At 60.2% G+C, this 66,722-nt stretch overlaps 8 protein-coding genes across 10 annotated transcripts in view; 4 read left to right on the top strand and 4 right to left on the bottom strand.

Moving 5' to 3' along the window:
• Window positions 1-3,266, top strand: part of LOC142049046 (uncharacterized) — an 18,302-nt gene extending 15,036 nt beyond the window's left edge. Inside the window, 2 exon segments of the mRNA XM_075076426.1 lie at window positions 1,144-1,342; window positions 1,532-3,266. Of these exon segments, the coding sequence (XP_074932527.1) occupies window positions 1,144-1,342; window positions 1,532-2,613 (1,281 nt within the window). The 3' untranslated portion in view covers window positions 2,614-3,266.
• Window positions 3,266-8,656, bottom strand: LOC142049087 (uncharacterized). Of its 2 annotated transcripts, none has more exons than XM_075076534.1 (3): window positions 8,578-8,656; window positions 7,328-7,519; window positions 3,266-5,750 (listed from the first exon to the last, which is right to left on the bottom strand). In XM_075076534.1, the coding sequence occupies exons 2-3, from the start codon at window positions 7,410-7,412 to the stop codon at window positions 4,750-4,752; spliced, it is 1,086 nt and encodes a 361-aa protein (XP_074932635.1). In that variant the 5' UTR covers window positions 7,413-7,519; window positions 8,578-8,656; the 3' UTR covers window positions 3,266-4,749. The 2 variants fall into 2 exon arrangements, with proteins under 2 accessions (XP_074932635.1, XP_074932636.1); XM_075076535.1 differs by having other exon boundaries at window positions 3,266-5,783; window positions 8,578-8,633.
• Window positions 8,657-10,250: 1,594 nt separating this feature from the next.
• Window positions 10,251-16,996, bottom strand: LOC142049045 (uncharacterized). Its single transcript, XM_075076425.1, is given in 3 exon segments — window positions 10,251-10,601; window positions 10,604-11,017; window positions 16,907-16,996. Coding segments are annotated over 3 exon segments (855 nt in total).
• Window positions 16,997-17,060: 64 nt separating this feature from the next.
• Window positions 17,061-21,963, top strand: SH3BP5L (SH3 binding domain protein 5 like). Its single transcript, XM_075076533.1, has 7 exons — window positions 17,061-17,112; window positions 17,951-18,423; window positions 18,548-18,610; window positions 19,660-19,788; window positions 19,890-20,051; window positions 20,173-20,346; window positions 20,570-21,963. Exons 2-7 carry the CDS (start codon window positions 18,205-18,207, stop codon window positions 20,981-20,983), a joined length of 1,161 nt encoding a protein of 386 aa, XP_074932634.1. The 5' UTR covers window positions 17,061-17,112; window positions 17,951-18,204; the 3' UTR covers window positions 20,984-21,963.
• A 3,779-nt stretch (window positions 21,964-25,742) lies between these two features.
• Window positions 25,743-26,526, bottom strand: LOC142049099 (uncharacterized). Its single transcript, XM_075076566.1, is given in 2 exon segments — window positions 25,743-26,191; window positions 26,193-26,526. Coding segments are annotated over 2 exon segments (645 nt in total). The 5' UTR covers window positions 26,475-26,526; the 3' UTR covers window positions 25,743-25,828.
• A 12,246-nt stretch (window positions 26,527-38,772) lies between these two features.
• LOC142049061 (uncharacterized) lies at window positions 38,773-41,759 on the bottom strand. The gene is given in 6 exon segments (XM_075076453.1): window positions 38,773-39,412; window positions 39,414-39,664; window positions 39,667-40,398; window positions 40,401-41,060; window positions 41,291-41,365; window positions 41,653-41,759. Coding segments are annotated over 6 exon segments (2,283 nt in total). The 5' UTR covers window positions 41,687-41,759; the 3' UTR covers window positions 38,773-38,881.
• A 2,278-nt stretch (window positions 41,760-44,037) lies between these two features.
• LOC142049073 (uncharacterized) lies at window positions 44,038-47,384 on the top strand. 2 transcript variants are annotated; one of them, XM_075076504.1, is made up of 3 exons: window positions 44,038-44,453; window positions 44,752-45,402; window positions 45,494-47,384. In XM_075076504.1, exons 1-3 carry the CDS (start codon window positions 44,297-44,299, stop codon window positions 46,207-46,209), a joined length of 1,524 nt encoding a protein of 507 aa, XP_074932605.1. In that variant the 5' UTR covers window positions 44,038-44,296; the 3' UTR covers window positions 46,210-47,384. The 2 variants fall into 2 exon arrangements, with proteins under 2 accessions (XP_074932605.1, XP_074932604.1); XM_075076503.1 differs by having other exon boundaries at window positions 44,040-44,453; window positions 44,752-47,384.
• A 4,196-nt stretch (window positions 47,385-51,580) lies between these two features.
• LOC142049063 (uncharacterized) lies at window positions 51,581-60,514 on the top strand. Its single transcript, XM_075076454.1, has 5 exons — window positions 51,581-51,723; window positions 52,551-52,678; window positions 53,075-53,149; window positions 54,228-54,455; window positions 56,636-60,514. Exons 2-5 carry the CDS (start codon window positions 52,645-52,647, stop codon window positions 58,567-58,569), a joined length of 2,271 nt encoding a protein of 756 aa, XP_074932555.1. The 5' UTR covers window positions 51,581-51,723; window positions 52,551-52,644; the 3' UTR covers window positions 58,570-60,514.
• Window positions 60,515-66,722: the final 6,208 nt, after the last annotated feature.

The raw sequence follows: 66,722 nt of genomic DNA, 5'->3' as shown, positions 1-66,722 counted from the left end.
CCCCAGCCCCAGTGCCCACATCCCCCCCCATGGCCCCAGGACACTTGGGTTGGGAAGGACCATCACCCCCCCGCAGCCCCCCCCCCCAAAGGAGCAGGGAAGGGGGATCCCAGAGCTCTTTTCTTCCCCAGCCCTATGGGAGCCCTTTTTGGGGTTAGTGGTCCCTGCCTCAGTTTCCCCCTGTGCAACAGACAGGGTGCAATGGTGGGCTGGTTGCTGACCCCCACCCCTCTGGGTCAAAGCAGGTGGTCCCCCACCGTCCCGTTTCCTTCCCACCCACGTCTGGGTGCTGCATTGGGTGGTTTTGGGCTGAGAACAAGTGATTTTTGAGACCGAGCCAGGGACATCACCTTGTCCCCTCTCCAGCTCCGGTGGGACGGGGCTTGCAGGGACAAGACCCTGGTCCTTCTCTTCCCAAACCACATTTCCCAAGCAGGACAAGCTCCTTATTTTGCCTCCACCTTCCTTTTGAGGATGGGTCTCTGTGTTCATAAAGCTGGACCTGCATCTTGGCTGTATTTTGGTGTTTTGGGTGACTTTATGGGCCATATCTTGGTGTTTTGGAGGGGTTTGGGGCTGTATCTTGGTGTTTTGGAGGGGTTTGGGGCTGTATCTTGGTGTTTTGGAGGAGTTTGGGGCTGTATCTTGGTGTTTTGGAGGGGTTTATGGGCTATAGCTTGGTGTTTTGGAGTGCTTTATGGGCTGTATCTTGGTGTTTTGGAGGGGTTTGGGGCTGTGTCTTGGTGTTTTGGAGGGGTTTGGGGCTGTGTCTTGGTGTTTTGGAGGGGTTTGGGGCTGTATCTTGGTGTTTTGGAGGGGTTTGGGGCTGTGTCTTGGTGTTTTGGAGGGGTTTGGGGCTCTGTCTTGGTGTTTTGGAGGGGTTTGGGGCTGTGTCTTGGTGTTTTGGAGGGGTTTGGGGCTGTATCTTGGTGTTTTGGAGGGGTTTGGGGCTGTGTCTTGGTGGTTTGGAGGGCTTTATGGGCTGTATCTTGGTGTTTTGGAGGGGTTTGGGGCTGTGTCTTGGTGTTTTGGAGGGGTTTGGGGCTGTATCTTGGTGCTTTGGAGGGGTTTGGGGCTGTGTCTCGGTGTTTTGGAGGGGTTTGGGGCTGAATCTTGGTGCTTTGGAGGGTTTTATGGTCACAGGATGCTGGTGGTGTCCTGTGCATCGACTTCCCAGTAGGGGTGGACTTGGGCAGGAGCAACCCACAACCCAGACTGGGAAACACGCTCACAGCTTGGGGTTTTTTTCCTCCCAAAACTAGGATTTCCCATTCCCAAACCTTGGCCGGATCAGGAGGAGGTGGCTGCGAGGAAGAGGAGATGCTACGAGATACCCAGGCAGGTGAGGAGGAAGTTGCTTGACCTTTCATCCTCTCTTCTCCTCCGTCCTCCAGCCGAGCATCGCCTCTGGCTGTAGGACAGCCCTGTTGCCGACTCCGTCCTCCCGGAGGCGGATCTGGGAGGATCTCCTTCCCCTTCCCTCTGGCACGGATGCAAATCCCTTTCCCCTCCTTGTTCCTTCCTCCGGCAGGCGATGAGATGCGGATGGAGAACACGGAGGAGAAACCCCACGGGCAGAACCTCGCGGAAGAGGCCGTTTTGAAGGGCTCCATGGAGCAGGAGGTCAACGGGGAGGAAAAGCCAAGAAGCTCCACGGGGAGAGGTTGGAAACCCACCCCACGAAGCTCGGAGGAGGAAAGACCGACCATCTGCGAGGAATGCGGTCGGAGCTTCAGCCGTAGCTCGAACCTGGCGGTGCACCAGCGGTTGCACGCCGGTGAGAAGCCCTACAAGTGCTTGGAGTGCGGGAAGAGCTTCAGCCGTAGCTCCCATCTCATCACCCATCAACGTCTGCACACCGGGGAGAAACCCTACAAGTGTCCCGACTGCGGGAAGAGCTTCAGCGACAGCTCCACGCTCATCACCCACCAACGCTTACACACCGGCGAGAAGCCCTACAAATGCCCCGATTGCGGGAAGGGCTTCAACCAGAGCTCCAACCTCACGTCCCATCAACGCACCCACACCGGGGAAAGACCCTACAAGTGTCCCGAGTGTGGGAAGAGCTTCAGCGTCAGCTCCTACCTGATCCGCCACCAGAAGATCCACACCGGGGAGAGACCCTATAAGTGCGAGGAGTGCGAGAAGACGTTCAGCCAGAGCTCCAGCCTCATCATCCATCAGCGTGTCCACACTGGGGAGAAGCCCTACCGGTGCGTTGACTGCGGGAAGTGGTTTAGGAACAGTTCGGATCTCATCAGGCATCAACGGACGCATACGGGTGAAAGACCCTACCGCTGCCCTGACTGCGGGAAGAGCTTCAACCGCAGCTCCAACCTGATGACCCACCAACGCATCCATACCGGGGAGAAGCCCTACGAGTGTCCTGAGTGCGGTAGGAGCTTCACCGTGAGTTCTGCCTTGATTAAACACCAAAGGACCCACCGGGAAGGGAAGCCCTATGAGTGCCCCGACTGCGGGAAGAGCTTTATCCGCTGTTCGAACTTCATTACCCATCGGAGGACCCACGTTGGGTAGAGACCTGGTGACCCACGTTGGGTAGAAACGTGGGTGGTGGTCCCCACATCCTCCTGGCTCCCCATAGGGACCTGAATGAATGCAGGTAGGACTACCCACTTGCTGAGGTGGGCTCAGCTCTGGGACGCAGACCAATGGCAGAAGTTCATTAAGAAGAGTGGACTCATTGGCTTTAGACTCTGAAAAATCACATCTTCTTGGTCCAATAATTTCTTCTGGTGGCATCAAGCAACACAGGCTTCTTCCACAGCCAAATGGTGGGTGGATTTGGGCACAGACCAAGATTTGGAAGACACCGCTCGGGACTCAGCTTTTCAGGAAGGAAGAAATGGGGTGGAAACGGTCCCACAACCCTGTTGGGACACACCAGGCTGAGCTGTTCCTCGTTCACAGGGTTTTTGGGATAGTTTTTTTTATCACGTGATGGTATTGGGTGGTGTCATGCAACCTCTGTCCTGCCCATCTACGGCTCATCTTTGGATGAATAAACTCTTGAGTTGTCCAAAGGGCTTCAGAAGAGGCTCCTGCAACATCTTAGGGAGGGAGATGGGCACAGCCCACCTCCACGTCCTGCTCTTGCTCCCTTCGTGCTGCCAAAAATAAACAAGAACTCAGCAGCAATAAACTTTTCCTCCACTCACCTCCTTGCTATGGACTCGTTGAACCCAAAACACCTCGTTTTCATCCAGGCTGGGGCTTGGCCGTCTCTAGGGTTGAGTTTTCCCAATGGTGCTGCAAGGATGGGAGTGGTGGGACAATTCTGTGGATGGGTGGAGGGCAAGGACACGTGGTGGCCGTGTTTCGGAAGGATGTTGCAACCCTATGACGTAACCATCGGTGCCAAATAAACCCGATCCATGGTTTGGTTTGAACCCTCATCCTTGCCCAAGGGAAATAGAGAGGGATGGAGAGCCCAGGGTCTCCACCCCAGCCCCACCACCCCTGTGGCCGCTTCCTGGGGTGGGGAGGGGGTGTCTCACACCCTCTGGGTAAAGAAAATGCTCCCAGACCCCATAAAATTGGGGAATTTTTTCAGTTTTCCTCTCAAAAAAAGGGCTCTTCCACCCACAGAGCCCCCACCGCAGAGATACTCACGCGACGCTGTCGCGGTTTAACCCCAGCCGGTAACTCAGCCCCACGCAGACGCTCGCTCCCGCCCCCCAACCCCAACCCCCCGCCCCGGGTGGGATGGGGGAGGGAATCGGAAGAGTAAAAACGAGAAAAATTCACGGGTTGAGATAAAGGTGGTTTAATAGGTAAAGCAAAAGCCGCGGGCGCAAGCAAAGCCACACAAGGAATTCCTTCGCTCCTTCCCACGGGCAGGCGGGTGCTCGGCCGTCCCCGGGAAAGCAGGGCTCCATCACGCGTAACGGTTACTCGGGAAGACAGCGTTCCCCTCCCCGTTCCTCCTTCTTCTTCCCCCCCCTCCCCAGCTTCATACGCTGAGCACGACGTCGTACGGTGGGGGCCACCCCTTGGGTCAGCTGGGGTCAGCGGTCCTCGTGCAACCCCCCCCCCCGACACGCTCGCTGGTGGGGGCGACGCGAGAAGCAGTAAAGGCCTTGGCTCTGTGTAAGCACTGCTCAGCAATAACGAAGAACATCCCTGGGTTGTCAGCACTGTTTCCAGCACAAATCCAAACCCTAGTACTAGCTACTAGGAAGAAAATTTAACTCCGTCCCAGCCAAAACCAGCACAGATGCCGGCACGCAAATGCTTTTATTTCGGCCGTGATTTTCTTTTGATCCATCCCCAGCCCTTAAAAAGACCCTAAATAGGGCTGAAAAAAAATAAATTGAACTGAGACATCTAGAAAAAAAAAAACAAAACATTTTACCGCCATTTCTTTTTATTCCGGTGAAGCTCATGGGTTTCCCCTCCCTTCCCCTCATCTATAATCTAAGGCAAAAAAACAGAGGATGGGGGGGGTGTGTGTGTTTTTTTTTAAAAACAACCCCCCCCCCAAAAAAAAAACAACCACCCTTGATATATAAAAACATAAATGGAAAGAAAAATAATAGCTGGTGGGGTGAGGGCGGGTGGATTGGTTACCCCTCGGCGCTACCACCAGGGACCACTGTGGTGAGTAGGTAGGTCTGAGATGCCACCAGGATGGGGATGGTCCCTCAGTGGGGCGGTCCCCATCTTTGGCCGGCGCCTCTTGCGATGCGAAACGAGACCGGAGCTGCGCCAAAAGCTCTTGGCGCAACCCTAAGGCTTCTCCTCGCTATGGATCTGCCGATGCTGGATGAGTTGGGTGCTGCTGGTGAAGCTTTTGGGGCAATCCAGGCAAATATAGGGTTTCCGCTCCAGGTGGGACCGCTGGTGAACCAGGAGGTTGGAGCGACGGTTGAAGCCTCGGCCGCAGTCGGGGCAGCAAAAATCTTTCTCCCCGGCGTGAACCCATTGATGTTTGGCGAGCCTGGGATGGTTGGAAAAGCTCTTCCCACAGGTTGGGTCGGGATGCTTGTGCTTGACGGCGTGCGTCTGCTGATGCCGCGCCAGCTGGGAGCTGTCGCCGAAACGCCGCCCGCACTGGGAGCAGCTGTAGGGTCGCTCGCCGGTGTGGGTCCGCCAGTGCCGTACGAGCTGGGAGCTGTCGCCGAAACGCCGCCCGCACTGGGAGCAATCGTAGGGCCGCTCGCTGGTGTGGATCCGCCCGTGTCGCACCAGCTCCGAGCTGTTCTTGAAGCTCTTGTGGCACTCGGGGCACTTGTAGGGCCTCTCCCCAGAGTGCACGCGGTGATGGATGGTCAACGTCGATCTGTGCCTGAAGCTCTTCCCGCATTCCTCGCACCGGTAAGGCCGTTCATCCGTGTGCGTCTTCCGATGCCGGAGGAGCGTGGAGCTGACGCGGTAGCACTTCCCGCAGTCGGGACACTTGTAGGGCATGTCGCCGGTGTGGATGCGCCGGTGGGTGGTCAGGTTGGAACGGCGGTTGAAGCGGCGCCCGCAATCCTGGCAGCCGAAGGGTCGTTCGTCCGTGTGTATCCGATGGTGGTTCACCAACGCCGAGCGGCAACGGAAGCTCTTCCCGCATTCCCGGCAGGTGTTGGGTGCCTCTTCGCTCCCGTTGTCCCCTGGGAGTGGGGAACCCCCAGGATGGGTCCCTGGGGACTGCTGCGAGCTGGAGGTTGGGGGTTCCACGGGTGCGTCCGCTTCCTCAGGAGCATCCTGCTGCCATTTCTCCTCCTCCTTGATTGACCCCAAATCTGTTGGGGAGAGAGACCGTCCCCAGCAGCCCTCTCCAGCTGGGAGGGGGGTTAACGTGGGGCAGGGATGGGGAACCACACGCGTTACGGCTCAGGGGAATGGTCAGCCAAGAACCAGGCGGCCCCAGGAGAGGATCAAGGCTCCAAGGCAGAAACCACCACGAGAAGGGTTGGGGGCATGGTGGGACAAGGTTTGGGTCATGTTGGGAGAAGGGCTGAGGTCATGGTAGAAGGGCTGGGGATGTGGTGGGAGAAGGTTTGAGGACACCATGGCAGAAGGGATGGGGATGTGGTGGCAGAAACGATGGGGACATGATGGCAGATGGGATGGATTCATGGTGGGACAAGGTTTGGGGTCACGTTGGGAGAAGGGTTAGGGTCATGGTAGAAGGGTTGGGGACACCATGGCAGAAGGGACGGGGGTGTGGTGGGAGGAGGGTTGGGGCCATGGTGGGAGAAGGACTGGGGCCGTGGTGTCAGAAAGGATGGGGTCACAGTGGGTGAAGGGTTGGGGACATGGTGGAAGAAAGGTGGGGCCACAGTGGGTGAAAGGATGGGGACATGGTGGCAAAAGGGTTGGGGTCGCACTGGGAGAAGGTTTGGTGTCATGGTGGGAGAAGGTTTGGGGACACCATGGCAGAAGGGATGGGGATGTGGTGGCAGAAACGATGGGGACACCACGGCAGATGGGATGGATTCATGGTGGGGGAAGGTTTGGGGTCACGTTGGGAGAAGGGTTAGGGTCATGGTAGGAGGGTTGGAGACGTGGTGGGACAAGGGGTGGGGACAGCATGGCAGAAGGGACGGGGATGTGGTGGGATGCAGGTTGGGGACATGGTGGAAGAAAGGGTCAGGGACATGGTGGCAGAAGGTCGTGGCAGGAGAAGGGTGGGGGTCACGGTGGCAGAAGGTCATGGTGGGACAAGGTTTGGGGTCATGGTAGGAGAAGGTTTGGGGTCACAGTGGCAGAAGGCCATGGTGGGACAAGGTTTGGGGTCATGGTAGGAGAAGGTTTGGGGTCACAGTGGCAGAAGGCCATGGTGGGACAAGGTTTGGGGTCATGGTAGGAGAAGGTTTGGGGTCACAGTGGCAGAAGGTCATGGTGGGACAAGGTTTGGGGTCATGGTAGGAGAAGGTTTGGGGTCACAGTGGCAGAAGGCCATGGTGGGACAAGGTTTGGGGTCATGGTAGGAGAAGGTTTGGGGTCACAGTGGCAGAAGGCCATGGTGGGACAAGGTTTGGGGTCATGGTAGGAGAAGGTTTGGGGTCGCAGTGGCAGAAAGGATGGGGTCACAGTGGGAGAAGGGTAGGGGACATGGTGAGAGAAGGGTTGAGGCCACGGTGGGAGAAGTTTTGGGGACACCATGGCAGAAGGGGCGGATTCATGGTGGGACAAGGTTTGGTGTCACGGTGGCAGAAGGTTTGGGGTTGTGACACGTCATGACACATGACGAGAGCCCTACATGGGGACAAAGCGCCACCACGACGCGTCCCCAGACTCTTGTCCCCACCAAAACCACTTCTCAACCACCCACCCAACCCCACCCCGCCTCGGCCCCAACCCTGGGGACACTTACCCGGCGGGACCACAGTGTCCCCACCGCAGGGTGTCGGGACGGGGACGAGAGGCGCAGCAGCATCCTCCGTGGTCATCGGCTCCATGGGGACAACCCCAACGGGGACAACCCCAATGGGGACGACCCCAAAAGCCGTCACCCCGCTTCCCTCCGGGGTTTGGGTTTTAGGATTTCTCCCTAAAAAAGGGATTTCTGGGGGGAAAAAAAATAAATGGATGTGGGGTGGTGAGGAAGGTCCTGGGGGGATTTGGGGGGGCTGGTGGGGGGGTGTTGTCCCACCACGGGGCATCGATACCAGGATTCAGGGAGCTGGGGATGGGCGTCCCCCCATTGTGGGGGGTCATGGGGGGCCTCCTGGGGGTCATGGGGGCCCCCCGCCCCAATGCAGCCTGTCCTTACTCTACGCTCCTGGGGGTCTTGGGGGTCTCTGAGGGGTCATGGGGGTCCCCCCCCAATGCAGCCTGGCCCCATTCCGGGCTCTCGGGGGTCACGGGGGGCCTCCTGGGGGTCATGGGGGCCCCCCGCCCCAATGCAGCCTGTCCTTACTCTACGCTCCTGGGGGTCTTGGGGGTCTCTTGAGGGGTCATGGGGGTGTCCCCGTCCCCCCCCCACTAATGCAGCCTGGCCCCACTCCAGGCCCCTGGGGGTCGTATGGGGGGGGTCGTGGGGGAGGTGTTGTGGGGTTCCCCCCGCCCCGGTTCATCCCGGCCGCGCCCCTGGGGGGTCGTGGGGTGGGGTCGTGGGGTTCCCCCTCCCCCCAAGTGCAGCCCCTCTCTGAGCTCCTGGGGTTCGGGGGGGGGGGGGTGGGGGTGTCGTGGGGTTCCCCCTCCCCCCAAATGCAGCCCAGCCGCGCCCCCGGGGTCGTGGGGTGGGGTCGTGGGGTTCCCCCTCCCCCAGTTCATCCCGGCCGCGCCCCCGGGGGTCGTGGGGTGGGATCGTGGGGTGGGATCGTGGGGTGGGATCGTGGGGCTCCCCCTCCCCCCAAGTGCAGCCCCTCTCCGAGCTCCCGGGGTTCGGGGGTGGGGGGCTGTCGTGGGGTTCCCCCTCCCCCAGTTCATCCCGGCCGCGGCCCCGGGGGTCGTGGGGTGGGATCGTGGGGTGGGGTCGTGGGGTGGGATTGTGGGGCTCCCCCTCCCCCCAAGTGCAGCCCCTCTCCGAGCTCCCGGGGTTCGGCGGGGGGGGGGTGTGGGGGGCTGTCGTGGGGTTCCCCCCGCCCCAGTTCATCCCGGCCGCGCCCCCGGGGGTCGCACCCCGCCGCTTCCCGGGGGTCCCACGCGTGTCTCCCCGGTCGCCCCCGGGATCCCCTGACCTGGGAAGTGAATCCACGGCCCGGAGCCGCCTCCCCCGGCTCCAGCCTTGCCTTAACCCTTCAGCTGCCGGCGGGGGGGGGGGGGGGGGGCGAGTTTTGGGGCCGGGGGGTGGGGGTCCCCGGGAATCCCTGCACCCCACGGGATGCTGGCTGCGGGCTGAGCCCCTGCAGACCCCACATTGGGGGTTTTGGGGTGTGTGGGGGTGTCTCTGAACCCCCTCCCCCAACCCACTGAGAAAATGGGGGGTAAGACCCCCAACTTGAGCACCCACCAGGGGTGGGGAGCATCGCTGCACCCCACGGGGGGTATTGGGGGGGGGGGGGAAGGTTCCCAACCTCCCCCCCAGGGTGGGCCCAGGAGGGGTATTTTGGGGGGAGGGGGTGTCTCAACCTCCCCCCAGGGTGAGTCCAGGGAGGGTATTTTGGGGAGGGGGGGTCCCAACCTCCCCCCAGGGTGGATCCAGGTGGGTATTTTTGAGGGGGGGGTCCCAACCTTCCCCCAAAGTGGCTATTTTGGGGGGTATTTTTGGGGTGTATGTGTCCCAACCTCCCCCCAGGGTGGGTATTTTGCGGTGGGGGGTCCCAACCTCCCCCCAGGGTGGGTATTTTGCGGTGGGGGGTCCCAACCTCCCTCCAGAGTGGGTATTTTGCGGTGGGGGGTCCCAACCTCCCTCCAGGGTGGGTATTTTGCGGTGGGGGGTCCCAACCTCCCTCCAGGGTGGGTATTTTGCGGTGGGGGGTCCCAACCTCCCTCCAGGGTGGGTATTTTGCGGTGGGGGGTCCCAACCTCCCTCCAGGGTGGGTATTTTGGTGGGGGTCCCCAAACTCCCTGCAGGGTGGGTATTTTAGGAGGCAGGGGTCCCAACCTCTCCCCAGGGGGTGTATTTTGGGAGTGGGGGTCCCAGCCTACCCCCAGGGTGGGCCCAGGGTGGGTATTTGGGAGGGGGGGGTGTCCCAACCTCCCAGCACCCAAGGGTTTCTCCATCACTTGGCACCCCAAAATCCGAGAGGGATCGATTCGTTTCCCCTGGATATAGTTTTATTGAATATTACATTAATATAAAATAACCCCAAAATAGTATCAAACCCCAGGTTACCCCCCCGCCCCCCCATTTTTCCAGCCCCCGCCACGACGGGAGGAGAGAGACCAATTTTTTGGGTCTAAATCTCCCTAAACCACCATCCTAGAGGAGAAAGGGGGTGTTTTTTAACCTCAAAATGACTCAATCCCACCTTTTAGCCACGTTTCCTCCAGCGCAGGTTTTAAAACCCCCTCGCAAAATCACCCTAAAATGCTCCGGGTGGGTGGTTTTCCCTCCCCCCCCCCCCCCCCCCCCCCGAAAAAAATAGTCGGGGTCCCATCGTGCCACATCCCCTTTGTCCCTCCAGGTGGGTGTCAGCGTGAGAAAGTCTTTATTTTGCCTTATTTTGGTAAAAACAAACCTAAAAACGCTTGGGAAAAAAAATATTAAAATGAAAATATTGGGTGGGAAGCGAAGGGATTCCTGAGCGGCCGCCGTCTCTGCTGGCCGCCGAGCTTGGAAAACGGGGTGACCCTGACCTTAACCTTGACCACGACCTTGACCTTGACCACCACCACCCCACCACCCCCCTTCATTTTCGGCGGTCACCGACGTGCGGCCGGTGATGCCGGACGAGATCCGACCTCCGGTAAAAACCCTTCCCGCATTGGGCGCAGCTATAGGGTCGTTCCCCCGTATGGATGCGTCGATGGGTCACCACGTTGGAGCTTTGGCTGAAACCCTTCCCGCAGTGGGGACACGTATAGGGCTTCTCGCCGGTATGGATACGATGATGGGCGATGAGCGTGGAGCTCACCGTAAAGCTCTTCCCGCAGTGGGGACATCTATAGGGTCGTTCGCCCATATGGATCCGTTGATGGCAGATGAGGGTCGAGCTGTCCACGGAGGTCTTCCCGCACTGGGGACACCGGTAGGGTCTTTCAACCCATGATGGACGCGTTGATGACGCATCAACGAAGAGCTGTCGTTGAAGCTCTTCCCGCGTTGGGGGCGCTTATAGAATTTTTCGCCCGTATGGATCCGCCGATGCCGTAATGACGTCGAATTCTCGCTAAAACTCTTCCCGCAATCCGAACACTTATAGGGTTTCTCGCCCGTATGGATCCGCCGGTGTTTAACCGACGTCGAACCGTGGCCGAAATCCTTCCCGCATTCGGGGCACCTATAGGGTTTCTCGCCCGTATGGATCCAACGGTGGGTTAATAAAGCCGAGCTGCTGCCGAAACCTTTCCCGCACTCGTAGCATCCATAGGGGCGCCCGTGGGGTACCCCCAAACCCCCCCGGTTTGGGTTCTGTTGTTGGGGGGGGTCGGTGGATTGGGGGGGGTCCCCCCGTGCCTGCGAAATAAGCCGTAGCGGGGTAACGGTGTAGGGGAAGGACCCCATGGCGGGGGGGGGTGTGTGTGGGGGGGGGGTGATGGCAGCCCCCCCCCCCCAAAATAAACCCACCTGTGGGGGGGTCTCCCCTCTTCTCCATGTCCTGGTTTTGGGGGGCTGGTGGGTCCCTTCCCGGCTCCATATGTGGGGGGGGGGGTTGGGTGGGAGGGGGTCACATCAAACCTCTCTGGGAGAAAACGGGGTGCAAGGTGAAAGGCAGGGGGGGAACCCATGGGGCTGGACCCCCCCCCCCCCCATCCTTACCCTGGCTTTAGGGGCTACCCTGGCACCCCAAAACAGCAGGGTGGGGGTCATCAGGGAATGCTGGGGGGGTCTCTGCCACCCCCGGGATGATTTGGGGGTCCCCCCATCGCAACCGCTCACCCCTGGATTGATCTGGGGTCCCCCCTCACAGCCCCCCACCCCTGGAAGGAGTTGGGGTCCTCCATTGCAGCCCCCCCCACCCCTGAGATGATTTGGGGGTCCCCCCTCACAGCCCCCCACCCCTGGAAGGAGTTGGGGTCCTCCATTGCAGCCCCCCCCACCCCTGAGATGATTTGGGGGTCCCCCCTCACAGCCCCCCACCCCCAGGATAAGTTGGGGTCCCCCGAGATGAGTTCAGGGGTCCCCCATCGTAGCCCCTCCACCACCGGGATGATTTGGGGGGACCCCCCCCCCAACACAGCTAACCCCCCCCCACCCGGGTCGAGTTGGGGATCCCCGATCACAGCCACGCCCCCCCCGAATGAATCGGGCCCCCCCCCCCCCGCACCCCCCCAATTTTGGGGTGCTCGCCCCTGCGTGGGGGTCATCGGGAAAAACGGGGGGACCCCCACCCACCCCCCCATCATCACCCACCCCCCCGGTACCTGCAGTGGGGGGGGGGGGGAAGGGAAGGGGGCGATGCTCTTGTCCACGCCGTGCAGCCCGGTCACGAGTGGGGGGGGGGGGGTGTCCCCCCGGTTTTGGGGTGGGGGGTGGGGGTGGGGGGGGTTCGGCCCCGGTGCGGCGGTTCGGAGCCGCCCCAGGAAGCTGAAACACGATCGCGGGTGGGGGTCGGGTGGGGGGGAAGGGGCGGCTCAGGGCCCTCTAGCGACCGAGCCGACACGGTCGCGGGGGGGGGGGGGCGGGGGCGGGGCCTCATTGGGGCGTGGCTCCGTGAGGGGCGTGGCCACGGGGGGTACGTCCCGCGTGGGGATGGCCCGGGTTGGGGGGGTCGGGGGGTGATACACGCGTGTCTGTGCGCCTATAGGCGTGGTCTAAGGGGGGCGCGGCCGTGGGTGTGCATATAGGGGTGCCTATAGGTGTCTGTGGGGGGGGCGTGGGTGCCTATACATGGGGGGGCGCGGCCGTGGGTGTGCATATAGGGGTGCCTATAGGTGTCTGTGGGGGGCGTGGGTGCCTATACATGGGGGGCGCGGCCGTGGGTGTGCATATAGGGGTGCCTATAGGTGTCTGTGGGGGGGCATGGGTGCCTATACATGGGGGGGCGCGGCCGTGGGTGTGCATATAGGGGTGCCTATAGGTGTCTGTGGGGGGCGTGGGTGCCTATACATGGGGGGCGCGGCCGTGGGTGTGCATATAGGGGTGCCTATAGGTGTCTGTGGGGGGCGTGGGTGCCTATACATGGGGGGCGCGGCCGTGGGTGTGCATATAGGGGTGCCTATAGGTGTCTGTGGGGGGGCGTGGGTGCCTATACATGGGGGGCGCGGCCGTGGGTGTGCATATAGGGGTGCCTATAGGTGTCTGTGGGGGGCGTGGGTGCCTATACATGGGGGGCGCGGCCGTGGGTGTGCATATAGGGGTGCCTATAGGTGTCTGTGGGGGGCGTGGGTGCCTATACATGGGGGGCGCGGCCGTGGGTGTGCATATAGGGGTGCCTATAGGTGTCTGTGGGGGGGCGTGGGTGCCTATACATGGGGGGCGCGGCCGTGGGTGTGCATATAGGGGTGCCTATAGGTGTCTGTGGGGGGCGTGGGTGCCTATACATGGGGGGCGCGGCCGTGGGTGTGCATATAGGGGTGCCTATAGGTGTCTGTGGGGGGGCGTGGGTGCCTATACATGGGGGGCGCGGCCGTGGGTGTGCATATAGGGGTGCCTATAGGTGTCTGTGGGGGGCGTGGGTGCCTATACATGGGGGGCGCAGCCGTGGGTGTGCATATAGGGGTGCCTATAGGTGTCTATGGGGGGGCATGGGTGCCTATACATGGGGGGCGCGGCCGTGGGTGTGCATATAGGGGTGCCTATAGGTGTCTGTGGGGGGGCATGGGTGCCTATACATGGGGGGGCGCGGCCGTGGGTGAGCATATAGGGGTGCCTATAGGTGTCTGTGGGGGCGTGGGTGCCTATACATGGGGGGCGCGGCCGTGGGTGTGCATATAGGGGTGCCTATAGGTGTCTGTGGGGGGGCATGGGTGCCTATACATGGGGGGCGCGGCCGTGGGTGTGCATATAGGGGTGCCTATAGGTGTGTATGGGGGGGTGGGGGGGCCTATACATGGGGGGGCGCGGCCGTGGGTGTGCATATAGGGGTGCCTATAGGTGTCTGTGGGGGGCGTGGGTGCCTATACATGGGGGGCGCGGCCGTGGGTGTGCATATAGGGGTGCCTATAGGTGTCTGTGGGGGGCGTGGGTGCCTATACGTGGGGGGGCGCGGCCGTGGGTGTGCATATAGGGGTGCCTATAGGTGTCTGTGGGGGGGCGTGGGTGCCTATACATGGGGGGCGCGGCCGTGGGTGTGCATATAGGGGTGCCTATAGGTGTCTGTGGGGGGCGTGGGTGCCTATACATGGGGGGCGCGGCCGTGGGTGTGCATATAGGGGTGCCTATAGGTGTCTGTGGGGGGGCGTGGGTGCCTATACATGGGGGGGCGCGGCCGTGGGTGTGCATATAGGGGTGCCTATAGGTGTCTATGGGGGGGCATGGGTGCCTATACATGGGGGGCGCGGCCGTGGGTGTGCATATAGGGGTGCCTATAGGTGTCTGTGGGGGGCGTGGGTGCCTATACATGGGGGGCGCGGCCGTGGGTGTGCATATAGGGGTGCCTATAGGTGTCTGTGGGGGGGCATGGGTGCCTATACATGGGGGGGCGCGGCCGTGGGTGTGCATATAGGGGTGCCTATAGGTGTGTATGGGGGGGTGGGGGGGCCTATACATGGGGGGGCGCGGCCGTGGGTGTGCATATAGGGGTGCCTATAGGTGTCTGTGGGGGGCGTGGGTGCCTATACATGGGGGGCGCGGCCGTGGGTGTGCATATAGGGGTGCCTATAGGTGTCTGTGGGGGGCGTGGGTGCCTATACGTGGGGGGGCGCGGCCGTGGGTGTGCATATAGGGGTGCCTATAGGTGTCTGTGGGGGGGCGTGGGTGCCTATACATGGGGGGCGCGGCCGTGGGTGTGCATATAGGGGTGCCTATAGGTGTCTGTGGGGGGCGTGGGTGCCTATACATGGGGGGCGCGGCCGTGGGTGTGCATATAGGGGTGCCTATAGGTGCCTGTGGGGGGGCGTGGGTGCCTATACATGGGGGGGCGCGGCCGTGGGTGTGCATATAGGGGTGCCTATAGGTGTCTGTGGGGGGCGTGGGTGCCTATACATGGGGGGGCGCGGCCGTGGGTGTGCATATAGGGGTGCCTATAGGTGTCTGTGGGGGGCGTGGGTGCCTATACATGGGGGGCGCGGCCGTGGGTGTGCATATAGGGGTGCCTATAGGTGTCTGTGGGGGGCGTGGGTGCCTATACATGGGGGGCGCGGCCGTGGGTGTGCATATAGGGGTGCCTATAGGTGTCTGTGGGGGGGCGTGGGTGCCTATACATGGGGGGGCGCGGCCGTGGGTGTGCATATAGGGGTGCCTATAGGTGTCTGTGGGGGGCGTGGGTGCCTATACATGGGGGGGCGCGGCCGTGGGTGTGCATATAGGGGTGCCTATAGGTGTCTGTGGGGGGCGTGGGTGCCTATACATGGGGGGCGCGGCCGTGGGTGTGCATATAGGGGTGCCTATAGGTGTCTGTGGGGGGCGTGGGTGCCTATACATGGAGGGGCGCGGCCGTGGGTGTGCATATAGGGGTGCCTATAGGTGTCTGTGGGGGGCGTGGGTGCCTATACATGGGGGGCGCGGCCGTGGGTGTGCATATAGGGGTGCCTATAGGTGTGTATGGGGGGGTGGGTGCCTATACATGGGGGGCGCGGCCGTGGGTGTGCATATAGGGGTGCCTATAGGTGTCTGTGGGGGGGCGTGGGTGCCTATACATGGGGGGCGCGGCCGTGGGTGTGCATATAGGGGTGCCTATAGGTGTGTATGGGGGGGCGTGGGTGCCTATACATGGGGGCGCGGCCGTGGGTGTGCATATAGGGGTGCCTATAGGTGTGTATGGGGGGGCGTGGGTGCCTATACATGGGGGGGCGCGGCCGTGGGTGTGCATATAGGGGTGCCTATAGGTGTCTGTGGGGGGGCGTGGGTGCCTATACATGGGGGGGCGCGGCCGTGGGTGTGCATATAGGGGTGCCTATAGGTGTCTGTGGGGGGCGTGGGTGCCTATACATGGGGGGCGCGGCCGTGGGTGTGCATATAGGGGTGCCTATAGGTGTCTATGCGGGGGGTGGGGGGGCCTATACATGGGGGGGCGCGGCCGTGGGTGTGCATATAGGGGTGCCTATAGGTGTCTGTGGGGGGCGTGGGTGTACATACACATGTATAGGGGTTGTGTGTGTGTCTGTACATGGGGGGTGTGCATGTGTGTGTGTATATGTGCATATGGGTGGGAATATACATGTATACGTGTGTAGTGGTGAGTATATATGTGTGTATATGCGTGTGTGCATATATGTGTGCACATGTGTGCATGCGTGTGCACATATATGTGCGTATAGGTGAATATGGGCGTGTGCATGCGTATACACGTGTATGTTTGTGCATACACGTGTGCATACATGTGCACGGGTGTGAATACAGGCGTATAGTTGAGTATATATGTGTGTGTGTGTGTGTATAGGCATCTATGTGTGTATGTATGGTGCGTGTGTATATGCGTGTGCACATATATGTGTGTATGCATGTGTATACGCGTGCATACGTGCATGTATATGTATGTGTATACACGTAGATGGGTGTGTATACGTGTGCATATATGTGTGTGCACATATGTACATGCCTACACGTGTATGGGTGTGTATATATGTGCATACGTGTGTACCTGTATGTGTGTATAAGTGTGTATATCCACATGCATAAACATGCACGTATGGATGTGTGTATGTGTGTATACAGGTGTATGGGGATATATATGCGCATATATGCGTGTGTGCGCATATATGTGTGTATATCTACACATATATGCGCACATACGTGTGCGTATATATATACATCTGCGTATGCCCCTATATTCATGCATTTAGGGGTGTGATGTATATATGTTTGGGCGTCTGTAGGGGTGCATGCACATGTGTGCACCTATATGCACACGCCAAGGGGCGTCTATGTTGCATATGTACATGCACGTACGCATGTCTATATATGTTTAAGCATGTCTATATGTACCTATAAGTGCCTATATGTGTCTATAGGCCCCATTTCAGCCACACACACACACACACACACACACACACACACACACACACACACACACACACACACACACACACACACACACACACACACGTTATAAACGGGGGCGACTTTATAAACGGGGTCAAATCGGTTTAACGGGGTTTAAAGGAGGCGGCCGCCATCTTGAGGCGCGGCGGCGGCGCCGTAAAACAAGATGGCGGCGCCCACTTAGACCTCCACCGCTACCCTTTCCTCGCCCCGTCTTGAAGAAGGACGGGGCCCGGCGGAGCGCGGCGGTTTATTGATTACCGGTAATGCCTCCGTGCCCGGCTTGAGGCCGCCGGTGACCGGGTGGGCCATGGAGGCGGCGGGCGGCGGCGGGGAGCTGGGTACCGCCATGGCGTACGGCAAAAGGAGGCGGAAGGCGTTGGGGGGGGTGCTGGAGGCCGCTTCCGGTTCCGGTGGCGCGGAGGGGCGGGGCGGGGGGACGTGGAGGCGCTGTGGAGGAGCTGGAGGTAAACACAGGCCGCGGCCCCGCCTCGGGGGGGGGCAAAGAGGGGGAAAAAGGGGGGGGGACAAGGGTAGGGGGAACTTTGGACGAGGGGTGGGGGGTGTTGGGGTCGTGGGGGGTCGTGGAGGACGGAGACGGGGGGAGTCAGTGCGGTGGGGGGGGTTGGGGGAATATAGTGGTCATTGGAGGGGTGGGGGGCGTGTGGGGGGCATTAAAAGGGATGGGGGGCATTGGTTTATGAGGGGAGTGCAGTGTGGGGGGCGTTGGAGGGGTGGGGGGGAATTTAGCGGGGTACTGGGGGGATGTGGGGGGAATATTATAGGGATGGGGCATTGGGGGGGAGTTTGGGGGGGACTGGAGGGATGTGGGGGGGATATTATAGGGATGGGGGCATTGGGGGGGAGTTTGGGGGGGACTGGAGGGATGTGGGGGGTTATTACAGGGATGGGGGAGTTTGGGGGGTACTGGAGGGATGGGGGGCACTGGTTTGATATAGGGAGTATTGGAGGGGTTGGGGGCATTGGGGTATGGGGGGCAGTGCAGGGGGGCATTTGGGGGGCATTAGAGAGATGTGGGGGGGGAGATTAGAGGGATTGGGGGGCCATTGGAAGGCTGTGGACTGGTGGGGGGCATTTGTGGGGGGGTCATTGGATGGATATAGGGATTACTGGAGGGGTGGGGGATATGGTGGGGTGGCATTGGAGGGATGTGGGAGGAAATAAGAAGGATTTGGGGGTGCAGCGCATTGGGGGGGCACTGGAGGGGTCTAGGGAGAGGGACTTGGGTGGGGGGCACCCTGTGGGGTGCAGGAGGGGGCTGACCTTTTCCCGGTTGTTTTTCAGCCCCCCCCCCACCTGTCTCGGCCGCTCCCAGAGCCCCCGTCATCGTCCCCAGCGGGGGGTGGGTGTGTGTGTCTCTGTTGGGGTGGGGGCTTCACTCGCCGCCCCCTCCCCATCTGATTCACCCCCAAAATGAAATAGGGCCCCTTGCTCTGCGCGGGGTGGGCTGGCGCTGAATGGCCCCCCCGTTAAAATGCTGGCCCCCCCCCTGAAGCGAAGCGTACCCCGACGTCACCTGCGTTGGGGGGGATCCCACCATGGGAGACGTGGACGAGAGGCTGGTTTGGGGGACAGATGGAGGGGACGGACGTCGGACGCCTCCCGGGCAGCTGGGGGTCTCCCCGGGGGCGGAGGAGGATGAGGCGGGGGCGGCCGTTTCAGGGGGGGCGTGTGACGGCGAGGACACCAGGACACCCCCAAAAGCGGTAGGAGAGGAGGAGGAGGAGGAGGAGGAAGAGCTGGACCCCAGGATACAGGTGATGGCTGGGTGCAGGGAGGGTGTTTTACCTGGTTCCCCTGTTTTTTTGGGGGGGGGAAACAGCAGATTTGGGGGTTGTGTTTCTTTTCCCTCACCCCGTCTTTGGCTTCTCCCTTCCCCAGGAGGAGCTGGAGCATCTCAACCAGGCCAACGAGGAGATCAACCGGGTGGAGCTCCAGCTGGATGTGAGCTGCTCCCCAGTCCCTAACTGGTCCCCCAGTCCTTGCTCCCTGGCCCTAATTGCGTCCCCCAGCCCTTAACTGGTCTCCCAATCCTTGTTCCTGGTCCTTAACTACGTCCCAGTCGTCGGCCACCAGCCCTTAGCTGCTCTGCCAGTCCTTGTTTCTGATCCCTAGCTGGGTCCCCCCCCCCAGGCCCTTAACTGGGTCCCCCCCCCAGGCCCTTAACTGGGTCCCCCCCAGGCCCTTAACTGGGTCCCCCCCCCCAGGCCCTTAACTGGGTCCCCCCCCCAGGCCCTTAACTGGGTCCCCCCCCCAGGCCCTTAACTGGGTCCCCCCAGGCCTTTAACTGGTCCCCCAGTCCTTAACTGGTCTCCCAGTCCTTGTCACCCCAGGCCCTTAGCTGGGTCCCCCCCAGGCCCTTAGCTGGGTCCCCCCCAGGCCCTTAGCTGGGTCCTCCCCGGCCCTTAACTGGGTCCCCAGGCCCTTAACTGGTCTCCCGGTCCTTGTCACCCCAGTACTTAGCTGGTCTGCCAGTCTTTAATTGGTTCCCCAGGCCCTTAACTGGGTCCCCCCAGGCCTTTAACTGGTCCCCCAGTCCTTGTTCCTGGCCCTTAACTGGGTCCCCCCCAGGCCCTTAACTGGTCTCCCAGTCCTTGTTCCTGGCCCTTAACTGGGGTCCCCCCAGGCCTTTAACTGGTCCCCCAGTCCTTGTTCCTGGCCCTTAACTGGGTCCCCCCCAGGCCCTTAACTGGGTCCCCCCTGGCCCTTAACTGGGTCCCCCAGTCCTTGTTCCTGGCCCTTAACTGGGTCCCCCCCAGGCCCTTAACTGGTCCCCCAGTCCTTGTTCCTGGCCCTTAACTGGGTCCCCCCCAGGCCCTTAACTGGTCCCCCAGTCCTTTACTGGTCGCCTTCACGCTGTTCCCTGCTGGGATTTGGGCTTGGTGGGACGGTCGGGTGGGAAAACCCCGCTGCGGTGGGGGTCTCCCCTGGGTGCGATGGGGGGGGGACCAGGAAGACACGGGGATGAGATGTTCTTTACCCCTCGCTTCCAGGAAGCCCGTACCGCGTATCGCCGCATCCTTTCCGAGTCCGCCAGGAAACTCAACGCCCAAGGCTCCCAGTTGGGCAACTGCATCGAGAAAGCTCGACCCTACTACGAAGCCCGGCGCCTCGCCAAGGAGGTACCGGCATCCCCCAGGGGTGCAGAACGATGGGTGGGGGTCTTTTTGAATGTCACCCTCCCTTTGATGGCGTTGTAATCCCCTCCCCGCTCGCCGCCCAGGCTCAACAGGAGACGCAGAAAGCGGCGCTGCGGTACGAGCGAGCCGTCAGCATGCACAACGCCGCTCGCGAGATGGTCTTCGTGGCGGAGCAGGGGGTCATGGCCGACAAAAACCGCTTGGATCCCACCTGGCAGGAGATGCTCAACCACGCTACTTGCAAAGTACGGGGCGGGGACGGGGTGGTCTTCGTCCCCAGGGAGGGTGGGATGGGGCCTGGGAGGTTGGGGATGATAGGGGTAAGGCGGGGGTCCTGCTTCTGAAGGGGTTTCGGGGTGTCGCCAGGTGAACGAGGCGGAGGAAGAGCGGCTGCGGAGCGAGCGGGAGCACCAACGCGTCACCCAGCTGTGTCAGCAAGCCGAAGCCAAGGTCCAGGCCCTCCAGAAGTCCCTCAAACGCGTCATCGTTAAGAGCAAGCCTTATTTTGAGCTGAAAGCCCAGTTCAACCAGATCCTCGAGGTACTGGGACGCACGCAGCTCCGCCACTTACGGTGGGGGCCTCCTCAGGCTGGTGAGGAGCACAGGAATCCCATTTTGGGGAGGATCCTGCTGCTTTCTGGCAGTTTTCAGGGTGAGGCGGATCGTTGGGGGCGGGGAGAAGGAGCCTGGTGGGATCTGCCCTGCCTTTTGGGAACGCTGCGATGACCGTGGTGGCTGATGCCGCCTCCCGTCCTCCCCGTAGGAGCACAAGGCCAAGGTGACGGCGCTGGAGCGGTTGGTGTCGCAAGCCAAAACACGTTATTCGGTGGCCCTGAGGAACCTGGAACAGATCAGCGAACAGATCCACGCTCGACGCCTCCAACGCCTCATCGTTCGTCGAGCTTCGCCCGTGGGAGCCGAAGCCAGTCCCCAGCACGCCGGTACCGAGGTGGGGGTGACAGGAGGGACACATTTGGGGGCCGAATGCCCCCCAGCCGACACGCTTTCGGTGCTCAGCCTTCAAACTATCGCCTCCGACCTGCAGAAGTTCGACTCGGTCGAACATTTATTGGGCTTGTCGGACGCTACCAGCCTCAACAGCGACGAGCTGGAGGAACGGGAGCAACGCCGGGGAGGGCAGGGTCACTTCAAACATCACCGAAGCATCAGCCTTTAACCACGCCCCCCACCTCCCCCCCCCCGAGTCCCCCCCCAGTAGCTTCTCCCCCTCCTTGGGGAACCCCAAAAAGATGGAGCGGGGTCAGCGGGTGCTGCCGTTATCTCCCGCTGCAGGGTGGGGGGAGGACGGAGCCGACGGGGCGACGCTTGGAAGCCCCTTATTGACAAAGATGACGCTGTTGGGGACCAAAATTGGGGGGTTTGGGGGGGGGTTCACCCCTCCGAATTCGTTGGCTGAAGTGTGTGTGGGGGGGGGGCCGTCGGTGGGAGCCGTGCCCGGCGTTGGGCTACGGAGTGGAGCTGCCCGTTGGGTGTTGGCAGCGAGCGGCTGGGTGGGCGAAGCCGGTAAGTCGCGGCCCCTCCTCGGCGCAAGGAGCTGCACCCCGAAAACACTCGTGGGGGGGTGGGTGGGGATGCCCCCCTCCTTTCACCCCAGTGCCCACCCCCCCATTTTCATATTATTGGGGGTTATTTTCCCCCTTTTTCCAGCAAAAGGTGAGGCAGAAGCCAAATTGCACTAATGGGGGGGGGGGGGGCCCCCCCGTAGCTGTTTTGGGGTGCGGGGTGAGGGGGGCTGCGGCCGTGCCGGGGCTGTGATGAGAACCACACGTGTTCGAGGCAGCCCCGGGGGGGTGGGGGGGGGCGGTTGGAGTGTATTTTCTGGTGAGTAAAATTTATCCCTCCCCTTCCCCTTCCACTTCCATGTGGTTTTATTCCCTCAGTTTCACCCCGGGTACCCCCCAAAATAAACCCCCAAACCCCTCCCGACGATGATACCCCAGCTCGAAGCCTCGCGGTGGGGTAACGGCTTCGGCAAGGGGGTCGTCGCGGCTCTGCGGCGGCGATTTTTGCTTCCCGAGGGTTTAAATAAATCCATCACGGGGACGGGATCGAGTCCCTGGAGCTTGAAAAACCAAGTCAATAACCCCAGGTATTATTAACAGGAATAAAAATCACTATTATTAGTAATTACCTTAATATTCACGCCCTAAAATTTCCTTATTAATGACTGGAAAAAAATCACACCTGGTTTTTAAGTATGAAAATTCCCTTCTAATTCCCCAAAGGGTCGATTTTAATCAGTTTAATTTACCCGTTTACTCGTTTTTTAAATAATACGTACTTCCTTCGGACTTGGGGGTCGGGGGGGGGGGTGTTGCACTTTGGGGTAAATCAAGCTATTTTGGGGGGGTGCAAAGGGCTGCTCCGGCTCTTCCCTTTGGGTTTTACCCGGCGTTTCAGAACCAGCTCAAAGGATTGGAGGGAAAATAGGAAATTTTGGGGGAAAATAGGGGAAAATAGGGTTCAATGCCTGGACTTTGCTTGGGGTGGGGGGGCTCAAGGGACTGGGGGGCTCCCCCAGATTTGGGGTTCCCTGGGGTTTGTGGCTGGGGGTGGATGTGGCAGCACCCCAAGGGATTTGGGGGTCCCCTCACTGGCCCCCCAACCCCAAAACCCACAGTGGGGTAGGTGCCCATCGCCCCAAAGGATGTGGGGGTCCCATCGCTGGCACCCAAAGGGATTTGGGGGTCCCACCATTGCTGCCCCCACCCCAAAACATGGTGGGGTGGCGGGGGTGGATGTGGGGGTCCCATTGCTGACACCCAAAGGGATTGGGGGGTCCCATTGCTGTCCCTCCTTTTTTGGGGGTCAAGACCCCCTTTGGGGAGGTCAGACCCCCTTTTTTTGGTGTCAACCCCCCTGTTTTTTGGGCTCAGACCCCCTTTTTGGGAGACCAATCCCCTCTTTTTGGGGTCAGCCCCCTTTTTTTTCAGGTCAACCCCCCTTTATTTGAGGTCAGTCACATTTTTGGGGGTCAACCCCCCCTTTTTTCGAGGTCAGACCTTTTTGGGGGGCCAACCCCACTATTTTTGGATTCAGACACCCTTTATTTGAGGTCAGACCCCTTTTTTGGTGGTCAACCCCCGTTTTTGGTATCAACCCCACTATTTTTGGTCCCAGAGCCCCCTGGTTTTGGTGCCAGACCCCCTTTTTTTGAGGTCAGACCACCTTTTGGGGGGGTCAGGCTCCTTTTTTGGTGGGCAACCCCCTCATTTTTGGTATCAACCCCACTAATTTTGGTGCTGGACCCCCCAGTTTTGGGTGCCAGACTCCCTGGTTTTGGTGTCAGCCTCCCTTTTTTGCTGTCAGCCCCCCTTTATTTGAGATCAGATCCCCTTTTTTGGTGGTCAGACCCCTTGTTTTTGGTATCAACCCCACTATTTTTCGTGCCAGACCCCCTGGTTTTGGTGTCAGCCCCCCTTTTTTGGTGTCAGACCCCCTTTATTTGAGATGAGACCCCCTTTATTTGAGATCAGACCCCTTTTTTGGTGGTCAGACCCCTTGTTTTTGGTATCAACCCCACTATTTTGGGTGCCAGACCTCCTGGTTTTGGTGCCAGACCTCCTGGTTTTTGGTATCAACCCCCCTGGTTTTGGTGTCAGACCCCCTTTATTTGAGATCAGACCCTTTTTTTGGTGGTCAGACCCCCTGGTTTTGGTGCCAGACCCCCTGGTTTTGGTGTCAGCCTCCCTTTTTTGCTGTCAGCCCCCCTTTATTTGAGATCAGACCCTTTTTTTGGAGGTCAGACCCCTTGTTTTTGGTATCAACCCCACTAGTTTTGGTATCAACCCCACTAGTTTTGGTGCCAGACCCCCTGGTTTTGGTGCCAGACCCCCTTTATTTGAGATCAGACCCTTTTTTTGGTGGTCAGACCCCTTGTTTTTGGTATCAACCCCACTATTTTTGGTGCCAGACCTCCAGGTTTTGGTGCCAGACCCCCTGGTTTTTGGTATCAACCCCCCTGGTTTTTGGTATCAACCCCCCTGGTTTGGTGTCAGCCCCCCTGGTTTTGGTGCCAGACCCCCTTTATTTGAGATCAGACCCTTTTTTTGGTGGTCAGACCCCCTGGTTTTGGTGCCAGCCCCCCTTTATTTGAGATGAGACCCCTTTACTTGAGATCAGACCCCTTTTTTTGGTGGTCAGACCCCTTGTTTTTGGTATCAACCCCACTATTTTGGGTGCCAGACCCCCTGGTTTTGGTGCCAGACCCCCTGGTTTTGGTGCCAGACCCCCTGGTTTTGGTGTCAGCCTCCCTTTTTTGCTGTCAGCCCCCCTTTATTTGAGATCAGACCCTTTTTTTGGTGGTCAGACCCCTTGTTTTTGGTATCAACCCCACTATTTTTGGTGCCAGACCCCCTGGTTTTTGGTGCCAGACCCCCTGGTTTTTGGTGCCAGACCCCCTGGTTTTGGTGTCAGCCTCCCTTTTTTGCTGTCAGCCCCCCTTTATTTGAGATCAGACCCTTTTTTTGGTGGTCAGACCCCTTGTTTTTGGTATCAACCCCACTATTTTTGGTGCCAGACCCCCTGGTTTTTGGTGCCAGACCCCCTGGTTTTTGGTGCCAGACCCCCTGGTTTTTGGTGCCAGACCCCCTGGTTTTTGGTATCAACCCCCCTGGTTTGGTGTCAGCCCCCCTGGTTTTGGTGCCAGACCCCCTTTATTTGAGATCAGACCCTTTTTTTGGTGGTCAGACCCCCTGGTTTTGGTGCCAGACCCCCTGGTTTTGGTGCCAGACCCCCTTTACTTGAGATGAGACCCCTTTTTTTGGTGGTCAGACCCCTCATTTTTGGGATCAACCCCACTATTTTTGGTGCTGGACCCCCCGGTTTTGGGTGCCAGACTCCCCGGTTTTGGTGTCAGCCCCCCTTTATTTGAGATCAGACCCCTTTTTTGGTGGTCAGACCCCTTGTTTTTGGTATCAACCCCACTATTTTTGGTGCCAGACCCCCTGGTTTTGGTGCCAGACCCCCTGGTTTTGGTGCCAGACCCCCTTTATTTGAGATGAGACCCCTTTATTTGAGATGAGACCCCTTTATTTGAGATCAGATCCCCTTTTTTGGTGGTCAGCCCCCTTTTTTGCTGTCAGCCCCCCTGGTTTTTGGTGTCAGCCCCCTTTATTTGAGATCAGACCCTTTTTTTGGTGGTCAGACCCCCTGGTTTTGGTGCCAGACCCCCTGGTTTTGGTGCCAGCCTCCCTTTTTTGCTGTCAGCCCCCCTTTATTTGAGATCAGACCCTTTTTTTGGTGGTCAGACCCCCTGGTTTTGGTATCAACCCCACTATTTTGGGTGCCAGACCCCCTGGTTTTGGTGCCAGCCCCCCTTTATTTGAGATGAGACCCCTTTATTTGAGATCAGACCCTTTTTTTTGGTGGTCAACCCCCTCGTTTTTGGTATCAACTCCACTACTTTTGGTGCCAGCCCCCCCGGTTTTGGGTGCCAGCCCCCCTGGTTTTGCTACCAGCCCCCCCCCCCCCTATTTTTTTCCAGCAGCGACGGGGGCAATTCCCCCTCCTCCGCCTGCTTTTCCCGACAAACCGAACTTCACCCTAAACCCTTCCCTTCCCCGGCTGCCCCGTGGAGCCGCTGATGCTTCAACCAAGCTCGACCGGACGCCGCATCTCCTCCCGCAGACGGGACAAGGACACGGTTCCCACCCTCCCCCCAACACCCCGTTGTGGATCCGACGATGCCGAGCGAGGTTGGAGCTTTGAACAAAACATTTCCCGCAAGCCGGACGCGCCGACGGATAACGCGGACGGAGCGAGCGCTGAGGCCTTTCCCGAATTCCCCGCATTTATAGGGGTTTTTCTCCCGTATGTAATCCTTGACGTCGTGCCAAACCGGACCTAAACCGCTTCCCGCATTCCCCGCACCTCCAAGGGCTCTCCCCGGTGTGGGCTCGCCTCTGTACGAAGCTTTTTCCCACATTCCGGATACTTAAAAAGGTTATTTTTCCCCCACCCCGTGTGTCGCCCCCGATGGCGGCTGAGATGAGCTCGTTCGTTAAAGCCTTTCCCGCAAAAAGAGCGGGAAAAGGGTTTTTTTTTTTTTTCCCCCCGCGTGGATTCGATGATGTTGGATGAGATCCGAGCTTTGCCCAAAGCTTTTCCCGCATTCGGGACGTTTATAGGGCTTTTCTCCCATGTGGCTGCGTTGATGACGGAAAAGATGGGAGCGAGCACTGAAATATTTCCCGCATTTGGGAGAAATAGGAGGAAAATCACCCGGACGGCTCCGGGAATGCAGGATACGATCAGCCTTCAGGCTTTTCCCATAAGGAATTTCCACCCCGTGCAAGAGTTGATGGCGGAGGAGGTCGGATCGACGGCTGAAACCCCTCCGGCATTCGGGAAAACGATGGGGTTTTCTCACCCGCGTGGGTTTTTTGATGGGAATTCAAGTGGGAATTCCAGGTAAAAGTTTTCCCGCGTTTCCAACAGGGATAAGGACGTTCTCCCAAGTGGATGCGTTGGTGGCGGAGGAGGTAGGCGCTGCGGTGGAAGCTTTTCCCGCATTCGGGGCATAAAAATCCCCTCTTATCCCTCGGGATCGGGTCTTCCAGGGTGTTGAACCCCTTTTTGGGGAGGAGGGGAGGAGCTGAATCCGTTCCCGGGGGATTTTCCTGATGGTTCGGTGCGGTTCTGCTCATCCCAATGCTGGCGGGTGCTTCCCCTGCTGGGAAATTCGGGGTGAGGGTGGGGAGGGATGGGGGGATTTGGGGAGGAATGGGGGGATTTGGGGGAGGAATGGGGGGATTTGGGAAGGCAAAGAGGGATGGGACGGATTTGGGATGAGGACAGAGATGGACGGGGGATGTGGGAAGGCAGAGAGGGATGGGGAAGTTTGGGATGGGGGGATTTGGGGGAGGAATGGGGGGATTTGGGGAGGAATGGGGGGATTTGGGGAGGCAAAGAGGGATGGGACGGATTTGGGATGAGGACAGAGAGGGACGGGGGTTGTGGGAAGGCAGAGAGGGATGGGGGGATTTGGGGGAGGAATGGGGGGATTTGGGGGAGGAATGGGGGGATTTTGGGAGGAATGGGGGGATTTGGGAAGGCAAAGAGGGATGGGACGGATTTGGGATGAGGACAGAGAGGGACGGGGGTTGTGGGAAGGCAGAGAGGGATGGGGGGATTTGGGGGAGGAATGGGAGGATTTGGGGAGGAATGGGAGGATTTGGGGAGGAATGGGAGGATTTGGGGAGGAATGGGGGGTTTTGGGAAGGCAAAGAGGGATGGGACGGATTTGGGATGAGGACAGAGATGGACGGGGGATGTGGGAAGGCAGAGAGGGATGGGGAAGTTTGGGATGGGGGGATTTGGGGGAGGAATGGGGGGATTTGGGGAGGAATGGGGGGATTTGGGAAGGCAAAGAGGGATGGGACGGATTTGGGATGAGGACAGAGATGGACGGGGGATGTGGGAAGGCAGAGAGGGATGGGGAAGTTTGGGATGGGGGGATTTGGGGAGGAATGGGAGGATTTGGGAAGGCAATGAGGGACGGGACGTATTTGGGATGAGGACAGAGAGGGATGGAAGGGATCTGGGGAGTTGGGGAGGGATGGAGGGATTTTGGGATGAGGGCAGGGAGGGATGGAGGGGATTTGGGGAGGGATGGAGGACTTGGGAGGGCAGGGAGGGATGGGGGATGTGGGAAGGTGGAGAGGGATGGGGAAATTTGGGATGAGGACAGAGAAGGATGGGGGCAATTTGGGGAGGAATGTGAGGATTTGGGAAGGCAAGGAGAGATGGGATGGATTTGGGATGAGGACGGAGTGGGATGGAGGGGATTTGGGGAGGGGTGGAGGGCTTTTGGGAGCACAGGGAGGGATGGAGGATGGGGATTTGGGGGTGGATGGGGGGATTTGGGAAGGCAGAGTGGGATGGAGGACTTGGGAGGGCAGGGAAGGATGGGGGGATTTGGGAAGGAGGTGAGGGCTGGGGGATGTGGGGAGGGGTGGGGGGATTTGGGAAGGCAAGGAGGGATGCAGGGATTTTGGGAGGCAGTGAGGGCTCCCTGATGCTTGAGTGGGGCACCGTGGGAAGGGGGAATTTAATAGGTTTTTGCAGGATGGGGGGGGGGGACACGTGGACCCGCTCACCCGGCGAGACCGATGCCTCGCAGTTCTCCTGCATGGCCGGCGAAAGCCCGTCCTCCTCCAGCCCCTGAAACAGCAAACGCCTCCGTCGGTCCCTGTGATTCCCATAAAACACCGACCCGGAGGGATCCAGGGACGGGCAGGAGGATGCGAGGTCCCTCGTGGGGGTCCCCGTTGAGACCCTGGAGGGATAAATGCAGTTGTGTGTTAACCGGGTGTGATCTTTTAACGGGCAAATTGTCCTCCTGGAAGGGCTCGGGAGCCGTTTCACCCATTCCTAAAGTGATCTGGGAGGGAAGTGGGGCGCTGAAGCCCACGGGAGGGAAATGCTGAGGCTGGGGGGGGGGCTCTATATGCAATTCAGAGCTGGGATGGTGCCTGGTATTGGGGGTGGGGGGCTCAGCTCCCCTAATATGTCGTGACCAGGGCGGCCCTGGGGCTAAGCAGGGCGTCCTTGAGACAGCACAAAGCATCCCAGGACCCAGCGGGGCAGCTCTGGGGTGGGGAAAAGCATCCCTGGGATCAGGCAGAGCAACCCTGGGACCCAGCAGAGCAGCCCCGAGATGGGAAAAACATCTCTGGGAGCGGGAAAAGGATCCTCAAGGACTGGGCTGAGCCTCCTCGGGACCAGGAAAAGCATCCCTGGGACCCAGCCAAGCACGCCAGAACCCAGTTGGGGCATCCCTGGAACCGAGCAGAACATCCCTGGGATCCAGTGGAGCAGCCCCAAAATGGGAAAAGCATCTTCGGGACCAGGAGAAGCATCTTTGGGACCGGGAAAAGCATCCTCAGGACTAAGCTGAGCCCTGCCGGGACCAAGCAGAACATCCCTGGGACCCAGCAGAGCAGCTCCAAGATGGGAAAAACACCTCTGGGAGCGGGAAATAACACCTCTGGGAGTGGGTAGACCATCCTCAGGACCGAGCTGAGCATCCCTGGGTCCCAGCGGAGCATCCTTGGCACTGGAAAAGCATCACTGGGACTGGAAAAACATCCCTGGAACCGAGCAGAACATCCCTGGGATCCAGCAGAGCCTCCCTGAGATGGGAAAAACATCTCTCGGGCCCAGAAAAACATCTCTGGGAGCAAGTAGAGCATCCTCAGGATGGAGCTGAGCACCCTAGGCCCCAGCAGAGCCTCCTCGGGACTGGGAAAAGCCTCCTCGGGACTGGGAAAAGCCTCCTCGGGACTGGGAAAAGCCTCCTCGGGACTGGGAAAAGCAGCCCTGGTACCCAGCGGGGCATCCCTGGGTCTGAGCTGAGCATCCCTGGGATTCAGCGGAGCATCCTCGGGCCTGGGAAAAGCATCCCTGGGACTGAGCCGAGCACCCCCGGTACCCAACCCGGGGTACCCGGGCAGCCTCCGGACCAGGAAAAAGCATCCCTGGGACTGGGAAAAACATCCCTGGAACCGGGAAAAGGATCCCCGGGACCAAACCGATCAGCCCCGGGACCGGGTGGACCATCCGCGGACCGAGCCGAGCGCCCCCCGGTACCCCCCCCCCCCCTTCCCGGGAACATCCCCGGGACCGGGCGGAGCCTCCCTGGGGCCGCCCCCGCACCTCCCCCGGTACCTGCCGGCTCCGACCTCTCCCTCCTCTTCCTCCTGATTGGGGCAGCCCTTTCCTGTGTCCTTCCACACCGACCCGGCCTGCAACAGGCTCCGGGAACCGGGGGGGGGAGGCGGGATCCAGGCATCCGCTGCCCCCCCCCCCCACCCCCCCCCGAGCATCCCCGGGGCGCTGGAGCCGGTGGGTGGGGATGTGGGGTGCGTGTCGTGTCCCCCCCCCCCTTTTTTTTTTTCTCGCTTTCCATGGAAATACCGAATTTCCTACGGAATCGGGGCAGATAATTTTGTGGGATCGTTAAAAAAAGAGTAAAACGTGGGGTGGGGGCTGAGCCCGGGGGGTCCCAAAGTCTGGGGGGACCCCCCCCCCCAACAAGAAGAAACCCTTGAGCTCCACCAAGTCCCGATGGCAGAAAAAGGTGGGAAATTATGAAGCTCCTTTTAGGTTCCCCCCCCCCCCCCCCCTTTTTCCGTTGAAATTTGGACAAAAGGGGAAAAAAACCCAAAATCTTGCTTAAATCATAAAAAAAAAAAAAAGCTTTTTTTTTGGGGGGTGCTGCCCTCCTGCGGGGGGTTGGACACGATGATCCTTATGGGTCCCTTTGAACTTGAGAGGTTGGAAGAAGGACTTATGGGTCCCTTCCAACTTCCATGATGGGAGAAGGTTGGAAGAGGCTTCCTGGAGCTGGTCTGCCCTTGGAGATGCTCAAGGACATGGATGTGGGTCTAGAAGACCTTAACTGAGCTGGAGTGGTCGTCTCCAGGTCTTCAGCCGCTGGGGACGTCCCACCAAAGCCCAGCACGCTTTGGGATCCTGCGTCAGCACCGTCTGTCCTTGCAGGTGGCGGGACCACGGATGACGGGGTGGATGGAGGTGGCGAGAGGACGGAGACGTGCCGAAGAGGGCGCGGGATAGGATAACGCGGGGCTGGGAAGGGGATGAGGGGTGGTGGGATGGGGGACCATGTGCGGGTAGGGGGTTCCGTGGCAGATGCCGACGTCCGTAGGGAGGGCGGGAGAAGTTTTCCGTGTGGATCATCCTTGGCCGCCCACTGGCACATCCACACTGGTGAGAAGCCCTACAAGTGTCCTGAGTGTGGGAAGAGCTTCGGGCGCAGCTCCAACCTCAGCGCCCACCAACGTACCCCTACCCACGAGCCACCCTACGGGTGTCCCGACTGCGGGAAGAGCTTCTACCAAAGGTCCAACCTTCTCATCCACCAGTGGGTCCACACCAGAGAGAGACCCTGTGGGTGCCCTGAGTGCAGGAAGAGCTTCAGTGATAGCTCCAACCTCATCACCCACCAGTGTATCCACACTGGGGAGAAGCCCTACAGGTGCCCCCAGTGTGGGAGGGGTTTTGGACGCCTCTCTCATCTCCACCAGCACCAGAAGACCCACATGGAGAAGCCCTTCACCTGCTTGAGGTGTGGGAAGAGCTTCAGTGAGAGCTCCTCCCTCCTCCGTCACCAGCAGGTCCATACCTGAGCCTGTTTTGGGTGGGAAGAGGAGCTCCGGCTTTCCCACCGAGGATGGAGGAAGCAGGTGACGCCTCTCCTGGTGTGATGGTGGTGGGCGTCAGGCAGCGGCACCCCACGGATGACCCCAAAATTGGGCAGGGAGAAGGAGCTCAGTGGGGTCTTTGGGCTGGCGCTCGACCCCAAGATGCATGGGGCAAGTCTGATTTATTCCTTACGGTGTTTCCACCAAAAACCCTGGAGATCCACCAGGATGGGTGGGAGAAATAAAGTCCAGATGGGTCTTCTAGGCCTTTGGGGCCACGATGTCTTCAAAGTCCTGGGCGATGGCCATCAAGGTGAGGTGTCCCCAAGTCCTGGGTGGTGTTGAGCACCCAGGGTGGGTGAGATCACCCAGTTTTGGAGCTGTCAGAAAGACCTGGCCGCAGACCAGAGGGGTTCAAGAGGCCACCCCACACCCATGAAGGAACGGTGGGATGTGTGTTAGAGCTCTGTGTGTTCTCCTGCGGCAGGGGATGGTCCTTCCCTCGGCGAGGTCTCCACAGCCTTCATGGGAGGGGGCATCTCAGCTGTGCGGGGCGGCTCATGTGTTGTAAGGGCTGTGGTGGTCTCCATCCATGAGATCCGTTGGGACGCAGAAGGTCCCAAGGTGGGGGGAATCTCGTCCATCTCCTTCTCTGGAGGGTTTGGTGGAGCCAAAACCTTGATGGAGCCAAAACCTCGACGGAGCCAAAACCTCGACGGAGCCAAAACCTCGACGGAGCCAAAACCTTGACGGAGCCAAAACCTTGACGGAGCCAAAACCTCGACGGAGCCAAAACCTTGATGGAGCCAAAACTCTTCATGATGCTGGATGAGGTGGGGAGGGAGGAGCTGCCTCAGGAGCAGCGTGGATGTCCCGTTCATACGGATGTTGGGTTTTTTGGAGCGTCTATAGCTTGTTATCTAACTTTCTAGAGCTGTAAGGAACAAAGGAGCCAGCTCGTCTCGGTGTCGCGTGGAGGAGACCCAAGGCAGGAGCAGCGTCTGCAGCTGCTCCCAGGCAAGACTTTTCCCCCCCACCCCAGGGGGGCTTTACCTCGCCGGCTCTTTTGGGCTATTTTGCGGCGTGGTTGGGTTTGTCCTTTAGGGAACAAACCCTGTGAAACCTTCGGGTTCAGGAGGACGTTGCAGGCAAATTTTTGGCATGCCAGAAATGCCTTTGAGGCTCTCGCTGCTGTGGAAGACGCAGGACGGGGCCACTTCATCATTTCACCGTTTTCTTGCCAGGTTTTTAAGCTTATACCCGGCAGATTTTTCAGATTTTTTTTTTTTTTTTGTCTTAATGAAAAAAAAAGGGTTTTTTTTCCATATATTAACTCTTCACTCAAAGAAGAATCACCTTTTGTTCACTGAAGACCTGCCTTCGTGCTCTGCTCTGAAAGAAGCAGCGTGTGGTTTGGTGTTGCTCCCCCACACCCCTCTTCATCCTCTTTTTTTTGTTTTTTCTTTCTAGATTAAGACTTCAGATTTATTCATTTTTATTCCATTTTTATAATTATCCCACAGCACGGCCACCGCAATTACCTTGTAACTGCATTTCCGGCGTTAAAAAAAATTGTCTACATCTTCTTTTTACACATTTATTAATCTATTATTCATTAAAACACCAAATAAAAATAGTAAGATACACATACGCTGTGCAGACCCCTTCCCCTCCAACCCCAGCAGGAATTTAAAGACAACAGAAATTTAATAGCGATCCAAAAATAAAGACACCCCACCCCCCCCCCGGCACCATCCCCCCACCCCCCCGCAGATGTTTCCTCAAAACCTTCTGCTCCAGAAGAGCCAAGTTCAGGTTGGGGGTGGGGGGGAAGGGAGGGACCCTGGGTTGGACCCCAAAATGGGGTTGTGCTCAGGGGGTCTCTGCCCCACGGCAGAGCTGTGGGGTGGGGACGGGGCTGGCACCGGCTCCTTGTCCCCAGGGTGGGCCTGGGGATAGCGGCTGAGAGGCGTGTCTTGGGGTTGGGGCCTTGCACTTGACTTGGGGTGCTCAGCCTTCCCCCCCCCCGCCCCCAAATCCATGGGGTGGGAGGAGGGGGGGGCTGCTCTTCTTCTCCAGTGAGTCCTCCAAGGTCCTGGTGCTGCTCACATCTCCCCACGGAGCTGCCTGGGAGGTGGCTGAGACCTTCTGAGATGCACCAGATGCCTTTGGAGACACACTGAGCTTGTGCTGAACCCCTTCAAGACACGCTGAGCTCCTTAGAGAGGTGTTGGACCCCTTGGAGATGTGTTGGACCCCTTGGAGATGTGATGAACCCCTTGGAGATGTGATGAACCCATTAAAAACATGCTGAACCCCGTTGGAGACATCTTGAAACCCTTCAAGATGTGCCAAACCCCTTTGAAGATGTTCTGAAGCCCTTCAAGACATACTGAACCCCATTGGAGACATCCTGAACCCCTCTGAGATGTTCTGAACCCTGTAGGAGATGTGCTGAATCCCTTTGGAGGTGTCCTGAACCTTGTTGGAGACATCCTGAAACCCTTCAAGATGATCTGAACCCCTTTGAAGATGTTCTGAGCCCCTTAGAGATGTGCTGAACCCCGTCAAGACATGCTGAGCTCCTTGGAGACATGCTGAACCCCTTTGGAGGCGTTCTGAATCCCTTCGCCATGAGCTGAACCCCTTAGAGATGTGCCTAATCCCTTCAAGACACGGTGAGCTCCTGCAAGACATGGTGAACCCTGTTGGAGACAGCTTGAAACCCTCTGAGATGAGCTGAACCCTGTCGATGTGCTGAACCCTGTCGATGTTCTGAACCCCTTGGAGATGTGCTGAACCCATAGGAAATGTGCTGAACCCCTTTGGAGGTGTCCTGAACCCCTTGGAGATGGGCTGAACCCCTCTGGAGGCATCCTGAACCCCTCAGAGATGTGCTGCAGAGCCACCCTAAGAACCATTTTGGAGGTCTGAGGGCACTAATGGTCATTAACAACCCTGACCATCCCCACTCGGGACCTGAACCACCCCCTGCCCACGGTCCAGCCGTGAAGATTTTGGTCCTTCTGCAGGACTTCTTGAAGGAACATCCACGATTGGCCACGGGCTCTGCTGAGCCGCCCCACGGGCTTGCCCCTCACTTGGGTTGATGGGACGTGGCCACGGCTGGTGGCTTCTTCTCCTCGGGGTTCACCAGCAGATGCTTGGAGCCACCCTAGGGACGCACTGGGACCCAACCCTCCCCCCATGGTCCGAGCAGAGTGGCCTTTTGGGGTTAAAAAGGTGGTTTTGGTGCCACCACGCTCTTGGCTGTCCAAGTGACCGCGACCGAAGGGTTCAGCTCAACCCTTCCCTCCATCCTGATACATTTTTTAACTGGATTCATGGGAATCTCGCACTGGGGGGGGGGGAAATTGCACGTTTTTAACTGCAGGATGAGTTGCAACCTTCAAATTGAGGCAACCCAACCAGAAAGGGGAAAAACGAGGGGCTGTGGGGGGTGGAATCATTGGAAAAGTGGGTCTTGATGTGGTTTGAAGCCCACCCCCCCCCCCCCAAGCAGATGGAAGAGGAACGACCACTTTTCAGCCCATCAAGGGAAAGGACTGCAGCACCGCCAGGGTAACTAGGCTCTAATTTATTTCTACTCATGGAAAGAAAGCGACTCCAAAAAAAAACCCAAAAATAGAAAAACAAACAAACAAACAAAAAAAAAACCAAAAAAAAAAGAAAAAAAAGGCAAATTTAAGACGCGAGCCGCGGTGACGAGGCGAGGAGGTCCCCGAAAGCGGACACGGAAGGGACCGTTCACAAGCAGCACAGCGACACGTCCACGCCGGTTTCGGAAGCACGGACAACACCAGAAAATATATAAATTTCACTTAAATCGCAGCTCGGTGGGGGTTTCCACACCCCCCACACCCCCCCCACCCCCACCCCCAAATAGCCTCGCCGAAGCCCTTCGTGCTCTTTTTGGGGTGGCTTTTGTCCCTCGTGGCTCCATTTGGGCCCCATGGCACGGTCACCGCGTCCTCCTAAAATAATGAGATGAACCCCGAGGGAGGTTCCTGACTTCCTCCCCGTCCCTCCTCTTCCTCCCCCTTCCCCCACTTCCCCTATGCAAAGCCCTGGGGGCTCCGCGGTGCGATGGGGAGGGGGGGTTTCCCCGCGTGCCCCCCGCCCTCCCCCGCGATGACTCCATCCACAGAGCCCGGCGCTGTAGAGGTGACCGAGAGCCACGTCATCTCAGCACGCCCTTGATTTTGGGCTAATTTGGCCCAAATCGGCCGGGGGGGGGGGGGGGGGGCCCCAAGGCAGGGCGTCATTAGCCATCGACGCCCTCGCTAACGCCGAATTAAGGCGTCGCCAAGGTTTGGAGGTGGGCGTCAAAAGCCGTCCCCGACAGCAGCTCCCCTGTCCGCCGGCCAAAATTGAGGCAAGAACGTGAGATTTTGGGGCGCCTTCAAAACAAGTTTCTTCCCCCAAAGTGGGGCTGGTGCTGCCTTGGGTGGGGGGGGGGAGGGGGGGGCAGCTCCTTTTTGGGGGGGGGGGGGGGGGGGGGCGCTTGGAGATCTGAAGCTGATGGGGGTGTCCAGAGGGTCGTGTCCGTCCGTCCGTCCGTGTCCCCCCCCCCCGCAAAGACATTTTAACAGCCTTGGTGACAGCGTGGTTGCGTCAGTGGTGACGTCATGGTTGCGCCATCGGTGACGTCATGGTTGCGCCATCAGTGACATCATGGTTGTGCCAGTGGTGACGTCATGGTCGTGCCATTGGTGATGTCATGGTCGCGTCAGTGGTGACGTCATGGTTGCATCAGTGGTGACGTCATGGTTGCGCCATCGGCGACATCATGGTAGCGCCATCGGTGACACCCTGGACATGCCGTTGGTGACGTCATAGCTGTGCCATTGGTGACATCCCAGTCGTGCCATCGGTGATGTCTTGCTTGCGCCAGCAATGACGTCACGGTTGTGCCAGCAGTGCCGCCGGGGCTGCGGCGTCGATGACGTCACGGCTGCGGCGTCGGCGACACCCCGGCTCCGTGGCAGGGCTGGCCGGGGAGCGAGGCGTCCCGCGGCTGGATCCCCACGGCCGGATCCCGCGGCTGGATCCCCACGGCCGGATCCCGCGTCCCACGGCCGGATCCCGCGGCTGGATCCCCACAGCCAGATCCCGCGTCCCACGGCCAGATCCCGTGTCCCACAGCTGGATCCCGCGTCCCATGGCCGGATCCCGCGTCCCACGGCTGGATCCCCACGGCCGGATCCCGCGTCCCACGGCCGGATCCCGCGGCTGGATCCCCACAGCCAGATCCCGCGTCCCACGGCCAGATCCCGTGTCCCACAGCTGGATCCCGCGTCCCATGGCCGGATCCCGCGTCCCACGGCTGGATCCCCACGGCCGGATCCCGCGTCCCACGGCCGGATCCCGCGTCCCACGGCCGGATCCCGCGTCCCGCTGCGCCTCCCTTCTCCTCCACGCGTCGCACCTCCGAGCCGTGCATCCCTCGAGGCCACCCGGGGCCGATTCCATCCGCCCCCTCCGGTTTTCTTTCTTTTTTTTTTTCTTTTTTCTTTTTTTTTCTTTCTTTCTTTTTTTTTTTTTTTTTTTTTAAAATCCTTATATATATATATTTTTTCCCCCGCCTCCAACGAGCCGGCAGCAATTCCCGGCGCCGCCGCATCCGACGCCGGCTCGGCTCCCGCTTCCCACGGCGCTGCCTGACGCAGGCTCCGGTACTTCCTTAGGGTGGTTGGTTGTTTTTTTTTTTACCCCTTTCTCTATTTTTGTCACCAATTTTTTTTTCTATTCCTTACATCCTTTGCTTCCTTTTTGTCCTCTTTCATTTTTCTACAATTTTATTTCCACATTTTGATATTTTTCCTCTTCGTCTTTTTTTTTGCACCTACAGTACGACCTGTTCCTCCGGCTGATATTTTAAACTTATTTTTTTTAATAAACACGACGAGTCCTTCCCGTAGCATCCTTGCACCTCTTGAATTATTTTGTTTTCAGTCAAAACCTTCCCGATTCCAGAGATTTCAGCAACTCCCAATTGTTCCAAAAGTCTCATTTCAGCTTTTTATCCTTTTTCAGGGAAAAAAAAAAAAAAAAAGTCATTCTCAGCCTTAACTCCGTTTCCTCTGTATTTCTTCCCACGCTTATATATTTTGTATGTAACCCTTTCTGTTTCTTCTAGTGTTTTGTTTTGTTTTTTTTTTTAAAAAAAAACCTTTTAAAAACTTCATTTATTTTCCCCCGAGAAGCCCTCGCTCCCCCGGTAACGGGGGAAAATGGGGAAATGGGAGAAATTGGGATTTTTAGGCAGCTAAAAAAGCACCGCCACCGCCTTTTCCCGATAGTACCAAAATGCGGCAAATCCTGCTCCGAGGGACAGAGCAAAAGCAAAGACAAGAATCCAGGAAAATCAATAATAATAATAATAATAATAATAATAATAAAAAAAACCGCACCATAAACACATGGAAGTTTTTGCAAAGTCCGCGTGGAAAAGGGAAAAATAAAGGGAAGGAAAAAAAAAACCAAAACCAATATTCCATTAAGTGCCTGAAAAATGACGTCACAAAATCGCGTGGTTTTTGCCCAAAAGTATTTTCTTTCTGAAAGCAAAAAAAAAAAAAAAAAAAGAAAAATTAAAAATAGAAGAAGAAAACCCCGACCGGCTCCATTTCTGAGGAATGACGCGGGATAAGACGAGCTCAGGGAGATGCCGCGGGAGACGGGGATGTGGAAATATCCCCGCGTCCCCCCTGGCAGCTCCTGGGCGGGCGCAGGGTGAGGCGGCGGCATGGGAAGCCCCCCCCCGTTTCTGCCGTTTTTTCCCCCAAAATGCTCCAAGGGAGGAGCAGAGGGTGGTACCCGGCTGGGGGGTGACGATGACGTGGACCTTCATCCGACGGGGAGCAGAGGGGCGAGGGGGGAAGATGTTCGGGGGGGCGGGGGCACCAACAGGAGACGCTGGGATGCGCAGTGGGGTGAGGAGTGGGGGGACTGGGATGGAGGTTGGGGTCCCAGTGCGGAGCTGGGGGGGGTGCCGGGGGTGGGGGTGGGGGGTGGGGGGCGCACCCAGCGCTGGCAGTGAGATCATTAATTGGCCATGAAGGTTGAACAGCTCTAGGTGGGAACAAGGGCCCCAGCGCTGGAGCTTTGAGGCCAACCCGGGTTGGGTGTTGGGCGAGCGGCCGGGGAGGTTGGGGGAAGGATGGAGCTGGGGCCGTGGCTGGGGATGGACGAGCTCCTTCACCCCCAATTAGAGAGGTCATTAATTGGACACCAAGGCTGAACGGCTCCAGGTGGGATCAAGCCCCCCCCAGCGATGGGTCTTTGATGCCAACCCAAGTTGGGCGTTGGGCGAGCGGCTGGGAGGATGGGAGGAGGATGGAGCCACAGCATAAGGGGAACTCCCGCACCCCCTAATTAGAGCTATCATTAATTAGCCACCAAGACCGAACAGCCCAGGTGGGATCAAGCCCCCCCCAACGATGGGTCTTTGAGGTCAACCCAAGTTGGGTGTTGGGCGAGCGGCTGGGGAGGTTGGGAGGATGGAGCTGGGGCTGTGGTCAGGGCTGGAGGAGCTGCCTTATCCCCTAAGTAGGTCATTAATTGGCCACCAAGACCGAACAGCTCCAGGTGGGATCGAGCCCCCCCCAACGATGGGTCTTTGATGCCAACTCAAGTTGGGTGTTGGGCGAGCGGCCGGGGAGGATGGGGCTGTGGTCAGGGTTAGAGGAGGAGCTGCCTTATCCTCTAATTAGAGAGATTGTTAATTGGCCACCAAGACCGAACAGCTCCAGGTGGGATCGAGCCCCCCCAACGATGGGTCTTTGATGCCAACCCAAGTTGGGTGTTGGGCGAGCGGCCGGGGAGGTTGGGAGGAGGACGGGGCCGCGGCCGGGGCCGGGCACCGCTCAGTTGATGAGGGAGGAGGTCTGGGCCCCCGAGGCGGGGGCCGAGGGGAAGGAGGGGTGGGGGAAGGCGCGGGCAGGGAAGGAGAGGGCCCACGGCAGGTCCAGGGCGGGGCTGGAGAGGGATGGGATGGGCAGGGGCGAGGGGGAGGCCGGGAAGGAGGGCAGCGAGGGGATGGGGGGCCGCCGAGCCGCCCAACGGCGGGGAGAAGGCGGCGCCGGTGAAGGCGCTGGAAGGTGGCAGGGGGTTGCTGGTGGCGGCGGCGGCGGCGGCGGCTTTGGGCTTGTCCCCGGCGTGGGTGCGTTGGTGGCGGTTGAGGTGGAGCTCCGGCTGAAGCACTTGCCGCACTCGGGACACTTGTAGGGCTTCTCGCCGGTGTGGACGCGCTGGTGGATGGTGAGCTCGGAGCGTTGGATGAAGCTCTTGCCGCACTCGGAGCACTGGTAGGGTTTCTCGCCGAGGTGGATGCGTTGGTGCTTGATGAGGTTGGAGGAGACGCTGAAGCATTTGCCGCAGACGTTGCACTTGTAGGGGTTTCTCCCCGGTGTGCATCCGGCGGTGCTTGGTGAGGTCCGACTTCTGGATGAAACCCTTCCCGCAGTCGGGACACTTGTAGGGCTTCTCGCCAAGGTGGGTCCGTTGATGCTTGATGAGGTTGGAGCGGACGCTGAAGCTCTTCCCGCAGTCCCCGCACTTGTAGGGCTTTTCTCCCGTGTGCATCCGGCGATGCTTCACCAGTGCTGAATTTTGCCCGAAGCTCTTCCCGCATTCGGGGCAGGTGTAGGGTTTCTCCCCGTCTGAGTCCCCTGGTGCTTGACGTTCTCCGCCCGGTAAGTGAAGCTCTTCCCACACTCGCTGCACTTATGGGTCCTCTCCGGTGCTGGTCGGGCACGGGCACCCCAAAGAAAACTCTTCCCGCAATCGGTGCATTTACAGGGTCGTTCACCGGTGCCGGTCAACAGCCGCCGGCGCTTGTTGGAGGCCAAGAAGCTCTTGCCGCAATCGGTGCATTGGCAGGGCTGCTCGTCGCCGGCGTGGACGCGTTGGTGCCTCTCCAGGTGGGAGCTCTGGGAGAAGCTCTTCCCGCAATCGCCGCAACGGTAGGGTTTCTCACCCATATGGATACGCCGATGCCGGTCGAGGTGGGAGCTCCAGGCAAAGCTCTTCCCGCAGTCACCGCATTGGTAGGGTTTGCCGGCGGCGTGGCTCCGCTGGTGCTGCAGCAACGCGGCGTTCAAGCCGAAACCCTTCCCGCACTCCCCGCACTTGTAGGGCTTCTCGCCGGTGTGGGCGCGCCGGTGTTTGGCCAACGCCGCGCTCTTGGTGAAGCCCTTCCCGCATTCACCGCACTGCAAGGGCTTCTCGGGGGTTTTGGAGCCTTCGGCGCCGCGGGGAGCCGGGCAGCGACCGCAGTCGGCGCAACGGCAAGCAGGTTCGCCGGTGACGGCGTGGGTACGGCGATGCCGGTCGAGGTGGGAGCTCCAACTGAAGCTCTTACCGCATTCAGGGCAGGCGTAGGCTTTTCGCCGGTGTGGATCCGGCGATGCCGCTCCAGATGCGAATTCCAGTTGAAACCCTTCCCGCAATCCCCACATTTGTAGGGTTTTTCCTCCAGGTGTAATTTTTGGTGCTTCACCAAACTGGCGCTGGCCGGGAAACTCTTCCCGCAGATGCCGCACTGGCACGGCGCCGCGCCGGCGCCGGCGTGCACCCGTTGATGTTGGATGAAGGCCGAGCCGACGCTGAAGGTCTTGCCGCAATCGGGGCACTTGTAGGGTTTATCGCCGGCGTGCCGGCGTTGATGGGTGATGAGGGTCGAGCTGAGCCGAAAACATTTCCCGCATTCGGGGCATTTATGGGGTCGTTCGGTCCCTCGCCGGCGCTTGTTGAAGGCTGAACCGAAAGCCAAAGCTTTTCCGCAGTCGTGGCAACGGCTGTGGCCGAGCAAGCTCCGCGGGGGGAATTTCTTGAAGCCTCGGTGGCCCGATTTACCCTGTCGCTTGCCCGATGGCTTTCTGGGCTGGTTCTCTGGTTTTTGGGGACCGTCACCGGGCTTTGTCCCCTCTCCGCTGGTGGGGCTGGTCCCTTTGGGCTTCCCGGCCGGCATCCCCTCGGCATCCACCTTCTCCAGCTCACCCGGTGGTGGATCTTCCTCTTCGTTCTCACTCAACAACGCATCATCTACAGGGAAAAAAATATAGGGGGGGTGTGTGTGTGTGGGGGGGGGTGTGAGGATCCGGCCCCCGCCACCGAAAACCCACCGGTTGGCTGCCCGCCTCCCTCCCGGCGTCGCGTGGGCCGGATCCGGCTGCTTTCCCACCTCCCGCACCCATCACCCCGTGGTTTTGGGGCTTCCAAATCATTCTCCTGATGGTCACCGGCACCAGCCGGCACCGCGATCGGTGGCTTACCGGACACCAAGCCCCTCCTCCGGTGCGATTCGGCGAAGGCGGTGATCCGCGGCCAGCTGATGGCGATTTCCTCGGCTAAGGGAAGACAGTTGGATCCCGGTTATAGCTCTTTCCACCCCAAAAATCGTCACGCCAGGGTGGGGATGGCCAAGGGCACCGGAGCCATAAACCCATGGTTGGGAATGGCGTCCTGGTTGAACCCCCCACCCCACCCCCCCAAGCTCTATTTAAGCTCAATCCTGGCGATTTTGGTGTTTTTTACACCACATGAATTCAGCCACTAATTAAGGTAATTAATTTAATTTTATTCACCTTGAATAATAATAAATGAAGGAGAAATCAGGGGAAATGAAGAACCTCACCCAAGGAGATGACGCTTTCGTAGCTCTCCTGCATCTTGTCCTGGGGGTCCAGGCACGTCCCGGTGCCGGCACCTTTTTTTTTGGGGGGTGGGGGTCGTCACTGGCCCCTGCAATGCAAAAGACCCCAGTCCAGATATTGGGGTCCACGGCGAGGGTGGGGACGTACCCAAACCGGGTGCCCCCCTGCGTCCTGCTGGATGTAGGGACCATACAAGGGGGTCCCCAAATCACCCTGGGGGTGTCACAGCCGGGTGGCAATGGGTGCTGGGGTACAAATGCCCCCCCCCCCCCCACTTTCCCAGGGTGTTTTGGGGTGCTTCACCCCAGGGTGCTCCCTGTGGGAAGGGACATCCCCTCCCCCACTCCCCCGGCAGGTTGGGGGGCAGTTAAATAAGGGTTGGGGTGACCCCAGGGAGAGGGGATGGGGATTGGGGGGGGCTTAAATGCAACCGAGGTGAAGGGAAAGGGTGGAAATTCATGGGGGGGGTCACGGAAATAAAATTGGGGGGGGATTAAAATGCAACAGGGCTGGAGGGAAAATGAAAATCGCGGCTGAATGCAAAGGGGGAGAAACGGGGGGGGTTGAGGGGGGGTACAGGGGAGGTGGGTGCGGGGGGGGCGTAAAATGAGAATATAAAGGTGGGGGGGGTGCAAGGAAGGGGGGGGGGTTTGGGGTGGGGGATGAAAACACAACGCGGCTGGATGCGGTGGGGGGGGGGGAAGGGGAAATCCGAGCGAGGTGAAGGCGGAGGGGGGGGTTTAAAATAGGGGGGGGGGCGAGGGGATGATGGGGAGCGCCCCCCCCATCTACCGTTGGGGGGGGGGTTGGGGTGCGGCCGGGTGGGCTCCTCGTCGTGCTCCCCACCCCCCACCCCCCCCCCCATATCCCCGGGGGTCTCCCCCGTTACCTGGTACCGGAGGGATGCGAAGGCGATGGAGCAACGGAGGGTGGGGGGGGTGGGGGTTTGGGGGGTGGTGTGTGGAAATTGGGGAGGGGGTGTGTTGGGGGAGGGGGGGGGGAAGAACCGAGGGTGGGGGGCGGCGCCGGGGCTGTTGCACGCCGGCTTCGGTGAGCCCGGACACACAGGAAGGGGATGGAGCAACCGGGACTGGGGGGGGTGGTGGGGGGGGCCCCCAGACAGGAAGGGGGGGGGGGGGGACACACAGACACACACGGCCACGAGCCGAAGCCACCGGGACCGGAGTCACCGGAGTCGCCTTTGTGGTTGTTGGGGTGTCGCGTTGTAGCTGTGTGTCTCCCCACCCCCCCCCCACGCCCCCCCCCCACCCGCTACCGGGGTGGCAGGTAACGGAGGGGTGTCCGTCCGTCCGTCCGTCCGTCCCCAGCCCCCTCGCCGGGGATGGGGGGCGCTCCCGGCGCCGCCCGGCTTTGTCCCCGGGAGGGGGGGGGGAGAAGGGATGGAGGGAGGGGGGGAGCGGGGATGGGGGGTCGGAGGGTCCCCTCCATCCCATACAGACCCTGTGGGGAGCGGGGATGGGGGGCCGGGGGGTCCCCTCCATCCCATATAGACCCTGTGGGGAGCGGGGATGGGGGGCCGGGGGCTCCCCTCCGTCCCATACAGACCCTGTGGGGGAGCGGGGATGGGGGGTCGGGGGCTCCCCTCCATCCCATACAGACCCTGTGGGGAGCGGGGATGGGGGGTCGGGGGCTCCCCTCCATCCCATATAGACCCTGTGGGGAGCGGGGATGGGGGGTCGGGGGGTCCCCTCCATCCCATACAGACCCTGTGGGGAGCGGGGATGGGGGGCCGGGGGGTCCCCTCCATCCCATACAGACCCTGTGGGGAGCGGGGGATGGGGGGCCGGGGGGGGGTCCCCTCCATCCCATATAGACCCTGTGGGGAGCGGGGATGGGGGGCCGGGGGGTCCCCTCCGTCCCATACAGACCCTGTGGGGAGCGGGATGGGGGGTCGGGGGCTCCCCTCCATCCCATATAGACCCTGTGGGGAGCGGGGATGGGGGGCCGGGGGGTCCCCTCCATCCCATATAGACCCTGTGGGGAGCGGGGATGGGGGGTCGGGGGGTCCCCTCCATCCCATACAGACCCTGTGGGGAGCGGGGATGGGGGGTCGGGGGCTCCCCTCCATCCCATATAGACCCGGTGGGGAGCGGGGATGGGGGGTCGGGGGTCCCCTCCATCCCATATAGACCCTGTGGGGAGCGGGGATGGGGGGTCGGGGGCTCCCCTCCATCCCATATAGACCCTGTGGGGAGCGGGGATGGGGGGTCGGGGGGCTCCCCTCCATCCCATATAGACCCGGTGGGGAGCGGGGATGGGGGGTCGGGGGTCCCCTCCATCCCATATAGACCCCGTGGGGAGCGGGGATGGGGGGTCGGGGGCTCCCCTCCATCCCATACAGACCCTGTGGGGAGCGGGGATGGGGGGTCGGGGGGTCCCCTCCATCCCATACAGACCCTGTGGGGAGCGGGGATGGGGGGTCGGGAGGGGGGGTCACCCACCAGGCATGGGACCACGCCACAAACCGGGACCCCAAAACTCTTCCTCCTGCCGGGTGCTAGGACCCCCACCATGCACAGGGGTTGCACCCACCCTCCTGCTGAACCCCAAGCTTCACTGAGCCCCTGGTGATGCTTTGGGGGGGGTCGGGGGGGGGGCTGTGGGATGGAGACAGGGTGCTCTCGGCTTCCCAGGGCCCCCAAACCGCTGCCGAGGTGTGGGAGCAGGCGATGGATCCTTGGGGGGCTGCTGAGCCGGAACAGACGGTGTTTTTTGGGGGTGACGGGGGAGAGGACACCTACACCCCCCCCCGTGATGCAGAGTAAGTATCCGGGGGGTGTGTGGGGTGTGTGGGGAGGGGCCCTCATTGTGCTCCAGCCTTGGGAAGGGGCGTGAGACCCCCCGCAGGGGCACCCAAATCCTGTGGTGTCCCCCCAAACGGCACCTACGTTCCTGGGTCCCCGCGCCAAGGACATGCCGAGAAGCTCAAAGTTATGGGGTGCCCCAGCCCGGCCCCCTCGCAGGTCCCATGGGAAGGGCGTCTCCATCCCCATGAGCCCCCCCCCCCCCCCCCAAACCAGGACTGACCCCCATTTGCCCGCCACCTTCCGCTGCCCCAGGGACACCGAGCGACCCCGAGACGGACCCCCCGCCAACGGGCGACCCCGAGATCGTAGAGCTGGATACGACCACCCTGTTGGCTCACCCCGAGGAGGGTTCACCGGGCGAACGGAGCCCGGCGAAGGAGACCCTACGTTGGACCGTGGTCCAGCAGATCGACTCCCCCGGCGCGGTGGGGGGTCGGCGCGGCGGCAAAACCGGCTCGGGAGCTGGCGCCTTCTCCAACTTCAAGAGCATCATCGTGTTGCAGAAGAGTTACGAGTGCGGGGAGTGCGGCAAGAGCTTCAGTTGCAGCTCCCACTTCAGCAAACACCGGCGGACCCACACCGGTGAGAAACCCTTCCTCTGCCTCCATTGCGGTAAGAGTTTCAACGTCAGCTCCAACCTCTACCGGCACCAACGGGCTCACGCCGCCGAACGGTCGGGTCCACCGGCTCCGCCGGCACGTCCCCGTGGGTTGCCGTATAAATGCGAGGAGTGCGGCAAGAGTTTTCGCCGTAACAAGGAGCTGGTGACCCACCAACGGTTGCACACCGGTCGCTTGCCCTTCCAATGCGGTCACTGCGGTAAGAGCTTCAGTTGGAGCTCCCATTTTGACCGGCACCAACGTGTCCATACCGGCGAGAAGCCCTACCAGTGCCCCGAGTGCGGTAAGCGTTTCAGCCGTAGCTCCCACCTCTACCGGCACCAACGCACCCACGCCGGCGGTCGCTCTTACATCTGCACCTATTGCGGGCGTAGTTTTGGTAGCACCCTCCATTTCGACCGGCACCAACGCACCCACACCGGCCAACGACCCTACAAGTGCACCCTGTGCCGGAAAAGTTTTGGCGATGGGCCGGCGTTGGTCAAACACCAACGCCTTCATCTGGGCGATGGTCCTTTCCGTTGCGAAGAGTGCGGTAAAGCCTTCGGCGCCCGCGCCCAGTACGCCCGTCATCGGCGTAGCCTCCATGGCGGCGGTGAGAAACCGTACCATTGCGGTGATTGCGGGAAGAGTTTTTCCTGGAGCTCCCATTGGGAACGACACCAACGTATCCATACCGGCGAACGACCCTACCAGTGCGGGGACTGCGGCAAACGTTTCGGCCGGACCTCCCATCTCTACCGGCATCAACGTACCCACGCCGGCGGGCAGCCCCACGTCTGTGCCGATTGCGGGAAGAGCTTCAACAGCACCCTACACTTCCATAAGCACCAACGGGCTCACGCCGGTCCCCGGCACGCCTGTCCCGATTGCGGCAAGGCGTTTGCCGACGGTTCGGCGTTGGCCAAGCACCGACGGGCGCACGCCGGCGAGAAGCCTTTCCCTTGCCCGCAGTGCGGCCGGCGTTTCGGCGTCAGCTCCCATCTTCACCGTCACCTCCGTAGCCACGGCGAGGAGGAGCCACCGGAGGAGCCGCCAGATGAGCTCACGCCTCGTTAACCGGGGGACGGGGAGAAGGGGGGGGACATAGGGTTGACCCCCTGGGTGGCTCCCGTCCCCCCACCACTGCCGCGGGGTGCCTCGGGCAGCCCCCACGCGTGATGGGTGCCACGGGGATGGGCGCTCCCAAGCCGGTGATGTCCCCCGGTGGCACCAACCCTGGCCCCAAGGGCGTAGTTTTTGTAGGGTAGAGTAGGAAGGTAGGGTAGATAGGGGAGGATGGAGGTGGGGCTGGGGGGGCCGAGTGGGAATTGGGGGGGGGGGGTGGTCGTCCCCTCCAGAAAAATCAGACCTAATCCTGCCAATGGACATCAGGACATCCCAACCGTGCTCCTTCCCCATGCGTAGTCCAGGAGAAACTACCTCCATGGGTGTTGGGGAGATGACGCTGAGCGGCCGGGGAGGCGCCGGGAGGGGAAGGGAATGGGGTTGGGGGTGCGGGAGGTCCCACCGGCTCCTTGCCAAACTCAGAGACACCCCAAAACATCCGGGGTGGCTTCATCCCTTGACCGTCCCACCTTCCCCACGCTGCCAGCCTTGACCAACACCCAAAGCCTGAGCCCTCCCAGCCGCGGTGGGGGCGTGATGATGCCATCTACTAAATGAACACCATTTGGGGCAAAATATGCCGATTTTGTGGCTTTGTTGTTAAGAAACAAGCCCAGGCGTCCAGCCTCCGGCGGTTCCCAGCCACGCGCCGCGGTTCGGCTGCCGGCGATGCTTCGGCGCGGACCTGGCATGAGCGGTTTATTTAATATATTTATTGTATTTATTCAGCGGGAGGGAGCCCACCTGCGGTTGGAGGAACCCAACGTGTTGGGTTGAGTTGGAGGCTGTTGGGGACAAGAGCTGGGACGAGGGTTTGTCCCCGCGGGTGCTCATGGCTTCTCTTGGGTTGTTTGATCAACCACCATGCAAAGGGAGCTCATGGTGGGAACCCATCGGTGATGGGGAAGGAGGTAGCACCACCCATTGCTGGAAAGAAACCCCCAGGAGATCACGGGGAGCATCACCTTGCAGGTATTTCTCAGTTGCGAAGAGGTGAATCCTTGGGGTGAACCTCGGGGGGTGGGAGCAAGACACAAATCCGGGGATTTCCTGGCGGTTTCAGGGTCGCGGCCGTGCCGGCTGCCTGGTCCATCTCTTCCCAAGATGAGCAGGAGCTGTGTTTGTTTTGTGAATAAAAATAGACTAGTGCGAAACCCGGCGGGTGGCTTCTCCTTCTCCCTGGAGGAGCTGCGAATCCCAGCTCTTCCCGTGCGGAAAACCGGAGCTTTGGGGGGGGTGGGTCACCTTGGGTGGGGTGTCCAAAAGAACCCCATCATGGAGAAACTCAAGCAGCCCGGCAGCCTGCACCGGTTCACGGTCTGTGGTGGTGACGGTGAGTCACCTGCCGGGAGGTGAAAGGTTGGGGCTACGTGTCCGTCCCCCCCCAGAATGCCCCATGCTTTTGAAGGTCCCCCCTTCCAAGAAATGTCCCACGCCGACGCTGGCTGGTTGTCCCAAATGGACCCACCCCCAAACACCCACAAGCCGCCTGCTTTCATTGGGTCCAGGAGGATCTCCATGGAGGAGGATCCTCTGCCTTCATTGGGTCCAGGAGGATCTCCATGGAGGAGGATCCTCTGCCTTCATTGGGTCCAGGAGGATCTCCATGGAGGAGGATCCTCTGCCTTCACTGGGTCCAGGAGGATCTCCATGGAGGAGGATCCTCTGCCTTCATTGGGTCCAGGAGGATCTCTATGGAGGAGGATCCTCTGCCTTCATTGGGTCCAGGAGGATCTCCATGGAGGAGGATCCTCTGCCTTCATTGGGTCCAGGAGGATCTCCATGGAGGAGGATCCTCTGCCTTCACTGGGTCCAGGAGGATCTCCATGGAGGAGGATCCTCTGCCTTCATTGGGTCCAGGAGGATCTCCATGGAGGAGGATCCTCTGCCTTCACTGGGTCCAGGAGGATCTCCATGGAGGAGGATCCTCTGCCTTCACTGGGTCCAGGAGGATCTCCATGGAGGAGGATCCTCTGCCTTCACTGGGTCCAGGAGGATCTCCATGGAGGAGGATCCTCTGCCTTCATTGGGTCCAGGAGGATCTCCATGGAGGAGGATCCTCTGCCTTCATTGGGTCCAGGAGGATCTCCATGGAGGAGGATCCTCTGCCTTCACTGGGTCCAGGAGGATCTCCATGGAGGAGGATCCTCTGCCTTCATTGGGTCCAGGAGGATCTCCATGGAGGAGGATCCTCTGCCTTCATTGGGTCCAGGAGGATCTCCATGGAGGAGGATCCTCTGCCTTCATTGGGTCCAGGAGGATCTCTATGGAGGAGGATCCTTAGCCTTCATTGGGTCCAGGAGGATCTCCATGGACGAGGATCCTCTGCCTTGACTGGATCCAGGAGGATCTCCGTGGAGGAAGATCCTCTGCCTTCATTGGGTCCAGGAGGATCTCCATGGAGGAGGATCCTCTGCCTTGACTGGATCCAGGAGGATCTCCATGGAGGAAGATCCTCTGCCTTCACTGGATCCAGGAGGATCTCCATGGAGGAAGATCCTCTGCCTTCATTGGATCCAGGAGGATCTCCATGGAGGAGGATCCTCTGCCTTCATTGGGTCCAGGAGGATCTCCATGGAGGAAGATCCTCTGCCTTGACTGGATCCAGGAGGATCTCCATGGAGGAAGATCCTCTGCCTTCATTGGGTCCAGGAGGATCTCCATGGAGGAAGATCCTCTGCCTTCATTGGATCCAGGAGGATCTCCATGGAGGAGGATCCTCTGCCTTCACTGGGTCCAGGAGGATCTCCATGGAGGATCCTCTGCCTTCACTGGGTCCAGGAGGATCTCTATGGAGGAGGATCCTCTGCCTTCATTGGGTCCAGGAGGATCTCCATGGAGGAAGATCCTCTGCCTTGACTGGATCCAGGAGGATCTCCATGGAGGAGGATCCTTAGCCTTCATTGGGTCCAGGAGGATCTCTATGGAGGAGGATCCTCTGCCTTCATTGGGTCCAGGAGGATCTCCATGGAGGAAGATCCTCTGCCTTGACTGGATCCAGGAGGATCTCCATGGAGGAGGATCCTCTGCCTTCATTGGATCCAGGAGGATCTCTATGGAGGAGGATCCTTAGCCTTCATTGGGTCCAGGAGGATCTCCATGGACGAGGATCCTCTGCCTTGACTGGATCCAGGAGGATCTCCGTGGAGGAAGATCCTCTGCCTTCATTGGGTCCAGGAGGATCTCCATGGAGGAGGATCCTCTGCCTTGACTGGATCCAGGAGGATCTCCATGGAGGAAGATCCTCTGCCTTCACTGGGTCCAGGAGGATCTCCATGGAGGAGGATCCTCTGCCTTCATTGGGTCCAGGAGGATCTCCATGGAGGAGGATCCTCTGCCTTCATTGGGTCCAGGAGGATCTCCATGGAGGAGGATCCTCTGCCTTCACTGGGTCCAGGGAGGATCTGCCCCAAGGGCATCCCCCCACACACCCTTGAGCTTTCAGGGGGCCCAGGGGAGGACTGGGGACCCCCAAATGGGGGGCAGCAGCCTCCTCTGCATGTGTGGCCTGCACAGAGGGTTACCCCACCCCATGTCACTGCCAGACCCTGCCTGCTACGGTCTCCTGGTGTGGAATCTCCAGTGACTACCACTCTGGTTGAGCTTCAGAGGAGGTTCCATTCCCCAGTTTCCCAGAGTCGTGGCCCCTGGTTTCCTTGGGATGTGACCATCTCCTTGGGCATCTCCTTGGGTAACTTCTTGGGCATCTCCTTGGGCATCTCCTTGGGTAACTTCTTGGGCATCTCCTTGGGCATCTCCTTGGGTAACTTCTTGGGCATCTCCTTGGGCATCTCCTTGGGCATCTCCTTGGGTATCTCCTTGGGCAACTTCTTGGGTATCTCCTTGGGCAACTCCTTGGGCATCTCCTTGGGCAACTTCTTGGGTATCTCCTTGGGCAACTCCTTGGGCATCTCCTTGGGCAACTTCTTGGGTATCTCCTTGGGCAACTCCTTGGGCATCTCCTTGGGTAACTTCTTGGGCATCTCCTTGGGCATCTCCTTGGGCATCTCCTTGGGTAACTTCTTGGGCATCTCCTTGGGCAACTTCTTGGGTATCTCCTTGGGCAACTCCTTGGGCAACTCCTTGGGCAACTTCTTGGGTATCTCCTTGGGCAACTTCTTGGGTATCTCCTTGGGTAACTCCTTGGGCATCTCCTTGGGCATCTCCTTGGGCAACTTCTTGGGTATCTCCTTGGGCATCTCCTTGGGCATCTCCTTGGGTATCTCCTTGGGCAACTTCTTGGGTATCTCCTTGGGCAACTCCTTGAGCATCTCCTTGGGCAACTTCTTGGGTATCTCCTTGGGCAACTCCTTGGGCATCTCCTTGGGCAACTTCTTGGGTATCTCCTTGGGCAACTCCTTGGGCATCTCCTTGGGTAACTTCTTGGGCATCTCCTTGGGCATCTCCTTGGGCATCTCCTTGGGTAACTTCTTGGGCATCTCCTTGGGCAACTTCTTGGGTATCTCCTTGGGCAACTCCTTGGGCATCTCCTTGGGTAACTTCTTGGGCATCTCCTTGGGCATCTCCTTGGGCATCTCCTTGGGTAACTTCTTGGGCATCTCCTTGGGCAACTTCTTGGGTATCTCCTTGGGCAACTCCTTGGGCAACTCCTTGGGCAACTTCTTGGGTATCTCCTTGGGCAACTTCTTGGGTATCTCCTTGGGCAACTTCTTGGGTATCTCCTTGGGTAACTCCTTGGGCATCTCCTTGGGCATCTCCTTGGGCAACTTCTTGGGTATCTCCTTGGGCATCTCCTTGGGTAACTTCTTGGGTATCTCCTTGGGCATCTCCTTGGGTAACTTCTTGGGTATCTCCTTGGGCAACTCCTTGGGCATCTCCTTGGGCAACTTCTTGGGCATCTCCTTGGGCAACTTCTTGGACATCTTCTTGGGCATCTTCTTGGGCACCCCCGGAGCAAGGGGGCCGCAGCGGTAACCCCTGAGGCTACTTGTGGCCCCAGCTCTGAAGGCTGATGGATTTGGGGCTCTGCGCCCCTCCATGTTTGACCCCCTTAGAGGGTCCCACAGGGCACCCACAGCGAGATGGGACAGGGTAGGGGTGCAGGGGGCAGCGGGGCGAACCCACCCTCCAAGCTCACCCCTCCGCACCACCCCATCCAACAGCATCCCTCGCTAGGGATTCCCCGGTGTCTAATACAGCGGTTGAGCTCCCGTGGCGGGGGGGTGAGGGGGGGGGTGGCACCGGTGGCGGGAGGAGGGGTGGAAAGCGGACTCCGGGGCGGGCTCGGGGGCGGGGGGTGTCGGCGTGGGGGGGGGGGATGAACCGGAGGCGGGGGCCGCTAGAGGGCCCTGGCTGGTGCTGGGGGGGGAGGAGGAGGAGGAGGAGGAGGAGGAGGAGGAGGAGGAGGGCGGCCGCGGCTTCACTGTATCCGGGTCACACGGGGAGCCGCCTCCACCGGGACCGGTGCTCGGCGAGGAGAGTCCCCGGAGCCCGGGGGGGAGCCCCGGGGAGCCGGGTTGTGCCCCCCCTGCCGCAGGTAACGGGGGGTCCCCCCATAGCGCCCCCACGCCCCCACCCCCGCACCGGGCTGCTCGCTGGTTGCACACCCTCCCCCCACCCCTCACTGGGTGCCCCAAATTCTGCAGGGGTGGAGGGGGAGGTTTGTGTCCCTGGGTGGGGGGGGAAATGGGGGTGCAGCGGGGAGAAGCTATGGGCACCCCAAAGAGCGGGTGAGCATCCCCTGGGCACCCCAAGAGCAGGGGTGCACCCCCTGGGCACCCCAAAGAGTGGGTGAGCACCCCCTGGGCACCCCAAAGAGCAGCTGAGCATCCTCTGGACACCCCAAAGAGCAGGGGTGCACCCCCTGGGCACCCCAAAGAGCGGGTGAGCACCCCCTGGGCACCCCAAAGAGTGGGTGAGCACCCCCTGGGCACCCCAAAGAGCAGCTGAGCATCCTCTGGACACCCCAAAGCGCAGGGGTGCACCCCCTGGGCACCCCAAAGAGCGGGTGAGCACCCCCTGGGCACCCCAAAGAGCAGGGGTGCACCCCCTGGGCACCCCAAAGAGCGGGTGAGCACCCCCTGGGTACCCCAAAGAGCAGGGGTGCACCCCCTGGGCACCCCAAAGAGCGGGTGAGCATCCCCTGGGTACCCCAAAGAGCAGGGGTGCACCCCCTGGGCACCCCAAAAAGTGGGCATGCAGCTCTGGACACCCTGGGTTTGGGGTGCCCAGCCCTGGAAAATTTGGGGAGCAAGGGGGGGAGACACACAGAGCCCCCCTGTCCTTGTCCTCAGCCCCTCCATAGAAAAAAAGGGGGGTATTGGGGTGCTAACAGGAATGGGGGGGTGTCTCTTGCCGTTGCAGGGGCTGGACTTTTGGTTGTGGGGTGACACCACCCACCTGGAACCCCCCCCGTCCCCCCACCAGGACCCCTCATCCCCCATTTTTTGGGGCCACCATGCAGGAGAACTACGAAAACGTGATTTCCTTGGGTAAGGGGCGTGGAGGGACGCCGGGATATCGCAATTTTGGGGGGGTGTTTAGGTCATTTTTGGGGGTCCCCTGTGCCGTTGTCACCCCACATGTAGGTTGGGGACACCCTCATGGGACACTGCCACGGATCTGGGGGGGCTGTGAGCATCACGTGGACTCAGGGTGGGTTTTGGGGGTGGGGGGCGGGGGGGGGGGCCGGGTACCCTGTGCTGCCTCAGTTTCCCTTGCTGTGATGGGTTGGTGCTGGTGGAAGCCTATTTTTGCCTTAAATATGGAGCATTTCACCCCAAAACAGAGGGACTTTTGACGCGGGGGGGGGGGGGGTTGAAACTGGGGGTGACGGAGCCCGTCACCGGGGCGTCTGGGCGCCTGAGGACCAACCTTCTTCCCGGCAGCGGAGGAGATCGCCATCAGCTGGCCGCGCATCACCGCCTTCGCCGAGTCCCACCGGAGGCGGGGGCTGGTGTCGGGTAAGTCTTGGGGTTCAGGGGGGACACACACCCCCCCCCCTCAAATTTGGGTGAATCCCTTAGGTTTTGAGACCGTCCAAATTTGGGTGAATCCCTTTGGGTGTTTGGGGGACCTCCCAAATCGGGATGAATTCCGTAGGGTTTTGGGGGGGCCCCCAAACTTGGGTGTTTCCTTAGGATTTTGGGGGAACCCCCAAACTGGGGTGAACCCCTTAGCTTTTGAGGGAACCCCAAAATTTGGATTAATTCCTTTGTTTTTTGGGGGAACCTCCAAATTTGGGTGAGTTCCTTAAGTTTTGGGGACCCCCCCCCCAAATTGGGTGAATTCCTCATTTTGGGGGATTCCCCAAAATTAGCTGAATCCCTTTGGTTTTGAGGGACCCTCCCCCCAAATTTGCATTAATTCCTTAGGGTTTTGGGGACCCCCCCCCCAAATTTGAGTGACTTCCTTAGTTTTTTGGGCAACCCCAAATTTAAGTGAATTTCTTAGCCTATTGTGAACCCTCCCCAAATTTGGGTGAATCCTTTAGGTTTTGAGGGACCTCCAAAACTGGGTGAATTCCTTAGGTTTTGGGGGATCCCCAAAATTGAGTGAAAACCTTAGATTTTGAGGGAACCCCGCCAAATTTGCATGAATTCCTTAGGGTTTTGGGGACCCCCCAAGTTTGAGTGAATTCCTTAGATTTTTGGGGATTCCCCCCCAAGTTTGGCTTAATTCCTTGGGGATTTATGGCCCCCTGAATTTGGGTGAATCCCTTAGGTTTTGTGGGACCCCCCCCAAAAAAAATTTGGTGAATTCCTTTGGTTTTTGGGGACCTCCAAATTTGGGTGAATTCCTTACGGTTTGGGGGACCTCCAAAATTGGGTGAATTCCTCAGGTTTTGGGGATTCCCCAAACTGGAGTGAATCCCTTAGTTTTTTTTAGGGGACCTCCCCCCCTCAAATTGGAGGAAATCCTTTAGATTTTGGGGACACCACAAATTTGGGTTAATTCCTTAGGATTTTTGGGGAGCTCCCCCTAAATTTGGCTTAATTCCTCAGGTTTTGGGGAGTTTTTTGAATAATTTTTTCTTTCCAGGCGTGGAAGCAGAGGGGGAACAGGGTCAACCGGAGCCCACCCAGATCCAACCCTCGGCAGGGGCCGGCTCCAGCGATGGGGGGGTGAACCCCGATTTACGCCGCCAGTTGGGCCTGATCCTGCAAACGGCCGGCAGGAGCCAGGTGGAGAAGATGCTGCGGGAGTTGGTGCGGGAGCAGGGGCAGGGGGGGAAGCGCCGGAACCGCAAGAAAACACCCAAGGATGGAGGTAAATTTTGGGGCGGGGAGGGGGGGGGGGGGGATTCTCCCAAGATCCTCTCTGAAACCCCTCCGTTTTGGGACCATCCCATGGGAAATGGGTTTGGGGGTTTGGTGCTTTGGGGGCTGGTTTTTTTTCATAGCATTAGGGACCGATTTGGGTTGGAAGGAACCTTTGAAGGTCACCTACTCCACGGCCAGGGTCATCTTCGACCAGATCAGGCTGCTCAAAGCCCCGTCCAACCCGACCTTGGACCCTTCCAGGGATGGGGCATCTCCAGCCTCTCCAGAAAACCTCTTCCAGTGCCTCCCCACCCTCAGCCTAAGGCATTTCTCCCTTAGATCTAACCTAAATTTACCCTTTTTTAGCTTAAAAAAGTTCCCCCTCGTCCTATCGCGACAGGCCCTACCAAAACCTCCATCCCCGTAAGGATTGAAGGGCCACCATGAGGCCGGGAGCCTTCTCCTCTCCAGGCTGACCAACCCTGGCTCTCTTTTAATAGCTTTATCAATTAATAGCTTTATCAATCAATATCTTTATCAATCGTTATCAATTAATATCTTTATCTAATCACCCTTCTCTGGACGAGGGGATTGAGGGCGCCCTCAGGGAGTTTGCAGGTGACACCAGGTTGGGTGGGGGCGTCAATCTGCTGGAGGGCAGGAGGGCTCTGCAGGGGGACCTGGATGGGCTGGATCCATGGGCTGAGCTCAGCTGGGTGAGGTTTAACAAGGCCCAGGGCCGGGTCCTGCCCTTGGGTCACACCAACCCCAGGCAACGCCCCAGGCCTGGGGCAGAGGGGCTGGGAAGTGCCCGGCGGAGAAGGCCCTGGGGGTGCTGGCTGACAGCCGGCTGGGCATGAGCCAGCAGTGCCCGGGTGGCCAAGGAGGCCACCAGCCCCCGGGCTTGTGTCAGCACTGGGGTGGCCAGCAGGAGCCGGGCAGGGATGGGGCCCCTGTGCTCGGCCCTGGGGAGGCCCCACCTCGAATGCTGGGCTCAGGTTTGGGCCCCTCGGGACAAGAAGGGCCTTGAGGGGCTGGAGCGTGTCCAGAGAAGGGCAGCGGGGCTGGGGCAGGGTCTGGAGCACAAGTGTGCTGGGGGGCGGCTGAGGGGGCTGGGGGGGTTTAGCCTGGAGAAGAGGGGGCTGAGGGGAGCCCTTCTCGCTCTCTGCAGCTGCCTGAGAGGGGCTGGAGTGAGGGGGGGGTCGGTCTCTGCTCCCAAGTCACCAGTGACGGGACGAGAGGGAACGGCCTCAAGCTGTGTCAGGGGAGGTTTAGGTTGGAGATTGGGAACAATTTCTTCACCAAAAGTGTTGTCAGGCCCTGGCAGAGGCTGCCCCGAGAGGTGGGGGAGTCACCGTCCCTGGGGGGGTTCAAACACCGCGCAGACGCGGCCCTCGACATGGTTTAGGAGCCGTGGTAGCGTTGGGTTGACGGTTGGACTTGATGATCCCGGAGGTCTTTTCCAACCTTAATGATTCTATGACCCGCTCCGTGTCCGCCTGGTCCTGAGGACCCCCGGGCGCAGGGCTCCGGGTGGGCCCCGCCAGAGCCGCGGAGGAGCGTCACCCCCCTCGCCCTGCTGGCCACGCGTCTCCTGACGCAGCCCAGGACGCCGCTGGCTTTCCGGGCCGCGACCGCACGTTGCCGGCTCCTCGCCCACCGCGTCCTTCCCCACACTCCATCCCCCGGCCGCGTTTGGGGTTGCCCCGACCCACGCACGGGACCTCAATCTCTGCCTGGCTCAACCTGGTTCACCTGGACCCCCCTCTCCGGCCTGTCCGGGTCCCGCCGGGTGTTCCCGTCCCTCCGGAGAGTATCAACCACCCCCACCCAGCTTGGGCTCATCTCCCAGCTTGCTGAGGGTGCCCTCCATCCCACCGTCTGTGCGGCTGATGGAGGTCTGGACCAGCGCTGGTCCCAGTACGGACCCCCTGAGGGACACCGCTCGCCACTGGGCTCCATCCGGACACGGCGCCGTGACCACAACCCTCTGGGTGTCACCACCCACCCGATTCCTGACCCATCAATTCCATCTCTCTCCGACTTAGAAGGATGTTGTGGGGGACCATGTCAAAGGTCTTCCAGGAGTCCAGCTTGATGACGTATCCCATATTGCGGGGGGGCTTAAAATTAGTTTTAGGGGGGTGTTGTGCCGGGAGGAACTCATGGTTTCTCACTGCGGTGCAGGCACCGGCGCCGGGAGCGGGACGGAGGAGGATTCGGCACCGCGGGACGGCGAGGAGACGGCGCTGGAGGATGCCGATCAACGCCAAAGCGGGGGGCAAGCGGCTGAACCCCCCGTGGCTGGTAAAGGGAACGGGGGCAAGAAGGGCGGCGCGGCATCGCCGGCATCCCGGGGCGGTTGCGCCGAATGCGGGATGCGGAACCGGTCGCAGAGTCCGGTAAAGCCGCGACGGTGCTCCGAGTGCGGGCGGCGGTGTCGGCAGTCGGCCCGGCAGCCGGAACGTGGCGGGGAGAAGCCGCACCGGTGTGGCGACTGCGGCAAAGGCTTCAGCCGAGGGTCTAACCTTGCCCAGCACCGGCGTATCCACACCGGTGAACGACCTCACCGTTGCGGCGATTGCGGCAAAGGCTTCATCCAACGCTCTGACTTGGAGCGGCACCGGCGGGTGCACACCGGCGAACGGCCCTATCCTTGCGGCGACTGCGGCAAACGGTTCAGCGTCAGCTCCCACCTCGACCGGCATCGCCGTACCCACGCCGGTGGACCCGGTCCACCCGCCCAACCCCGCACCCGTCCTCGACCGCCTCCGACGGAGGCGTCGCCGGCTCCTCACCGTTGCCCCGAATGCGGTAAGAGCTTTGCCCAACGCTCCGCCTTGGCCAAACACCGTAAGACCCACAGCGGCGAACGGCCTCACCGCTGCGGCGATTGCGGTAAGAGCTTCAGCCGAGGCTCCAACCTCACCCAACACCGTCGCATCCACACCGGCGAAAGGCCGTTTGCTTGCGGCGATTGCGGCAAAGGTTTCATCCAACGCTCCGACCTGGAACGGCATCAACGGGTACACACCGGTGAACGACCCTACACCTGTGCCGAATGCGGTAAGAGCTTCAGCGTCAGCTCCCACCTCGACCGGCACCAGAAGATCCACGCGGCCGAACGGGCGTCCTACCGTTGCCCCGAACATCTAGCCGGCTTCTTGGCCGCTCACCGTCACGGTCGCCTCTTCCAATGCGCCCAATGCGGGCGGTGTTTCGGTCAAGGCGCTGCCTTGCTCAAGCATCAACGCGCCCACGGTACCGGGGGAACCACGGGGCAGCCCCCCAAGTGCCCAGATTGCGGGAAGAACCGGGGTGGCACGGTGGGGTTACGTCCCCGCGGTCAGCAATGTATGGATTGCGGGAGGGAATCGGATACCGGAGACGGTGAGATGACGCCGGCGGCGCCGCCGGAGAAACCCTATAAGTGCGGGGAATGCGGGAAGGGTTTTGGGCAGCGGTCGGCACTGGTTAAACACCGGCGTATCCATACCGGAGAGAAACCCTACGCCTGCGGGGATTGCGGGAAGGGTTTCATCCAGAAGTCGGACCTCACCATCCATCGCCGGATGCACACCGGGGAGAAACCTTACCGTTGCGGTGAGTGCGGCAAATGCTTCAGCGTCTCCTCCAACCTCATCACCCATCAACGCACCCACCTCGGCGAGAAACCCTACCAGTGCCCCGAGTGCGGCAAGAGCTTCATCCAACGCTCCGAGCTCACCATCCACCAGCGCGTCCACACCGGCGAGAAGCCCTACAAGTGTCCCGAGTGCGGCAAGTGCTTCAGCCGGAGCTCCCACCTCAACCGCCACCAACGCACCCACGCCGGGGACAAGCCCAAAGCCGCCGCCGCCGCCGCCGCCACCAGCAACCCCCTGCCACCTTCCAGCGCCTTCACCGGCGCCGCCTTCTCCCCGCCGTTGGGCGGCTCGGCGGCCCCCATCCCCTCGCTGCCCTCCTTCCCGGCCTCCCCCTCGCCCCTGCCCATCCCCTCCCTCTCCAGCCCCGCCCTGGACCTGCCGTGGGCCCTCTCCTTCCCTGCCCGCGCCTTCCCCCACCCCTCCTTCCCCTCGGCCCCCGCCTCGGGGGCCCAGACCTCCTCCCTCATCAACTGAGCGGTGCCCGGCCCCGGCTGCGGCCCCGTCCTCCTCCCAACCTCCCCGGCCGCTCGCCCAACACCCAACTTGGGTTGGCATCAAAGACCCATCGTTGGGGGGGGCTCGATCCCACCTGGAGCTGTTCGGTCTTGGTGGCCAATTAATGATCTAATTAGGGGATAAGGCAGCTCCTCCAGCCCTGACCACAGCCCCAGCTCCATCCTCCCAAACTCCCCAGCCGCTCGCCCAACACCCAACTTGGGTTGACCTCAAAGACCCATCGTTGGGGGGGGCTTGATCCCACCTGGAGCTGTGTGGTCTTGGTGGCCAATTAATGACCTCTCTAATTACAAGATAAGGCAGCTCCTCCAACCCTGACCACAGCCCCAGCTCCATCCTCTTCCCTTCTTCTCCAGCCGCTCACCCAACCGGAGTTGACCTCAAAGACCCATCTTGGGAGAGAGCTTGTTCCCACCCAGAGCCGTTTAGCCTTGGTGGCTAATTAATGAGCTAATTATGGGATGAGGGACCCTTGCTGCAGCCCCCCGGCTGCATCCTTCTCCCAACCACCACAGCTGCTCACTCAACACCCAACTTGGGTTGACCTCAAAGCCCTGGGGATGTTGTTCCCACCTGAAGCCAGTCAGTTTGGTGGCTAATTAATGACCTCTCTAATTAGGGGAACCCTGGCTGTTGCCCCAGCTCCATCCTTCTCCCAACGTCCCCAACCGCTCGCCCAACACCCAACCCGGGTTGGCCTCAAGGACCTATCACTGGGTGGGGGGTGGGGTTCTTCCTGCCAGGAGCTGTTCAGCCTTGGTCTCTAATTAATGATCTCGCTAATTAGGGGATGGGGAAGTCTCCCCTCCCCCCACCATCCTCCCAACCTCCCCAGCCGCTCACCTACCACTCGGCCTGGGTTGGCCACAAAGCCCTGGTTTGGGGAGGGGGGGGGGGGCTTGTTCCCACCCAGAGCCATTGGTCACTAATTAACAATCTAATTAGGGGATGGGGGGACCCCTTTCCCCTTCATTTTTTAACTCTTTCAACCAAATTACCACCTTTTCACAGCAGGAAGACACATCGCCTCCCCAAGCCACCATCCCCATGGCGGAGGGGAGGGGACAGCACCCACTGCCACCCCCGATTTTGGGGCAGAAGGAAGCGAATAAAATCAATTCCCCACCTGATTATGATGATTTTTTAAACTGACTTTTCCCACCTTTTTCTCCTCCCAGTGTATTTTAAAGCACGACCCAAAATTTACCAAATTAGTCCTAGGCGGGAACAGGTAAAAACTGAAACATAAAAAAGGTCTTTTTAGGGTTTTCCCCCCCCTCAATTTCTGCTGGATTTCGCTCTTTTGGGGCAGATTATTTGGGGAGGGTGGGGGGTGGGGGGGAGGGGTTGAGCCCCATCTGAAATCGATGGGCACTATTTCTCAAATTTTGAATTAATTTTTTTTTTTTACTGCTGTCATGTGTCTCGTTTGTGGTTTTTCAGCACAGCCGGGCAGTGATGATGCTCCCCAAGTGCCATTATGGGGTAAAAAACCCCAAATTTGGGTCACAGGCACTGCCGAGTATGTGTTTCGGAGGAAAGACTATTACCCCACACGGAGCAGAGTCAACTGTGGGGTTTGCCCGGTTCCCCTAACACGTCCGCCCAAAACAGGAGCAAAATCAAGCTGTTGTCAGCTTTTTTTTTAAAAAAAAAAATTGATTTTTTTTTTGTTTTGTTATTTTTGTGACTTTGTATTCCAGCGTCTCCTACGAGTCGGTTCAATAAACAAGAGCTGGGCGCCCGCGCGCGTCCCGTGGCCGAGTAACAATGAAAACTGATGTTTTTCTGCCTAAAACAGCGTTTCCCTTAATTCCTGGCATCACCCACACCCTCAAAATGGTGGGTGCAGTGTCCAGCCCCTCGCCCCCCCGCCCCCAAGCCTAGAAATTGGGGCAGAAAACACAGAAAATCCTGTTTTCTCAGGTGTAAAGAAGGAAGCGCTTCCTGCCTGTTTCTTCTAAGGGCGTAAGCCCCCAACGCGGCAAAGGTGCAGGCAGCGGGGATTGCAGGCAGGGGGGCTCTGGGGGGCTTGGGGGGGTTTCACGGGCTCCCCCCAGGCCTACAACCACATGACGCTCCAATGAAGACTCATCTTAAATAACAGCAATTATTAAATACCTCAAAATCATGTTAAATAACCCCCAATTAAATAAACTTAAATAAGCCTCAATTAAATAACCGTGAAATAAATACAAATACAATAAATAAATACCGTGGGAGGGTCAGGGGATGAGGGGCACCCATGGGTGCTAGGGGCAGCCCTGAAGGTGAGGTAGGGGTACCCATGGGTGCTGAATGCCTCTCAAAGTGCATGGTGAGGGGCACCCATGGGTGCTGGGAGCTGTCACAGCCCTAAGGGCAGGGTGATGGGCCCCATAGCGTCCCTGGGGTGCTGGATGCCACCCCAAGGCTGAGGTGAGGGGCACCCATGGGTGCGTGGTGCCACACTGTGGCCACTAAAATAGGCACAACTACTAGTCCAGCACGTTGGGCTCAGCCCTGAGGCAACGGTGACAGGCACAGCAGGGTGACAGGTGCCACCCTGAAGCCGAGGTGACAGTTTTGGGTGTCACCTTGAGAGCAGGGTGAGGGTCCCGGGTCCCCCTCAGTGGGCAGGGCCTCCGGCTGTGCAGCTGTGGGGCCGCAGAGCGGGTGACAGCAGCATACGCGGGCAGGAGGCACCCACGGGTGTCCCCAAGGGTGCTTCTAGTGTCCCCACCAGCGTCCCATTGAGTGTCCAGGTTGTCCCCGTGGGTGTCACAGCAGTCGTGAGCAGCGGTCCGTGCTTGGGCAGGGACGTCACAGCAGGCGTTGCGGGTGTTTCGGGCGTCTCCGTGGGTCCCAACACGGGTGTCTCGGGCGTCACCGCGGCTATCGGGGCCCCCTCGGGTGTCACGTCCCCAGGCGCGCTGTACACCTGGGCGCTTACCACGGCCAAGAGCAGCACCAGGAGCCGCTTCGCCGCGCTTGGCTCCTCTGTGGGGGGCGTCCGCCGCACCTGGGATGGGGGGGGGAACGAAATGGGGTGAGAACGGACCTCCCTAGGGCAAATACCCCCCCTTGGGGGGAAAAAAACCTCCTGGGGGTGGGGGGAATAGCTCCCTCTTAGAAGGGGTACATAATTCCCCCCCCGGGGGGGCATAAAACTCCCTCCTTGGGGGCAAAAAGACTCCCGGGGGGGGGGGGAATAACTCCCCCCCTTGGAGGGGGAGATACAAAACTCCCCCTAATGAGGCTTAGGGAACCCATCCAAGGGCAAAACCCCTCCGACCCTGCTTAGCTTCCAGAAAGGTAACTGGGGTAATTGTCGTCGCCCCCCCGCCGGGGGTAAACTACTCCCTTTTTGGGGCAAATATTGCCCGGGGGGGGTCACCCCCAAGATTCCCCCCCCCGGATACCTGGGTCCCCCCCACAAGGCATCAGGTGGGGGGTGAGTCAGGCCTGGAAGGGGGTGGAAGTGACTCACCCCCCCCCCCCAAAACACACACATCCGGGAAATGGGCCTCATCCTGCCCGCCCCAAGCCCGGGGCGGGGGGGGGAATCAGCACCCCCAAAACCATACACCCACCCCCCCCAAAACCCCCCCCGACGGGAAACTCAGGCGTCCGGTACTCACAACGGGTGGGTAAAGAACGCGGCGGCGCCGGCGGCGGGGCCTGGGGGGCCCGCTAGGCCCTACCGGTGGCTCAAAGGTAAAATGTTGGGGTGGGGATGGGGTGACCCTAGCGGGGACCCCCTCAGGGTACCCCCAACCCCGGCCCGGAAACGTTGTCGTTGTCGCTGTCGCCGCCGCCGCCACGATCGTTACCGTCATCTCGCAAAATGGCGGCGGCGGCGGCGGCCTTTGCTCTTTATGGCGGCGGCCCCGCCCCGCCCCCTTGGAGCCGGGGCCACGCCCCCGACGAATCTCATTGGCTGTGTCCCGCCGGCGGGGGGCGCGGCCTCGTAGGGATGCCCCGCCCTCCCCTCCGGGGTGGGGGGGGGCTATAGGGGGTGCGGGGGGGGGGTGTATATGGAGCGCTATAGGGGTCCGTAGGGGGCTATAGGTGGCCTATGGGAGCCATCGGGGTATATCATGGTCTATAAGGGACTAGGGAAGTTGTGTAATTGGCTGAGGGGGCCCTATGGGGGGCGACGGGAGGGGATATATGGGGCTATAGGGGTTGTATAGGGGGCTATAGGGGGGTGTATTGGGGGCTACAGGGGTTGCATGGAAGGGTATAGTGGGGTATAGGGGGCTATAAGGAGTGTATGAGGTGATAGGGAGCTGTGGGGTGCTATAGAGAGTGTATAGGGGCTATAGGGGGTGTATAGGGGGCTACAGAGATTACGTGGAGGGGTATAGGGGGGTATAGGGGGTGTGTGGGGTGGTAGGGAGCTGTAGGAGGCTATAGAGAGTGTATGGGGGGCTATAGGGGGTGTACTGGGGGCTACAGAGGTTACGTGGAGGGGTATAGGGGGGTATAGGAGGTGTGTGGGGTGGTAGGGAGCTGTAGGAGGCTATAGAGAGTGTATGGGGGGCTATAGGGGGTGTACTGGGGGCTACAGAGGTTACATGGAGGGGTATAGGGAGCTATAGGGGGTGCGTGGGGTGATAGGGAGCTGTAGGAGGCTATAGGGGGTGCATTGGGGGATACAGGGCATTGCATGGAAGGGTGTAGGGGGCTACGGAGGATGTATGGAGGTCTATAGGGGTCTTGGAGATCTTTAAGGGAGGTCTATAGTGTCTTTAAGGCTTGTATAGAGGCCATATAGGGGGTGTATGGGGGTCTAGAGGAGCCCACAGAAGTGAACAGAGGCTGTAGAGGCGGTTCAGTGGGTCTATACGAGTGTATGGGGGTGCATAGGGCTGTATGGGGGATCTATAGAGGGTTATAGGGGTATATGGGGAGGATAGTGGTGTATGGGGGTGTGTAAATCAATGTAGGGGGTGTATGGAGGGGTACAGTAGACTATAGGCGAGTTTGGGGGTGTATGAGGGGTATATAGGGGTGTATGGGGCAACCCTTGAATGTAAAGGGGTATATAGGGGTATATGGAGGTTTATGGCAGTGTAGGGGATATATAAGGGGTTATGGCAGTGCACAGGGGTGTATAGGTGCATACACAGGTATATAGGGGTTGTATAGGGGCATACACGGGTCTATAGGAGGTGTTTAGGGGGTGTATGGGGCATATATGGGTATATAGGAGGTGTTTAGGGGCTGTATAGGGGCATACATGGATCTATAGGGGGTGTATAGGGGCATACACAGGTCTATAGGAGGTGTTTAGGGGGTGTATGGGGTATATATGGGTATATAGGAGGTGTTTAGGGGCTGTATAGGGGCATACATGGATCTATAGGGGGTGTATAGGGGCATACACAGGTCTATAGGAGGTGTTTAGGGGGTGTATGGGGTATATATGGGTATATAGGAGGTGTTTAGGGAGTGTATAGGTGCATACACGGGTCTATAAGAGTGTTTGGGGGCTGTATAGGTGCATACACGGATCTATAGGGGGTGTATAGGTGCATATACGGATCTATAGGGGGTGTTTAGGGGGTGTATAGGGGTGGCGGGACATGAAGAGGGGTCCACTGTGCATTCACCTCCTGCCTAACACCCCCTGTAGCTCCCCCATGGCCCCCCCCTTCCCCTATAGCTTCCTGCCTCCCCCCTTACACATGTGTCACGCCACGGATTTTCCCACATTGCACAACGAGACACGTGTGGAGACACACGGATGCTTCGGCCCCCTTGGAGGGGGGGGATCTATAGGGTGGGGGAGGACCCAGCCCCCCGAATCCCATGGAGGGGGGCCTATAGGATGAGACACCCACACCCCTGGGTCCCCCCTTGGGGTGCCCAGATGCCAGGGTCCCCTATAGAGTGCAGGGTGGGGGCTGGGCGCTGCCCTACGCCTGGGTTCCTAAGTCCTGAGTCATGGGGGGAGGGCGTGGGGGGGCGGGTTTGCGTCATTCTCTCTTTTTCCATACCAAAAAACAAGGGGGGGGGGGGGGTAGAGAGGAGCCAGGTGTCCGGGCACCCCTAAGGGGGACCCAGGGGTCTTGGCACCCCAGAGGGGGGGGACCCAGGAGGTCGGGAACCCAAGGGGGGACCCAGAAAGGGGTCCGGGCACCCCCACGGGGACCCCGGGGGTCTGGGTGACAGCGGGTGTCACCGCCTCCCAACCTTCCCAGGTTTCACCCGCTCCACTGAGCCGGGAAAAGCCCTGGGTCCCCTCCCGGACGCGTGGGTCCCCTCCCGGGGGGGGGGTTGTGCGTCACAGCGTGGGGGTGGGGGCAGTCCCGGACGCCTGGGTTCATGGCATGGCCACGTGCCAACCCATAGGTCACCCCAAGGGCACCCAGAGGGGACCCGGGGACCTTTGGGCACCCCCATGGGGTGGGACCCAGGTGTTTGGGCACCCCAGGGGGGACCCAGGGGCCTTTGGTCACCCCCATGGGGTGGGACCCAGGTGTTTGGGCACCCCAGGGGGGACCCAGGGGCCTTTGGGCATTTGGGCACCCCAGGGGGGACCCGGGGGCCTTTGGGCACCCCCATGGGGTGGGACCCACGTGTTTGGGCACCCCAGGGGGGACCCAGGGGCCTTTGGGCACCCCCATGGGGTGGGACCCAGGGGTCTGGGCACCCCAGGGGGGACCCAGGGGTCTGGGCACCCTAGAGGGGACCCAGGGGCCTTTGGTCACCCCCATGGGGTGGAACCCAGGTGTTTGGGCACCCCAGGAGGGACCCCAGGCATTTGGGAACCCTAGAGGGGACTCAGGTGTTTGGGCACCCCCCATGGGGTGGGACCCAGGTGTTTGGGCACCCCAGGGGGGACCCCAGGCATTTGGGCACCCCAGAGGGGACCCAGGTGTTTGGGCACCCCCATGGGGTGGGACCCAGGTGTTTGGGCACCCCAGGAGGGACCCAGGCATTTGGGCACCCCCATGGGGTGGGACCCAGGTGTTTGGGCACCCCAGGGGGGACCCAGGTATCCAGGCACCCCTATGGGGTGGGACCCTGGCATTTGGGCACCCCAGGAGGGGACCCAGGTGTCCAGGCACCCATGGAAGGACCCAGATGTTTGGGCACCCATGGGGGTCCCAAGCCTCTGGGCACCCCAGAAGGGGACTTGGGCGTCTGTGCACCCTGGAGGCAACCAAGGCAGCCGGGCACCCAAGGGGGGGACCCAGAAAAGGGGTCCGGGCACCCCCACGGGGACCCCGGGGGTCTGGGTGACAGCGGGTGTCACCGCCTCCCAACCTTCCCAGGTTTCACCCGCTCCACTGAGCCGGGAAAAGCCCTGGGTCCCCTCCCGGACGCGTGGGTCCCCTCCCGGGGGGGGGGTTGTGCGTCACAGCGTGGGGGTGGGGGCAGTCCCGGACGCCTGGGTTCATGGCATGGCCACGTGCCAACCCATAGGTCACCCCAAGGGCACCCAGAGGGGACCCGGGGACCTTTGGGCACCCCCATGGGGTGGGATTCAGGGGTCTGGGCACCCTAGAGGGGACCCAGGGGCCTTTGGTCACCCCCATGGGGTGGGACCCAGGTGTTTGGGCACCCCAGGGGGGACCCAGGGGCCTTTGGGCACCCCCATGGGGTGGGACCCAGGGGTCTGGGCACCCCAGGGGGGACCCAGGTGTTTGGGCACCCCAGGGGGACCCCAGGCCTTTGGTCACCCCCATGGGGTGGGACCCAGGTGTTTGGGCACCCCAGGGGGGACCCAGGGGTCTGGGCACCCTAGAGGGGACCCAGGGGCCTTTGGTCACCCCCATGGGGTGGGACCCAGGTGTTTGGGCACCCCAGGGGGACCCCAGGCCTTTGGTCACCCCCATGGGGTGGACCCAGGTGTTTGGGCACCCCAGGGGGGACCCAGGGCCTTTGGGTGTTTGGGCACCCCCATGGGGTGGGACCCAGGTGTTTGGGCACCCCAGGGGGACCCCAGGCCTTTGGTCACCCCCATGGGGTGGGACCCAGGTGTTTGGGCACCCCAGGGGGGACCCAGGGCCTTTGGGTGTTTGGGCACCCCCATGGGGTGGGACCCAGGTGTTTGGGCACCCCAGGAGGGACCCCAGGCATTTGGGCACCCCGGAGGGGACCCAGGTATCCAGGCACCC

Source organism: Phalacrocorax aristotelis, chromosome 31, assembly GCF_949628215.1.
Source record: "Phalacrocorax aristotelis chromosome 31, bGulAri2.1, whole genome shotgun sequence".
NCBI classification, from domain to species: Eukaryota; Metazoa; Chordata; class Aves; order Suliformes; family Phalacrocoracidae; genus Phalacrocorax; species Phalacrocorax aristotelis.
This window is presented reverse-complemented; position numbering and strand designations above follow the sequence as displayed.

Bases quoted from the DNA above. Each gene is read 5' to 3' on its own strand.
- LOC142049087 (XM_075076535.1), bottom strand. From the start codon at position 7,412: ATGGAGCCGATGACCACGGAGGATGCTGCTGCGCCTCTCGTCCCCGTC. The intron at 5,784-7,327 runs GTAAGTGTCCCC...TCCCAGCTGGAG, and splicing joins GGACACTGTGGTCCCGCCGG to AGGGCTGCTGGGGACGGTCT.
- SH3BP5L (XM_075076533.1), top strand. From the start codon at position 18,205: ATGGGAGACGTGGACGAGAGGCTGGTTTGGGGGACAGATGGAGGGGAC. The intron at 19,789-19,889 runs GTACCGGCATCC...CTCGCCGCCCAG, and splicing joins CCCGGCGCCTCGCCAAGGAG to GCTCAACAGGAGACGCAGAA. The intron at 20,347-20,569 runs GTACTGGGACGC...TCCTCCCCGTAG, and splicing joins AGTTCAACCAGATCCTCGAG to GAGCACAAGGCCAAGGTGAC.
- LOC142049073 (XM_075076503.1), top strand. From the start codon at position 44,297: ATGGAGACAGGGTGCTCTCGGCTTCCCAGGGCCCCCAAACCGCTGCCG. The intron at 44,454-44,751 runs GTAAGTATCCGG...CCGCTGCCCCAG, and splicing joins ACCCCCCCCCGTGATGCAGA to GGACACCGAGCGACCCCGAG.
- LOC142049063 (XM_075076454.1), top strand. From the start codon at position 52,645: ATGCAGGAGAACTACGAAAACGTGATTTCCTTGG. The intron at 52,679-53,074 runs GTAAGGGGCGTG...TCTTCCCGGCAG, and splicing joins CGAAAACGTGATTTCCTTGG to CGGAGGAGATCGCCATCAGC. The intron at 54,456-56,635 runs GTAAATTTTGGG...ACTGCGGTGCAG, and splicing joins GAAAACACCCAAGGATGGAG to GCACCGGCGCCGGGAGCGGG.